We start from the raw sequence: 58,098 nt of genomic DNA, 5'->3' as shown, positions 1-58,098 counted from the left end.
TACACACTTACTGCCGGCGAACTGGGGCCCTCTTTTGAAATAAAATTGGGTACTTAGAACCCTTGTCTGAAATAAGATTCGCTTAGAACCCTTTTTACAAAAGATAAATGCACTTCGAACTTTGTTTTGAAACTTTGCCGCAACGAATTGTGGTGCCGTCCTAAAATGATTAGGTTCCTTAGGTACCACTAAATTTTGCCGGGCTACTTTTGTACGGAAAAAGGTCCCCCCATAAATGAAACTGAGCAAAAGCAACGAAGCCAGAATTATTGCGCCGAGGTACGGACACCCACCAACTTCTCCTCCCCTCCCTAGTCCCTCCTCGTTCTGACAATCTCAGTTTCAAAGGGCTCCCCAAAATCCTCCCAGAAAGCAAACACCCGTCACTTTCGCTGCAGCAAATGGAAGGAACCCACTTGGTTCGACCGGCGGTTGCGGCTCTCGTCGCTTCTTTGGTTGCGGTCAGAGCTTACGGGCGGAAATCGCTCGACTTTTCGGGGGCACTCGCCGGGTTCCTCGTCATGGCCGTTCACATCGCGGCTGGGTACAGGTGAGTCCGGCCGCTTTCTTTGCTTTCACGAACGAAATCCCTTGATTTTATTCTGCGAAATTTCGATTGGATTGTCTTCGTGGGTATCGAATTTGAGTAGGTATGGGGCTATGTTGCTCGTTTTCTTCTTCACTTCGTCGAAGTTGACCAAAGTTGGGGAGGAGAAGAAGCGCAAGGTTGACCCTGATTTCAAGGAGGGTGGACAGAGAAATTGGTAAATCTTTGCTCTCTCTCTCTGTGTCTCGAGCTCGATCGAAAAGTTCAATTTTTGTGCCAGCGTTGCTCGCAAATTGTAGGTGGGATTATTGGTACAGCTTGGTTTGAGCTGATTGGTGATTCTATTTTAGCGCTTTCCAATGAATGCCATGCCTTCTTGCAATGAAAAGAAAGGGACTAAGTACTTAGCAATTCAATGGGTGTTTCTCATACTTATAGCATAGTTAGGATATTCAGGGATTACTTCTTTGGTTACCTCTGAAGTGTGAAGCTATCGAGAGAATGTTGAACAAACAAACTTGAGTGTCTTTTACACACTTCTTTCGAACCTTGCAACCGTCGACCAGTCTGTCCAAAATGAAACCTTGCTTAACATGTGGCTGAGTTGCGCTCGGCATATCTTCCCCATCTTTCATGCGCTCACAGGCATAACTGATGATCTTATTTGGGCACTGGTTATGTGTCCGATGCCTAATTGACCTGTGAAGAGAATGCAGCTTCTGCGGATCAAGTTCTTATATTTATCAACGCTGATGTCCATGATGTTTGCTTGACTTTTCTTAACAGGGTACAGGTCCTATCAAATAGCGCCATTGCTACGGTTCTTGTCGTGGTTATCTGGACATTAACTGGATGGAAGGATGAGTGCTTGGACTCCGGAAAATCAGCTCTGATTACATCTCTTATTGGTGGTGTAATTGGTCACTATTCTTGCTGTAATGGAGACACATGGTCTTCAGAGCTCGGAATTCTTAGTGACGAGCAGCCACGACTAATCACGACCTTCAAGGTGTGTATGTTCTGTTCTTTTTCTTTGTGCCCATTGCACTGTTAGGAGTTTTCCCTTGCGAGTTGGAGTATATTGTCATTAGTCCCTTCAGTTTTAGGCGTCTGTTTTATCAACTACCTGCAATTTCAGCATTAGGATAATGCGGCATTTGATTATGGCTTTTGGTGGAAAAGGACTCCTGAACTTTTAGCCATTGGCATGTTCATGGCTGATGGATTTGCTCCTGAGCATTGACTTCAGTGGTTTTACTTTTCCCATCCACTGAGGCATCCTAAGGCCTTTACAATTCAAGCTGAATTGCTAGCTGAAAATTCTTGCAAATAATTTCAGTTTCTATGAATGGAGTGATTGAGGCGGCTCCAAAGATTCATGAATTTTCCTCCTCTGAATTCTTTTGTACTCATGAACGTTCTGCTGATCATATTCATATATACATTACGTCATTAAGCAGGTTCAATCCTACCCTGCAAGTAAGCAAGGAAAAGGGTAAACAGGAAGCTGCCTTACCTCGTACTCTAGTTATTCATGCAAGAGAATGATATAGTTTACTTCTGTGAGAATTTTAGTGTCGTCTCTAATTGGTTTCTGTATCGCCAACAGCCTGTGCGGAAGGGCACAAATGGTGGCGTGACTGTTCAGGGACTAATGGCTGCTGCAGCGGCGGGCGCTGTAATAGGGATATCATTCGTGCTTGTTGGATTTCTCACAACAAAATGCACGTTGGATGTGGCTTTGAAGCAATTATTAGTGATACCCCTGTCCACCTTGGCGGGACTTTGTGGGAGTGTCATAGATTCTCTGCTTGGAGCCACGTTACAGTTCAGTGGATTCTGCACAGTTCGGAATAAGGTCCGTATACTATAGCACTCGCGTCATCATCGACATGTTAAACCAATACATGCACTACAATGTTCAAAATCACAAGACATTTCACGTGGTGTAATCGAAATTTTTCGTGATTTTCTGCAGATTGTTGGTAAACCAGGGCCAACAGTCAAGAAGATTTCAGGACTCGGTATTTTGGACAACAATGCTGTGAACCTCGTTTCGATATTGATGACCACTATGCTGACCTCCATCGCCTGCGTGTACATCTTCTGAAGTCATCTTTTCTAGCTGAATAGTTATTGATAGATCGCGAAGGTAGTTCTCACGGGGCCCTAACTGAATAACTCCCGTGAGATTGCAAGTTCTTACAGGGCCCTATGCGATCAGGTAATTATTCCTTTTGTAAGCAGTGAACCGGGCAAACCTCATAATCCTTGTGATGGTTCTTGAGTTGGCTACGAACTGAGGAAGTATTGAAGACGACTGTTTCATTATCTCAACAAAACGTCAGCTAAACGTACTCTTTGCTCTTGGTTAATGTTGGTTGCTACTTTCGACCGTGAAAAAGATCTAATTTTCCGGTAGAAATAAGAAAGGGGGTACACGTAGCATGGAGTTATATTTTCGTTGCTTCAAATATTTTCTACTCATTTAGTTTCTTGACATAACTTGAGTTGCAAAGTACAAGCATTTCGCAGTCGGAAGCGCCCTCGTGGCCACGAATCCGTGTTATGCCTGAAATGGCATTCGCTTGGATCAGATAAAGGAAATGTGTTAACCCAGAATTGCCATGGAACTTCTTCAGGTATATTAGAAGATACACAAGAAGTGAGGCTTCATATTATTTCATAGTAAGATACACAGAAGAAGCCACAATCTTAGAGAACATCATGGGCACCGAGGGAGTGATACGCACACATGATGATGTTCATGTGGTGTTGTTTGTTTTAGGAGCAGCAGCAACAGATCATCTCCAAGCAATACTCGCAAGTCTCGAAGCAGCAGAAGCAGCAACACAGCGCGAACAGGCTGCACTTTCCAAAAGACCATTGCAACAAAAAGGAAAGAAAAAACCCATCAATACAAATGACGCGACGACAAAGGATACGACGACGACGACGACGGAGAAGATGATAATACATACGTTTTCGTGAAAACGCGTCAAACATATGTGGTCTAAGATCGTATGTGGGCGATCACTGCGAGTCATAATTAGCAAAACGCCAAAATTTTGACCACCATTAGAGGAGAAAACGACGAAAGAGAGAGCCACTGATGACCACAAGAAGAAGAACACGAGAAGGAGGAGGAGGAGGAGGAGGTTATGAGGGCTATGAACAGAGACCAACCAGGCGTAGAGGCAGCCCTTTTCTTCATGGCGTCGACGGACGTGATCGACGTGCGACACTTGCTGATAGCCTGGCGGAGCAAACATGGTCTCTGTCTGTCTGTCTGTCTGTCTGTCTCTCTCTTCTGTGATCAGAGCTGGGAGTAGAGTAAGAGAGAGCAGAAGATGATGAAGGTGAGCTGAAGAAGGGAATAAAAAAGGCTCAAGGATGCCATTAAGGAAGGAAGGCAAGAAAGAAAAGGATGGATATTGTTTCTTTTTCGTTTAAAATTATCCAGAAAGAAAAATGGAAAATATATACGCCATGAGAGGACACAGAAGGAAACTTGGTGGCAGCTTCCAACTATGCTCCTTTCTCTTATCCTCCTCCTTCATATTTTGGAGGCTCCTGACTCAACTATTCAACCATTTATATTAACCGTTTCGTTAGATATAATTACGATAATTCTCTACAATAGTTTTCTACATTAGAGACAACGATAATATTTATGTTAGTTTTTTTTAGTATCTCTCATGATTTTTGTACATATCTTGATCGATATATGTTATATTCGATAGCCCCATAAATAGGCGGGTCTAATGTTCATTATGATATATCGAATTATACAGAAAATTCTTCAATTCAATTTTCCACAGAATTCTTATTTGTTTCGATTGATCTATAACATTATAATCGTTCATTTCATCTCTAACGGTGGAAATATCGATTTAATGAACCATTTACGCTGTCTGTGAAATTTCATATGATGAACGGCTCTAGATTATGATTGATACTTTTTTGGAAAGAGGGTAAAGGTCGTATGTCCTTGGGTTTTTTTTTTTTTTTGGTTATGTTTTTTCCACTCTAGATTTCTAGGACATTCATTAAATTAGATCTTATTCTTGTGGATGTGATGATGCAGAAGAACCAAAATCAAATGCTGCAAATCAGTGTCCCTCTCCCTAGGAAGATCATTAAGTGGGATGAAGTGGAATATTCATTAACACCCCAATAATAGGACATCGGTAATACCAACCGTTTCATCATTCCACTATATCAATGATGAAAAATCAAGAATTCACTTTGGCTAGAGGCAAAGGACCTATTGCTAAATAAACTTAAGAAATGTCCATCTTTGACATTTTCATAGGTCCTCCCAACAATGTCAAATGTATCGATCAACCTTTACAATTGAAATTAAATTGAAGTTACATTCGAAGTTTCACCAAAATCTCGTCTATCCGAGAGAATTTAGGCTCGGTTTCGCACTTTCGGCTTATGATCGTTTGACCCATTTTATTACACGGTTATGGTCTCTCATCAAAAGTCGAACTCGTCAAAAGTAGGGTGCACCGAGACACGAAATAACTACACAACACAACATTACTATTTCACAAATATTTACTTTTTCTCAAAAAGCTGAGCTAAAATCGATGTTTTCAATTTAAATAGAGGTATTTCTGCGTCGATATTACGAAATAGTTATCTATCTAACTATTTAACAACAACATTCTAAGAAAAGATATTAATAGATATCGGTAGTTGCCCGGTCGTACCCAAACAATAATATGCCGGAGGGAAATGCACCTAAGATCAAATATTTGCTTTCCGTGGAAAATTCTGAACTTTCTTTTTGAGTCCGCGACACATAAAAACATAAACTTGAGGCTCAATACTAAATACATGGCAATTGAATCATGAGCCGAGATCATAAAAATATCTTGTAGGAAGTGGAATTAATACAATGAATTCAAAAGCATCAAACCTCTCTTGTTCGGAAGAATCGAAACACATCGAAATGGTACCAATCAATAATAGAAGGATTTGGCAGAAATATGTAAAATTGTCCCTCCTAAAAAGATTTTTCCAGAATAAATGGGTTACCTTTAATGTTGGGCACATGTTATGTTAATTAATTAAGCAAGTGATGCAAATGTTCAAGGTAGGGACAAGGCCATGCATCCTTGTCACTGCAAGACGTGTGACTTAAGCCATGGCGTCAGCTACACTTGACTCTGACTAAGTCTTTCCACGTGGCAACGTTTGTGTCCCTCAAATTTTCCTTTGCCGACCTTAATATTTTCGCAGTGAAAAAGAAGAAATAAACCATAAATTTCAGTATCAATCATTACTTTCAATTACCCAATTAGAAGGTAACACAACTCATGTGGAGAACAAGATTGATGTGATATCATAGTTGTCCGAATTAGGAGAAGGAAAGTCCCATAAATTTTATGGAATTTGTAACATTCAAGCCGTTAATGCAACCCGAAAACCGAGCCGATCACCTTAGTCTCACCAGCATGTCTATTAGTCTTGACTCTCTTCCAATGGTTATGCAATGCCGCCCGAGACGCATGCCCAGGAACATAAAATCAAATTACGACGTATGTCGAACTAGTGACCAATTGAGCTACCGCGCAGAGCGGTAAATAATACAGTAGATGTAAATGGGGGCATGACCCATCTTCATTCCGTTCCTTTTTGGCAACATCATGCATGAAGATTGCTTGTGCTCAACTGCCTGAGAAGGGAAGTTTGACAGCCGCTGGCCTGATGATGGGTTCTGTCAGCAGGAATCACAAGAATTTCTTGATGCACCTGCAAATGTACAAAAGCACTAGTTGCCAGTCATCAAAGGTCATGTATTACTTAGGTAGAAGAATCTCATTCCCCAGTTTTAGGCCAGGCCAGGCCAGACCAGACCAGACCAAGAATTTTAGCATCACAACCACCCCAGAATGGACAGGGCAACTGAAGAAAGGAAACCATTGAAGCATAAGGTCACAGACTGAAGTTGACAAAGTTTCAAAACTTGAGAAGCCTTGTATATTATCTAACAGAACCCACAAAAGTAAAACAGTGGTTCCTGAGCCTGAAGAGAGGCAAAGTTACCTCTTTTGCCCAGCATCTGTTAAACCAAAGCATTTTGATGAGATGGGCACCACGCCTCTTCTGAAATGTGCAATTCATGGAATGACTACAGGTTTGCTAACTGGTGCTTAAGTCCGAAAGGCTAAGAGGCGATGGCATGCTTTTGCAAGAGCGAAAGGTATAGCTTACAAAGAACATAACTATAGCAAATGTAGCCAGACAAGACAAGCTCTACTATACATTGTCGAATTCCCATGTCAAACAGCGAACACGTCAAACGGCGAAAATGTGCCTACCAAATGGCCGTAAAAGAACATGACGCGATGCGAATGTTCTCAGCAGGCACATCGGATACAACTTCCAAAGAATAAAAGCAAACATACTGAGCCTAAGATACTGGAACGAGAGGAACCATGGCTATGGACGATTTCAAGGGAAACTGCTTCCCATTCCCACCACACAAAAACCCCCATGCGGAAGTAAAAAACTGCTCGCATTTTTAAGTCTACATTCATCTCAGAGATCAAGCTCCACTAACAATATTAAACTTGGCCTAACAAATGTACAGACATGACTCGATCGGGTCAGATTGCCGTTATTAGTTTCCCTTACTGAGACTACTCTCAGCAGGTGATGGAGCATGTGGCGGGTTCAACCGAAAGGAAGATATTATTGCACACAGGTTGGACAGCAGTGGCATTTTCCAAGCGTTCCCATGTTGCTCTTCGCTTCTCGGCAGCCACATTTGACAAAAAGTTGTCTTCTTCCAGCTTGCGCTGGCATGCGGACATGAGTTCTTCATCCATTTCTGTTAAAATCTTTTTAAGATTTCTCGTGAGGTTGAGCACAGCTTGGTTCCAATGGTTTTGTATGTTCTGCTCAAGAGATGAGAAGACGAGGGGCAGAACCACCTGCCTGTTTTGAGTGACCAGATGAAGGACGTGCTCATTGTTCCATAGCAAATGAGCACGTTCTGCTACCTGCAGTAATTGAGAAAAAAATGAGGTTCTTCTGTCAGGTCCAAATTTCAACAACTTTAAACAGAAGTCAGAATGCTCTTCTTTCTAACTTTCAGTAAATAAGTAAGATTAATTAAGCATAGTGCACAGCAATACATCAATCTCTGTTTATAAGAAAAATTCACCTGGTAATGTGAGCTAGTGAGACAGCATCCAATGCGCCGAAAGAGTGGGACCATGATCTTCTGGAATTCAACCAAACTAGTCATCTCTAAAACCTCTTCCAGCTCACTCAAGAACATCAACTCCTTCTGGCTGTTCGTCAGGGGCCAACACTTCAATAGGCCCTTGATCACGTCACTGGCCAATTTCGGATCTTTTTCTACAAACTGGATAACACAGTATGTTAGCTGTTGATGATACACGCCCACTGACTTTGGTTTATGCAGAGGGATTAGAGCCCTCAATAAGAACATCCTATGTTCCTCCTTCAACGGCAATGCAAACCCAGTAATTACACTTCCAAAGATCTCTAACAACTCAGCAATTCCATTGTGCCGTTCTGTTTCAAAAACAAAACGGTATATGATATTACTGACGGCCTTCCTGATAAAGGGTCTGTGCACCATGAACTTCCCGTAAATTCGGTGCAGAATCGTTTTCAAGCAGTCTCTTTCTCTCGGATCCTCAGAATCGAAGAGGTCAAGCATCCTCGACATAAAAGAATCATCTACATATTTCTTTGCAACCTTTGCATCAAGAGAATTGTAACTGATAAAACGGAGTAGCAAGTCATACACGATTTGTAGATGTGACCATGCAGGGTCAAATATTGGTTCCTCATCCTCAGCTTCACCTCCAGAGCTATTTGACCGGTACTTCGGAGGGAAGACCCTAAACAAGTTGATCGCGCACATCTTACACATGGCAGCTATTGCTGATTCATTGAACTTAGCTGATCCACTAGAAACAAATTCGACAAGCTCGATCAAAGTTTCATGCTTAGAATTTATTTCTGTGTAGTTCTTATCGGAATCGCTGAAATCATAAACCTTGCAGCAGAAGTTCAACTTACTGATGAACAGGTTCTGCTTCTGGGAATTCGATACATCTTTGAATGACATAAATGGCTCGACAGCCTCCAGTCCTGTCATCATGCTAGCAGGGAAAACTGCAGACGACACCCTCTTGACAACATTAAATCGGCTTGAGAAAGTACCCCCTCCAATCGTACACTGAAAACCATTGGAATTGTCACCAGGGTCATTCCCAGCAGTATCCTGGGAATCACCTTTTGGTGACTTACGTGGTATTTTGTTCAGAATTTGCTTCAGCATTGTGACAACTGAATATGCTTTTGACGCCTGGAATAGGGTTATAAGTTGATTAGCCAATTCAGAGCAAGAAATGCAATGGAAAAAAGACAAACAGCAGGACCTAATAGACAAAGCATTTCTCACCAAGAGGATTGGACATATAGATCCGCTAAATCTATTGCACAACATCAAATACTATCAGAGCTTTATATCTGAGATCCTTCTCACAGTTGCAAGGAGAGAGAGAGAGAGAGAGAGAGAGAGAGAAGAGAGAGTCTGTTCTGTCATGATATGCATCTCTTGAATGGATCTTTTAAGGTTCAATGTTTAAGTTCATCAAGATGGCAATTATGGTACGAAAAACAGAAGCCAAACTCGTGCAGGTGATTATGTCGAGAAGGGGCTCAATCACTTTTATTCTGTAACATAGTTGAACAAAATTAGAATCACATTGATGAAAACTTTCCCCAAATTCCCGTCAGTTTCCAAATTTTTACTCCAACAATTTGCAGATCAAGACTTCAGTGAAGGTCAGTAAGCTCAAGAGATCGAAATGACATCCCCAAAAGGCGAATTTCACTCTAAAAATCCCTCATTTCAGCGAAGTTTTCCTGGATAGAACCTCAGATCTGAGATGACATGATATTCAGACAGAAAACCACAACTAGATCTACCCAAAATGTTGCCCAAGACTCTAAATTGACCAAAACCCACATCAAGAATCAGCTGAAGCGACAGTGGCAAAGAAAAAACATCGAAATTTTAGCAAGATGCAGAGAAACAGAGGCGCAAGGAGAAAATACCTGCTTACACCATGAAGCTACATGGAAATGAAGGAGACCACCCGGATCACTGGGACAAGAGAGAAATACAAACGGGATTCAACTTTTCTTGAGATTTTCTTTCTTTGTAAATCGGAATACAGAGAGAGAGAGAGAGAGAGAGGAGGAAGGGATGGACAAAGCATTTCTGCTTTATATCATCACGGGGGTGGTGGGTGTCTGTCCCCACATGGAGTGGGAGGGCGATTCTTGAGGTTTGAGAAGGACTGTGGGTTGTTGTTTTCCATGTGATCTTGATTTCTTTTGGGGTGCTTCCAAATTTTCGTTTTTTTTTTTTTTTCAAGGTTTGATCTTTGTGTCTTGGATCTCCATGAACTGTAATGATGAAACATCAATTACGGTTCCTCGATTCAGTCGAAACAAATGAAGAGGTTGTCTTTTATATATTTCTTGAGATGGGGTTGCAGGTACTCTGTCGACACTCACCAGTCTCACCACACCACCAAACGAGTAGAAGCAAAAGAAGAAACAAATAGAAGTAAGGAGAGGAGAGAGAGAGAGAGAGAGGGGTAGTTTTGGAATTAAAAGACTGCATAATGATGATAAGACTGGGGTCCGGTACTACCGTTGCAGATTAATGTAAGCATTTTTCTGTACAATTAATCTGTGACGGAGTATATTGTCACTTACTATATTATCTCTTGAAGAATCCAAAGCCAGCTAGTCATGAGTGTAAAGGGTAATCTTGACATTTTGTGGCCGGGGTTACAGTTGCAATCTAGGGCCTGGTTCCACAGCAGTTAAGCGGTTAAATGGATCTATAAGTTCATGAACATCGTCGATTTTCGAGCTAGTAAACTTGTAAATTTATCATCCATTTAGACACTAGAAGAATCAATGGATTTTCACCATAGTTTTTCTAATCAATCAAATTCCGGATTGAGTCATGAGATCGGCCCAAGATACTTTGATCTCTTACATTTTTCTCAAACCTACGTATTATACATGCTAATTTGAATTGATAAATGAGCGGCGCTATTTTCACTCCCGTCTTAGATAAGGCACTCTTCTTTTCAATCAATAGACCAAAATATCCTTCTCTCTTCAAGTTATTATATTTTTTTTATCAACTTAACCAACATAACTGCCTTTATTTCTTTTTTCCCTTTTAAATATCAAATTCACAATATAAATGTCAAATTACACCCAATAAAAATCATTCTATAATGCATCATGTTATCACCTTTCCTAGAGAAGTTGGTTATTCTTAATTTATGATCTCATGCTTTTAAGTAGAAAAGTTATATAAAATGTTAGAAATTTCTAGTTATAACGGCTTATGAACATACAACTAACTATCTATTTTTTATGAAATAGTTTGAAGAAAAATTTATTACAAAGTTGAAATTTAAAATCTAGTATAATTATTGCTTATTTGTACTTTGTTTCACATTTTAATATGAATTGCAAGATAGTGTTGAAAATTTATTTACACATTTTGCATTTTCAAACTCCTATAAGTTGATCCACTTGCTATGAGATTGAATTTACAATCAATATTAATTCTTTTCTTTATACCAAGAGTCGATCAACACGAAATTTCATGTTTTTTTTCCTTTGTGTTTATCCTTTGTTAATACATATCTAAATACAAATATGTTCGACATTTTATTACGCTTTTAACAAATTAATCTTTTCCATTTTGTGATCAATTTTACTCTTCCGTTTTTATCAAGATCGACTAAAAATAAAGGTAGATTTGTGGATTAGCCTGATACAAAAAAAAAATATTTAATTGAAGAAAGAGAAGGGTATTTTAGTAAGTTAATTAGCAAAAACGAGTGCCTTAGCCAAAATGAGAGTAGAAATAGCACCTCCCTTGATGAATATTCTGATTTTTACAATTGGTAAGCAGTTTCCAGTCGAAAGAGAGAATCTATTCTTGTTAGCAGTTGAACAAGACCACTAGAGCTAGTCACCAATACAATCTCTCACTATTGTCCTTTATTTTATTTTTTATTTTTTTTGTCTTTGAAAGGTGTTCGCATCACAAGATGTCTCCATGGAAAAGAGTCCACTCAAGGTCATATTTTGGTATCCGATGTGTGATAGGAGACGTCGGCCATGGTGGCGACGGGGCGGCTGGTGGTGTGATGTCGAATGAAGGACGGCAAGTATTTGATGGTAGCGATGCCAACGACCGGCGGCGATGGTGGTAGGGGTGGGGTTGCTAGTGACAGTGGTGCCGACGACATCGAGGACAGTGATGACTCTGGTAATAAAAGGTGGTCGGGCGAGGCGATAACATGGGGGCTATTGTCGTTGATTAAGGCTCTAAATAAGCCAACATTTTAGCTAGCTGTTCTGGGTTGAAACCCCATTTCTCAAAAGTCAAAAAATTCAGCTCAATTCTTTTTTATTCCAAGTTAAACTCGTGTAACTAAAAAATGAATTAATTCTTCATAACCATCTCGAAATAATTTATTCTAATAGGTTGCAGATAGAATTAAACAGATGGTGCTTTTATTTTTGTTGCGATTTTTAAATACATTTTATAAAACATACATGAACAACAATCTTCCAAATTTACTTTGCCATCAATAAATAGGTCCTAGCCTTACCCGATTTAGACTATATTTTTATTTGTATTTTTTGCAATGGAATATCATTATGAATCTTACTAAAATTAGAATGGAAACGTCTTTTTGTCATAACCAAGTCATCGGGCACATTGGATTCAACTCGAATAAGCACACTCAGCTGAAGCTTAAAAACTCGAGCTCAAGTCAACTTTTGAGCCTTATGTAAGCGAGTCAAATCGAGTTGGGCTCGAGTAATAATCTGACTAGATTACACCCTAGCAGTGGCGGAAGTGGTGATTGGACAATGAAGATGTGATTCACAAGTCATAAGTTTCAAGCGCTGTCCACAAAATGACTTGAACTTTTGGAAAATATGTTTTTCATTGGCCAGGAAAAATCTCTATCTTCACCATGTTTTCCAAATCATGCCAAGCACCAGAAGATAAGGTACATTCTTGAGAATACTTCGTTTTACCACCACATGGAAGCCTTAAACTTTACTATTTGTTAACTAGATATAGTATAGAAACTACATTATTTATGTGGAAGGGAGAGAGGGATGGTAAAGAAGAAACTGGTTGAAGTAAAATTACTCAAATATAAGAAATGTTAGGGTAAAAGACCATAACTATTGGGGTGTGGTTTATACTCCCCATCGACAGGAAAGCATGGGGGTCCGAAGAAGCTGTCTCGGCGGGGGTTTCAAGGGGCAGCTCCCTTGGACACGAGAGGGTTTTTATAGTTTGAGACAATAATTTTTCATTAGTAGTTTGGGCTTGGACCTATAAATAGCTATTGTTATATATATATATATTCTTTTTCGCTTGTAATTGAGTGATGTAACGAGAGGTGCGAGGTGCAAATTTTAAAGGAATCTTCCGCTAGACGTAACCCTAATTTAAGAGGGAATCGGTATAAAATCTTGTATCTGGATTTCTTTTTCTAGATTTTTTACTCTTTACTTCATTGTGATTTGTACATCGAATCCTAACAATAATGACCCTTTAAATTATCAAGTCGACATTGCGAAAATTAATTTTCAGAGAAAGGAATATGGTGCAATATAATGCGCAAATTTGGTAATTAAGCGCAAAACTAATATAATCTTGTATCGACAAAAGAATTTTAGATAGGCCTGTGGACAAATTCCGTATAACTCAAGAGTGACTAGCAAAATGCGTTACGTTATTTTGATTTGGTCATCAAAGGTTCCATTAAGGAAAGTTTATTATTTCCATTGCACTGTTTTTTATCGTGTTACATGTAATCAATGCGTTGGAGATCACGAAATATTTCCATGTCAATATGCTTAACAGAACACTCTTTAACAAGACCCAGTTGTCTAATAAACTATAAAACGATGAAGCGTCTAATATGAGTAGCTAGTGAAATGCTCAGCTTCTATGTAGCTCTTTAAACTTTGTGATGTGAATCGTCGAACCTCAATAGTACTTCTACACCCTTTCAAAAAGAAGACAAGAAGCATTATTGCTGTGGGTTTTCCCTTTTGCTTTTGGAAATGTGGCCAAGTAAAAGGCGGGAAATAAATAGGGGTTTGCAAATGGGGAGGCAAGAAAGTGGTGGCACAAGAGTCCAGGACAGACAAGATGATTATGAAACCTTTGAAAGATGTCTGCCTAAGGCTTGGATGTTGTAGAGCTGGAGATGTGTCTCATGTCACATGCAGCAGTTGGGTTGGAGTCATTTCTTGCTGGTAAGTAGTCGTCTGAAATTTGAGGTTTAGCTGCTGTTGTGGGACTCAGAAGTACCTCTTTCTATATTGGGATGGGACCTTTCAATTTGAGAGAAATAATGTAGTTAATTTATGGAGTTGGGAAGACTATCAATCAACAGCAAGTATTTTCCTAAACAACTTTTCTGCAAAAATCATTAAGTTGATGAGACACACAATAAGATTTTTTGGAAGATTAATGAGCCTGGGTTGATGCGATCGAGAGATGTATTTCGAATGACCAATTTGGGTTTTGCCAAAAGAGAGATTTGATGGAAATTTATAAAAATGAACATAAAGATTTATAGAACTTTTAGGCCGTCTATGGTTCATGGCCATGGAATCATGAATGGATATTTACACGTGATTCATGAACTTTGGCTCAATGTGTAATATCATCTTTAAACTTTTAATTTATTCAATATAGCCTCTAAAATTTATCCCAATGTGCAATGTTATTCATGAACTTTTAATTTATTTAATATGATCTCTAAATTTTTAGTACATATACAATATAATCATTGGACTATTTTAAAATGTTTAATGTTATCTCTAAACTTGAATTAATGGAGGACAATATTGAACATGGACTAAATTGATCGTGCACCGTAAATTCAGGGACCACATTGAATAAATTTAAAGTTGCACAATAGGCATAAGTTCAAGGACCACATTGAATAAATTAAAAGTTCAAAAATGACATTATATATTAAGCCAAAGTTCAAGAACCATTTTTGTCATTTTTGATGAAATGAAATCTCATTTTAGGCTGTCCAATTCATTGGAGTGGGATTCCTTTTCTACTGTGCGGTTACAATTTTGCAAATGAAGACACATGTCCAATGTGAGTTGCAAATGAAGTTAATAATACATGACAGAAATGGAACGTGTAGATAGTTTCTCAAATCGACACATACAAAGTGGTTAACGAGAAAATATGGATAGATACAGAATGAAGAAACAACCGAGAAGATCCCACAAATGGACACAAGGTTCCATTTGCGATGAAGATGAAGTCATTTCCATGAACTCAAACCTCAAGCCTTTGTTAATGTTCCTGTCCTCCTCACTGTGTTTTGAGTCATAGATCGAATCTTGAGAACAAATGGAATGACAGCAACCCATTTGAGTTCCCAAATGGAACTCTGTGTCCCTAGCCAAGCCGATGCGATGGTCGGCCGACATCTCCATTAAGAGTCCTCACAAGTTTCGCAATGGAGAGAGAGAGAGATCTGGTTTTGTAGAACTTGAAGCTGATGAAGCTCACAGTCATTAGAATACCAAGTATAACAAAACAAATAGGAATAGATACATATCATGTTCCCAAACATCGATACTCTTAAGACTTATATAGCTAAAGCTCAAAACGGAGAGTAGAACATACAATTTACAGTGGACTTGGATTTCAGGCATCAAATTAGATGTATAGAGAGTGATAAGAAACCAGAAACATCTGAGAAAGTAGCACATAACTTTACACAAGCAATGAACAAATACTGCTAATTCCATCCCTCTACGAATAACTCAGAATATTAAGCACTTTCCGCCGGCACCTCACCAGCAACTCCACAGTTGCTCGAGTATTTGGGCCGCCACTCGGTCCTTCCCCTCACGATTTCAGCCCCATTTTCAAGTCGAAGCAGATGCTGGCACTCAACTTCACCGCAACTTTTAAGGTCACCGTCCCGATTGCCAGAGATTGCAGTCAGCGACTGGAGCACGCTGTCCCTACCACATTCCCTCCTGTACTCCAATGTCAGGGCTGAGATCTCATGGCTCTCCAGGATTTCTGGTGGAGCACTCTGCAGAAACCACCACATCATTTAAAACCAACGAAACCGCCACATCATTTAAAACCAACGAACTTCATAGCATGAACCAAAGGACAAAGATGTAACTCATAGCAATTCCCATAACAGATTGACTGACTGAAGGCGAAACTAACAAAACAAGTTGCTAAGTCGAGGCATATGTTGTAATCTCGATATATAATTTAAAAAGTGGCCTTAAATGATGGATGATATTGCATTTTTTTTCCTCTATGATCAATCAACACTTTCCCGGTAGTACAACACCTCAAGACAAAAGCAAAGCACCAATTAAGCATTGCAAAGAAAAAATTAAGATTGATGAAAGACAAAAAAGCAAAAAATATGGGAAAACAGCAATGCCGTGCTGTGGTGACTCAGATCATGGGTGTGGTCATAATCCCAAAGGATATTTCAATCTGATCCAAAACAATGTTCAATTCAAAAATAAAATTAGACCTGGGTTTCTCCTGATGAAATATAATCATCTAAAATACTAAGGTAACCCAGCAAACCTCACAGGGTATATGCACAATCACCTGTCCAATAAAATCACCACCCGACTTAAATAAAGTTTTGGTAACTATAGTCAATATAGAGTTAACTTATAGCGTATCAGCATGAAACAGCCAGTCCAACAAATGCTACCATAATTGGACAATGCAACCAAGAAAAGCTACAAAAGCAAGCGGATGAAGAACCAAAAGGAGATGAATAACAAAAGGTCGGTAGTCAAAGCAATTAATTAGCCAAGTCATTTTACCTCGAGTATCCAGCCGATGTACTTCACATTGTTAACATGCTGGTTGACATCTAAATCATTCCATCGAGGCTGAAGAAAGAGCAGATAAAATTGTTTATAGGGAGTCAGAAGTTCATCAATGCATTAACTTCATAGCCAGTTAACATACTGTTAAACCAGTGCGTATAAAGTCTGCTGTGTTGTCATCTAATTTTGGTAGTCTCCGGTCATCCTCCTCCACGACTGGGGCAGAATTCAGAAAATAAGGTTCTATTTCTTCTCGAACTTCTTCCGGAATTTTGGACAATTTTCTGGTTTTCTTATTCATCATCACCCACAAACTGCGAGTCATAAAAGGCAGAACATAAGGTTACATAAACTGAAATCAAATGCAAAGCACAATAGAACTAAACTTAAAACAAAACTCCCACCTGGAGGCTCTTGTTAAAGTTTCTCCAGTTTTGCAGTCACGTACACGCCAATCTCGCCGCATACCATTCTTCCCCGACCCAGAGACCCAGGTATCTACTTGAACCACATCCCCCCTGCAATAGAGATGCACATAGCCCTATCAGTTGCTCATATAAAATCGTAAACTCCTAAAATTGTATAAAGCTACCACTAGTTTCCATACTAATATATAATCTCGTCACACTTTTAAAGGTCAACAAGTAAATCTTGAGAATTAGCCAGCATATTCATAACTTCCTCAAGCAAGCATCATCGTGAAATGACAAAAAAACAACATCAACAAGCTAATTTAATAGCATACTTCACTGCAGAATCAATGCTGCTTTATCTAAAATATAGTTGTAACAAGAGGTTGAATGCCCATTTCCTCCATTTTTCTTTCCGTGGGAATTAAAATGTGAAAACCACAGGAATAGTCAAGATACTGGTTGCATAATTTTCGAAATTTAAGTCCACATTTCAAATACATTTCAACTCTCTCGGGACACTGCCACCTATGAGTGCTAAAAATGTCAATGTTAACCTTTCAACATGTATCGACCAAAAAACTTTCAACATGTGCATTACAACACCACTTTGTTCTGAAGTATTAACTCAGTGCTTACACTATTGCCCGCCACAATACGGACATAGTGCACTCCACAACAAGCAAATACAAACTAGAAACAACCAACCAGAACCTCAAATATCAAAGCCAGATTGACAGAGAAGGTTCTTTAGAGAAATCAAAAGCCACACATGCAATGAGAATCCAACAGCACAATTAATCAAATACAGTGGCTACTCACCAGGCAGGGTAGCGATTTACCAAAACCTGCATTTTGGCAACAACCCATATTAGATTCCTCTTGTACATCTCAGGGGTTGAACCAAAGCCATCATCAAGAAGCCCAGCAGACTTGACATGATTGAGAGCCGTTTCCTGAAATTCCATAAAACAAAGCTTATTATAACATGAAAAGGCAACAAAGTTGACACAAGTGTAAAACGATACATGCTAGTGAAAAAAATGCACAAACAACTAAAAGTGCAATGTGCAGAGCTGCTTCTTTTATTAGCAAGATTGATAACTAAAACAGTCAACAAATACGTTCTACGGGAGAAAGAAGTTGTTGAACCATATTACTAAGCTGGGAAAGTCTACCTGCAAGTGATTCATTAACGTGTCTATGGATGCTGTACGATCAGCCCCTATTTCATACGACCTAATAGAAAAATTCTGTGTGTAAACAAGGCCATCCTGGACAATTCTCCCTAAACCAAATGGGTCAACAAGCACATCTGGCCTCTTTGGTTTCCAGTCAAGCATCATCCATTGCTTTTCCGCTGCCAAGAATACCGTAGTAATAGCAGCAAGTAGCATACTCCAATCAGGCAATTGGTTGATAAAAGTCCTAGGTGCGGTGGATGGCCTATTACCCTCATCCTTGACAATCCCAGGAAGTGTTGCCAAACCAACAGAAGTACCATTTATTTTCTGAGGGGCCTGCGCATTTGCCTTCACCTGCAAGGCCCCAGAACCAGAATCTGACTTCGACATTCCCAATTTGGCAGGTCCATTTCCAGATTTGGTTGATTTCGCGACCGGTTCAGGTGAAGGAACTGGAAAAAAAGCAGAAGCAGCAGTGGTGGCAACCATGACCTTTAACTTTTAAACAAGCAGGTTCACAGATCAGAGCCCTACTGCAGCTAAGTAATCGAATAAATGTCACACAACCGGCACAATCCGTGCAGGCCTCAGCAGAATAAGTAAATACTGGCACGGACCCTCTGCAAGAAAGCCAACATTTGGAATAAGAATACTTTAGATATCATATCCGAATTTTTTTTCAAAAGAATCAGTGGGAAAAAAATCAAGTATCAAGATGCCAACTTCTTCTGGAACAAGATGCCACTAAATATGCTGATAATCCAATCAAAGTGTCTCGTGAATAAATATAATTCAAAAAAAAAAAAAAGGAAAAACTCTCAAACTAGTAAAACCAAGTTTCAAAATTTCATAAACACCATCACCAAAAAGATTTAAGCACCCACCAAACAAGGAGCTTCTGAGATCCACGCGATTTCCGGCTTTGGCTCCCTCTCAGTTTTTCTCTTATGGGTCCTTAGTTTTGCTTTCAATTTTAAATTCGATCACACGGAGCATATGGCGTCTGTTTCCCACTTTTCTCCCAATATACGAACTCACAGAAATCAGCATCCACAAAACGCGCTAATCTGCCGTCGACACAGTATATAGAAAATGATAATAAATGGGACGCCAAAACTTGTGTAAATTATTCACAATACGAACGCAGGATGAAACGAAAAACCCAGCAGATCTAACCTCCAAACAAAGAAGGACAAAAAAAGAAGAAAAAAAGAGAATAGATCCACGTAAAAATCATCTCGATCCATTAAAATGCCACATTCGAATCGATACCCAACAATCGAGAAAGCTAAAGAGGATTTCACAAATCCCCACAGACCCAGAACAGATGATAACACCAAATCATCCTCCCACCTTCCAACTATAATGGGTTTTCTCCGTCCCGCAGAGAAACAAACAAAGCCGAGATCAACAGACAGGACAAGGGGAAAAAAAGGGAAAATTCGAGCGAGAAAATGCAGGCATTACCCGTACCTTCGAGAAACGCACGGCTGGGCTAATGCGAGGAGGAAAAAAAAAAAGACTTTTTTCACCAAACAAAGTGGACTTTCGAGCAGGTGAAACCAGGGCTAGAGAGAGAGAGGGAGAGGCGTGATAGCAAATCAGCGAGAGAGAGAGAGAGAGAGAGAGGACGCTTTGGGAAGCTTGCGAAATGCGAGTTTTCCTTCGTTATCTTTCCTTCTGTCACAGCGGTTTCGAACTTTTTCTGGGAAAATTTAAGAGAGAGAGAGAGAGAGAGAGAGAGAGTCTTAGGGCCAGCGGAAAGGTGGGTGGCAGGTATTTGGCGTCCAGCGACATTTTTTATAAATGCAGAGGGGACACGTGGCGGCCACTGGCCACCCCATCTCCAAATTTCCCAAAAAAACCCTTTTTCTTCTCTCTTTATTGGTTTTTTCTTAAACCGTTTTCCCTCTGTTATGATTAATTCTTAGTGACCGTTTTGGTTACGTTTGTTTTCTTTGTTCTCCATGTGTAAATCATGATATTATCGCGTATTTAGTTTATTTAAAGAAATAAATTGATGAATATTTTCTTAACATCGTTTTTATTGAATTCGAAATGTTTTTTTTTAGCTATTCTTATCCTGTTGTTTTTTATGATACTTTTCACTTATAAACTATAACATTTATGGTCAATACCTTCACTTACTCGAATTTGATTTATGAATGACTTTTTCCTCTCTCACGTTCCTCATAACATTTACTCAATGAGGCTCATCTCACATTGCAACGTTACATGTTGTGATCTTTGATACCAACACAAGAACACAACTCGAAAGCTGCACGAATCGTGAAGTAGAAATCCAAACTCGACACGGCATGTCCCGCCCCTAGAACGGGTACCGATCCACCCACATCCTCATCGTCCTCATTTTTCTACAAAGAATACTTTATGATCATGTTGATTCGGCATAGAGAATACTTTATGATCACATTGAACTATTTCCGTACCTACCCACTATTAGTAATTGCGGCTCCTAATTAGCTCGGCACAAGGTTGATCGATGCAGCAATTTCGTCGCCAATAATTATTAACTAGTTCTATTTAAATATATGCATGAATTGGAGGAGGAAGAGGAGTTTGAGTGAGATTGGAACTTCGACCAATGAGGGGAAAAGTATGGTCAACTAATTTTGTCTATATGGTCAATGTCGTTCAAAAGAAGGCGCGAGTCAAAATCTGATCACAGAAAGAAAATTCAAAAGAAAAGGAAAGTCTGGAGGCTTCTCTCGGCAAATGGCGAGGTGGTGGGACCACCGAATGGCAGTCTCGTAATTTTTGGCCTTTGACGAGGATGCGCGGGTAATATAATATTGTCCGCATCTACAAGAAGGGCACCAGCCTTCTTGGGTCCCAGCGGAACAAAGAGCGAAAGAAGTAGTTATATTTAATTGAGTTTGCGTGTGATTAAAGGCAAAATTAGGAGTGAGAGGAAGGAGGAAGACGCAAAAACCGAGCCCGAAAGCTCGGGCCTGATTTCTTTGGGCCCAAATGGGCCCGGGCATGGATTCCGGGCCTTCTTTATATTTTCAATTTGAGTTTGGATCAGCCGGAAAAAATTAAAAATTTAACATACGAAAGAAAATGAGAAATGAATTGTTTGTTCCAGAGACACTGTGGTAGAATCATTAACAAGTTGAATAACTAACTAAAAATCAAACAAACGTGAAGGGATGGGATAAGGGCCGAATCATGAAAAGTGACCGAAAACATGCCCAAAAAAAGGTTCTTTTTTTACGCCGAAAATGGCCTTAACGTCTCTAGCAACTCGCCCCCGACATATCAGGCTCTGATTGAGCTTTCCGAGTTGTACTTACGAGCTTCGTCACTCTATCTAAATCAAAAGTTATTTTCCTCCTTTGAATCAATTTTAAACCCGTGACGGGATAGATTCTAGATTCTAAGGCATGTGGGGAAGGTTCTAGATTTTAGAAATTGAGAAACTGAATTTCGACGAATGAGTTCTAAATGGAAATTGAACCTAACTCTAGAACCGTTCACTCCTATTCTAAGCTCATTCCAACTTGAGTTTCGAAAGATCGGTAAAAGTTCACCCCCTTCGGGACTCTTTTTTTTTTTGTTTGGGGGGGGGGGAGGTACGACCCGGTCATATGAGCAATTGGAGTGAGGAAGATTCGAGTTGGGGCCCAATCCGACTTAGATTGCTGTCAGCTATCATCAGATAGTTTTCAAATACAATTGTCCTCTTGAGCATATGTATAGTGCCTAGATACCCCATCACCGAAGAGACGTGCATCTACCGCTAATCAATTATTTCTGTTTTGTTCATCAACTCCCTACCACCTCTATCCTTGAATGAATGAGCACCACGTGTTGAACGTGGCGACTTCGTTTTCTGCCCTAGTCGCTTTACTACGACCAACCTGTTCATCACGAGCTCATCTCCAATCTTACGTCAAAGAATTTGGAGCACACTAAATGTAAGGTCAGGCAAAAAGATTGAAATAATGTATGATCACATGCAGATGTGTCGACCCAATTTGCTGCCTTTGTGTGAGATGGAAGACCTAGTTCGTCTGGCCTAAAGGGCGTCATTGAACTAGTAGAGACGAAGCATTCTAGAGGCGCTTGAGAGCAAGGGGAAAGGGTGCCTTCACGACCTTGATCTGGGGAATAACCTGCTAGGCATGCCTAAGGGGACAACAGACTTCGGCCAGGACAACGTTGTTTGAACAGTTATCATAGCTAGACTATGTGTAAGACGGTCCAAAGTTCGCTGAGCATATCAGCGAACTGATTTTAGCATTTGGGGCCTCACGTAAGACCCGACATACTAAATGTTGCGTGGTATTGAGCTCACATGCACTGTAATCATGCAAAATTGGCTCCCATAACATTGCAATGAAGGGATCATGACTTCCCTAGGCCACCATGACCAGACATTAGCCCATTCTTCATGGGAAATCCAGAATCTTCATTTCTGAAGAGGGAGCACGCATCCGATTAGCTAGTTGGTGAGGCAATAGCTTACCAACAATAAAATATGGTCGGTTGTAAAGCACCAGGTGAAAGCTGGCTACTGAACTAACCTTAATATTCAAGGACAGCTACGTGACATTCTACACCAGAAGTGTGCAAGCAAACGACGCACCAATGCCTAAAGAACTCAAATCTTGTCAACTACGACACTTTATGAGCCACATAGCACAAAGACTTCTGCTGCTTCGCAGGGTGGTCATCCCTCCTGAGAAAGATTTATCGAGTCAAAGTCCAAGATTTCTGGAAATTGACCATGCAATAAGATGAGGTGGCTTCTTGTTTGGTAAACGACTCCTAGCGCATTAATTGGCACCCCACAATCATTTCGTATCTGCCTCCAAATCTCACTCTAACAATACAAAGCAACCCAATCCCATGTTTTCTTATTGCTAAAGAAAACGCTCAATCACATGTTTATAGACAGAATCAAAGGTGTAGCTGCAGCAAGCAAAGCATCATATGAGCCATCCAACAGTTAGATTATAACCAAAATGTACTAAGTCGCCGATGAAGGCAATCCTCCATTTCCACTTTCAGACAGAGATTTGTTTGCCTGAACTTCTGACAAGTCGAAAGTAACTTTTTTCTATCTCCCGCCCAGAAAACAATGAATAAGTTGTATGCTAAATATCAATATAAGACCATTTCAAGAGCATCAGGCATTTCAAAGTTCGTGCACTGTGGGATACTAAAAAAGTCGCAAGCAAAATGTAAAAATTACTCCAAACGGACTCCTAACCTATCTAAAATCACTCTAAAGCTTCAATAATTGCATGAGGAATGCCTTAATTTAAAAGACCACGCACCATGCAGGTGTGCATGGGCTATTTACAGAGTTGCGATAAAGATGAACACATTGCAAAATAGAGCTAAAATATAGAATCAACTAAATACTTTAATCAAGAAATATTTTTACAGCATATATACACATGATCAACTCAGCTATTTAAGAAAATAAGCAAAAAGGAGAAAAAGGAAAACTCAATGTACAGAAAGATTCAAGCACCTTTTTACACTAAAAAAATGAAAAGCTTTCCTCATTTAAAATATTAAAAAAAAATCCGCAAACGGCATGCCGTCTACCCCGAGATGGAGAGAAGAAAAAGGGGGAAAAAAAGAAAAAATAGGAAAAAGAACGATCAAACTGTACACTGTGCTAAAGTACCGTATAGTGTGGCTAGGAAACCTCTTGCTTCCCTTTAACTCTGAAAAAAGTGTTGTTCTCCATTTGAACCAGCTGCTGCTGCACTTGGGGGTTTAGAAGCTTGTGGTGGGGGAGCAGTTAGTGCATAAGTAAGCCGGGATGAAGAATGCTCAATTAGACCAGCAACTCCGGCAGCGGCAGATTGAGCATTTGAAGGGAGGAAAAGGTCATGTTTCTGATCTTTGTACGCGCTCCAAACCTGAGCAGGAACATTTAAATAAAGACAATCAAGACCAACAGTACCGCTGACCGAAATGAGTTAGAACCAAAACAGCCTGAGGAATGTCTTGGAATTCCACGTAATTTTTCTGACAAATAAGGGATATTGTGAAGCAGTGCAGCTATTAACAGATCATTAAAACAAAACCAGAATATATGAGCATGTCCATTCCACTTACATCAGAGGAATCTAGTATTTCACGGACCCTATTACAGTGGGCACCTTCCGTTGCGAATGCATGCAGTACCTGGTTGAACAAATCAGAATATCATACTAAAGAAATTGTAAGTACTTGATAGGATACATGTATTGAGCAAAAATTAACACCGTCCCTCTACCCACAAAGGGGGAATCAAAATGAACTAATTTTTGTGACATTAAAGTCCCCAAAAAACAATGATGTCAGAGCTTTGAAGGAAAAAAATATCTTAGGTGGTGGAAAGACTTATAATCATACAGGTTGTTAAGGCAATAATGAGATCATGGAAATTAAATGAGCAGCAGCATAAATTCATATGAGCAAATATCTAGTCAGTCTATGCTGCAGATTCAGTCAAGAAAGTACTTATAGACAATAAATAATTACTCACCTCGATTGCCAGCACTCTACCAATAGATGCCTCAGACTCATTCCACTTCATTTGCGAGCAAAGCCCATTTCTGCCTCCAGCTCTCCAATCAAGAAGCCCGAGAAGTACCTCAACAAGGCCAACCCTGCAGATCGACAATTAATCTTTTCCTTCATAAGAAATGCAGAAAGTGAAGCACTAATTGAATAAGCATGTTTTGAATAGCTAGATTCTCAGAGAACAAATACATTGAAGTTTCCGCATAATCTATCTTAGAAGACATTAACAACTTTTGAATGAAAAATACTGTGAGCAAATAGAAACCTGACGAATCCATTTATCAAAACAGTTCTGCAAATAGTCTCCTTTGACCAAAAAAAAAAAAAAAAGAATCAAACTCTTCGTTTGAAGACCAAATCATTGCATCTGAGATCCGACCGTAGACATGAAGCACTTTCATTGTATAGAACAGAGCAAAGTACTACACTCACTTGAGTCCTTGCGCAACAAGTGCATCCCTGGCCCTATTTCCAGCACCAACAACACGCTTTAAGGTCTCAAGTGCTAATATGCTTCCCCCTTGCCATCCTATGGCTTTCATTAGAAGAGGAACAACCTAGGAAACAAACATTGCAGAATGTTAATAAAAAATTCGGGAAACCTAATCAACCACAAAATCTAACCTGAGGATTTCAAACACAACAAAAGACTGATCGATATTTCCTCCTTGATTACACAAACATGATATGTATGCTAGATACCATAAAGGCCTCACAGGAATACAGACTGCTGCTTCATTTTAAAAATGAAAAATAGAATTCCTTGAAAAAGCTACAACAGGATAGAAAAAATACCTGAGGTGTTCCAACACTAGTCGCTGCCATTGCTTCTGCACAAGTAGTACTGGATGCAAGTTGATGTAGAACGCGTAAGCAACTAAGACGTACACGTTCTTGAGGAGTTTGGGTAGGTTGGGCTCCATCCTCCGATTCATCTGTTCTATCTGCGGAGCTTCCAGCATTCAACCCTGCTGATGACATTGTTTCTCGTCTCCCCTCATAGGCAACTGCAGCAACAAGCTTTGGCACATATCCAAGATAACCAACATGATCAGCTAGTGCAGGGTGAACTCGCAGTAAGGAAACCAAAGCAGCTGATAACAGCATCGGAAGCTCAGGGTCCACAGCTTGTGCATCGTAATGTGTAGCTGCAATTGATGACAAATACTGATCGAGCAGTCCTTCCAAAAATCTCTTTGGGTTCCTAAGGGGAAACTTGGGATCTTTCAGGAAAAGCCTAACATATATTCCACCCACCTGCACAACCCCAGGTTAGTCCAAAGACTAATGTGAGATGTAACGACAGAAGATGAGAGAAAACAGCGAAGCATACCTGTGGTTCATCTCTCATTTCCTGCTGGGCAGGTGTCTGTTCAGGCACATCCCAATCAACCACACGTCCTTTCATCTGTTCACGATAAAGGTCCGATGCCATGGTTGCTATTTGAGCTGATAAAGAAGTGGCCATTGCGGGTGTCCATACAAGTTCTGGAGTCTCCGTAGTTTGTTCAAGGGCAGACACCACAGCCTCACCCGGTCCATCCCTAACAACTGATACAAGGCCATCTGGGAGAAATCTCCCTAGGGTAATAGCAACTCGAGGACCATGCATTGGCTGCCCAAGGAGCTTTCCCAACAGAGAGGCTGCCGAGGCTCTTTGCTGCAATGGGATTTCTTCTGCAATACCCCTAAATTATCATTAAATGGTTTAAACAAAGAAATCCAAAGAAATGACCTGAGGAGGACATTAACCTTGTCTTGGCAAAAGAAGCTCAAGAATGTAGACCACTCCACCATGCTTGGCAGCTGCCCATGCAAGCTCTGGTGTGCTTGCCAATGCATAAAGAACATGGAGAGCCCCCTCACGGCATTTGGGGGAAGCATGAAGCATCTGAAATAATAGGAGGATGCCAGAGACATCTGCCACCATGGCCTCCAAGCAGGGGGCATAAGTAGTCAATAGTGACAATACACTCAAGCAAAGCTGAGGGATGTTGCTTTCAGATACTTCAGGCACAGAAAAGCACTCGAAGATCGGCACGAGCTTTTCTTTTGAAGAGAGTATTGATGCTAGATTAGGATTGCTTGTGAGCAGGTTCTGAAGGGGGAAAAAACCTTAGATCAGTCAAAGGTACAGTATTTGCCACCTGTTTAGGTTTATCACTAAGGTGAGGGAAAAAGAAACTACCTGAAGTGAGATTAATCCAAACCGAAGATTCTTGATTAGGGGAAATTCTTCCTTCTCTGCTACATGCCCCTCAGATGCTACTGCAGATTCAAGAGGCACATGTTGCCCATCACCTAATCCATCAGTTTTGTCACCTTGAAACTCAAATGTTTCGGGCACCAGTTCACTCTGGTTACCATTACTCGGAAGATATGTATCTATAGGATATTCATTGTGCACAAGAGACGATATAAACTCAACTAAAGCAACACAGAAAGCTTCTGGCTCACTAATCTCAGAATCCGGTTGGTCATTGTACACTCTCAAATACACTTGGCCAACATAGAGTTCCTTTGATAGTGCTTTATAAGCAAACCCATGTGATTCCTTCAGATCATATGTACCATCTGGTCCTTGGGCTGCACGTTGTTGGTCCACAAACTTCAATAATTCTGCTCGGGTTGATGAATTCCATATGATCTATAACAATAAGCACAGATAAACAGGATCACAGGACTTTACTAACAATGCAACAACCAAAGACTAAACAAGAAACAAACATGTTCAATTGTTTTAATGACTTGTGAAAATTTAACATGTAACTGCTTTAACAATAAACGCTTTTTCATTAGCACATTAACTGCTAAAAAGTGAGTTACATACTTCCGGAGACTCAAGGTTTGAGTTCAAGCGGGATAGTAGATCTTTAGGGACATGATCCTTCAACAAGCTGGCAAGTTTAGGAGTAAACAAAGCTCTGAGAGCATCAGCTGCATCTTGATTATAAGGTGTTGAGCTCCCATCAATACACAAACCACTTAGCTTGGATAAGGCCTGGGCTGCTCGAAGAGCATGTGAATTCTTAGCAATTTGAACACTAGCACCAACCCCAGGTGACTCATTTGCACCAGATTCCTCTGCAGTTGAGTCATACTGAAGCAACAAGGGCACAAGGTACCTAAAAACAGAATGAAGATTAGTACAGGGTATGCCAAATGATGTTGGTAGAGCTATATGTTCTACCCCAACACCATCAACAAGTGGCAGAACTGGAAAAGAACAATAAAACTTATAAGCACTAACATGCTATTAAAGTCAAAGCAAATCTTCTTTAATTTCTTCCGCAAGAAAGAAATCCCTTTTAGTATGAGAAACGTAACTTTTAGGAGGTACATAGATTTACTCTTTGGAATAGTGTATGTTTGTTTGGGACAATGTACATTGGTACATATAACTTGTAATTTTGTTGCTTAAAAAAAAATTAACCATAATTGTGGTTCAGATTACAGAAACAGCATAAACAGTCACACTAGAATTTACTAATGGTGATACAGTAGATCAAGATTGAGAATCCTCCTCTGTTTTTGTGTTGTTAGTTCCTCGTCTTGTCATCTCTATATCTTTTGACTAACACCATCTTTCATATACCTAAAACTCCATGATTCATTTCCTTTATTATTTCACAAATTCAACAAAAGCAAAGAATTATATAGGAAACAGTATACCATATATTTCATTAAAGAAGTTGTGACCTGAGATTTCAACGAGACTTATTATGTGTTCTATAAATAAAAGAGTCCAAGCTCCTTCGGTGTGCGCACAAGAATCCCAAACAATGTAGAGCTCATCTCCCTAAAACTTCATCACCAAGGCAACACTGTCAAATCAGAAGCACTGGATACGTTTTACTGTAGGTGCTAATTAGGATTTACTGACAGATTGTTCTCTTCTCTCACTAGGTTTGACAGGTTCTTCTTTTATAGTATTTTGATTTGAAGACCACTCCCCATTCATTGCTCCTGCCATGGCACAGCAGGACCTTCAATTCTAATTACCCTTCTGAGGCTCTTTCTCAGATTCAAACTAGGATTGTTAAATCATCTTTTCATGCCATAGGATGTGGCGTCGCAATGACTTGTTGTCATAGCCTATGAAGCACCGACATTTTTCGGGAGCCTCCATGTCATTTCGCGTCATGTCCGAGACTCTCTAACACTCCGACATTCTTTGACATGTAATCGACGTGGTCGGTGCTCCCGACACGCCAGCGACATGAAAGTCCAGCATCCCAACACATTATTTCGATACATACAGGGTCAAATTTAAACATTTTCAATAAATTAAAGGTCAAAATGTAAATTTATAAAAATTTATATGCCTAAGTCATATATCCAGCCACCCCAAAATCAATATACTCAGCCAGCCAAAAAAGAAAACCTAATAGTGACTGATATTTTTATACATACTTGATAATTTATCATGTATATATAAAAACATATATTTAATACACGTGTCCCAATGTCGGAATTATCTATTTTTGGAGAAATGATGTGTCGGCGTGGCGTATCGTGTTGTGTCGCGTGTCCCATGTCTGTGTCGGTGCTACTTAGGTCATAGGTCCAAAAGACATAAATGTGTCACAACTTTGAAACCCAAATACAACAAATTCATGAAAGGGACTATATGACATGACATATTTAAGATACACAATCTTAATTAACATACTTATTAAAAAAAATATGAAGTTGTATACATAATGGGTAAAAATGGGTTTAAACACATATAATCATGTTAAACGTGTCAAAACGAATCTTGTTGACACAAATGATATGTAAAACTGTTTAACTAAACGTGTTTATGCATGACATAAACTGATTAAAAAGGTCAACCTGCACCCTACACACCTATTATTCGTTCATAAATGGATTGACCTGTTTATGATTCAAAAACATAAATATTAACCCAAACATGCTTAACTACAAATTGTGAATGTGCCTTGTAATCAACTCGTGTCAAAACTACCCCAAATCGACATCGACAACACATGCAAAGACTGCATAAAATTTGTTCTCGGATCACTTCAAGGGATTGCAATAATCACAAGATTATGTATAGGCCACAATATGAAGCTCAGAGACCCCCCAAACTCTAATCTATCAAGAGGAAAATGTCAAAAGAAAAGCTAGCAGATATCTCACTTCAATGTAAACTAACCAAGTTCATGTCAAGGCACAATGAAGCAATATTACAAGCAACAGCCTAGAAGCAACTAGTGGTGTTCCAGGATCGGCGAATACACACAGGTCTGTATAGGGTACCAACAGCATCCTGAAAGAAACTATTGAGATTGTAAACTGACAGTCCACAAAGAACTCCTTTAAATTGAAAAGAGGCTCCTAGTCCTTTGTTTTTATAAGTTTGGTAGACAATGCAAACAAAAAAATTCTCCATTCAGCAATAGTATCTTCCAATGACAAATCAAGCAGAATCTTCATACAGCAAAGGTGATTAGAAGAAAACAAGAACTCCTGAAGGAAGTAGTCTATATTACCAGTCAGAAATCACCAATATGATTTCATTTTTGTCTGTACTGTCAGTATATTCTTTGATTATCAAATCACACTCCATTTGTGCTTCAACTTTGGGCAAGTTGAAAGGTACATGGGAAAGTAATGGAGGGAGATGCAACTTCATATGCAGTCTATTATAATAGAAATGATCCAACATATTTGAAAATCAATCTATGCGGAAGATGTCTCCTCTAAAGTCGTTTTCGGACCTCATGAATTATTCCAAACCGAGGGCCTTAATCTTTATCATCCTAAGATATTCCAGTAAAGTAACAAAACCAAGCTGCTTATGAAAAAATAACTGATGCAAACATACTAGCAAACAGTGGGATTAACCATTGACTGAATGACATCAAAGACAAGAAAAAAATTGGATGACATGAAAATTCTAACTTACCACAACACACCAGCCTTCAACAACGCATCCTGCAATTCAGAGGATACACAAACATGGGCAATAGTCTGCAGGGAAGCATCCACAGCACCAGGTACAAGCTCAAGTTCAGTGCAGTGCACAATGTCGTCGACTAAACCAGAAAACTCAAGCATCTCTACCCTGGCACTTTCAAACTTGCTTAAGACAGCAAATGTCCGCATCACATTAGTCACAATGACTGCAGATGGTTCACTTGCTGGAGTAGTTGGCTGAACGACGCACATGCATCGAGATAGAAGATTTGCAAGTAGCTGTATACCATCATCCCTTACGAGCTCTTCACCATTCAGAGAAGATGATGCACACCTAGAACGGCGACAAAGATAAGGTTAGACATGCATAAGATACATTCGAATGGCAAAAGAAAAATTGTTAAAACACCAAAGAAGCTCACGTCAGCCACAGAAGCTCTGATGCAGCAACAAGAAGAGGTGCTCTTTCTGAAGATAGGAAATTGTTGTCATCTTTGTCCACAGTCACAGCATTTAGCAGCATTGGATAGCCAGCATATTTAAAAGGTTCAAGCACATCACCATATCGTCGGTACAAAATGCACTGTCCTTTCAGTAGAAGCAGCAACCTCCAAGTCTGGGGACCTTGCAACCCTTGAATTGTGGCCTAAAATTAACAGTCATCTAGTGTTCAGAAGATGTTTGACATGTGAAAATACATTTAACTAATATCAAGTATACGTGTCCCCCATCCAACGCTGACCATATAAAGTATTTTTTACACCATGACTGGACCTCTTGAAATACACTTTTATGACGATGATGCTAAATTTTGCTTGTCAACTTGTTATTGTCTTTGTATTGTGTTAAGTCGCTATCTCATAATGGGTAAATATACAATATGGCATGTAAAATTCTTGCCAATTCTCATCACCTACTGCAAAACTCTAAAGCTTTGAATCACTATAATTCTAGGAGATAAGATTTGAAGAAGTTTTGCAATCCAAGAGAGTAGGTCGGATGGGCAAAGTAATTAATTTTACAAAACTGAAATGATGAAAAACTCGGATTCATGGGCCATTTAGACCACCATCAATTCTCAGTCAATATTGAGTAATTAACGCACCTGGAGACGTTCGTAAGCTTTTTGCACAGCAAGAAACTTCTCTCTTCCTTCAGGATTTTTATCAGGGTGATATTTCATTGCAAGCTTCCTATATTGTCTCTTCAGCTTTTCTTCATCGATTTTCTCAATTTGCTTGGAAATACTTGCTATCTCCTCAAATGTATCTATAGAAACATCCTTGTCAGCTTCATCACTTGATATATCTTCTGGGGAAATCTCCAGAATTTTGCAAGCTTCTTCTTCAGAAAGATCCATAGGTCTTCTTGTGAGCTCTTCACGCCACATTACAAGTAAGGACTGCAGAAATTCGACATGTTCAACTATTGGCCAATTGGGGAATCTGATCTCATCACACAAGTTACGAAGGTAATATCGGTGACACCACATCTCATCTCTTAGCTCTGGATATGTCACAGGTGGCATAGGAGCATATTCATACAAACAATGACAGTGCTGAGACAATTTCTGGGGAAAATCACCAAGATGTTGCAAAACCTGGTAAAAAGAAAGGAAACATGAATGCAAGTTAGCTCCTTCCAGCAAAATCCTTTTCTTTCTGGTAATTATGATGATTTATTGCCAATCCACTGCAGAAGATTATATATTGCTATTAATGTTGTCAGAAAGTCCAATCCAAAAGCTTAAGCTGATAGGTGGAGGGAGACCACATGAATATAAAGAGCATACATGACTCTTTCACAACCGATGTGGGACAATAACAATAACAACAACTTCAACAAATGTGATAATAGGGAAAGATGATGTTGGATTAGTTCCTATAAGGAATGTAGGCAGATGTGCCCCCTGTGGCAGAGGACTCTAAGGAACAATGTGTCCTCCCTACCTGGCGAATGAGATTTTCTGCTCGCATCTTGTGGGTCCATACGATCTCTGGAGTATCAGAATCAGAAACCATTGCAGCTGCAAATGCAGCAGGACCACTCCGCTCCAACACATATAGCAATGATTCTGGAAGGAGCCCACCAAGGACACTCCGTTTTGCCAGTGGCAAAGACGAAGAAACTGCAGCTTCTTCACCTCCATGAAATGCTTGATGGACATGAGTTACTGAGAAGAGGTGTGCAATTGAAAGAAGGTTAGATCCAGGGTATGCAAGGGCAAAATAAAAGGTGCCTGTGCTATATAGCCGTATCATAGCTTTGGGATTTCTTGTAACAATAGCCTTCAGCAATGCCGCAGCACTCTCCACAATACTTGGTTCACCGGAAAGCATTGCCTAATAGCAAAAGATAGGCAAATTTAGTATTTAAATGCAACAGTCATTGTATCAAGATATAAGTATTCATTTTGCATGACAGCGTCCCCAACCCCCCAGGTTTTCTTTTTCTTTCCCAATGAAAGAAAAAAGAGCCCCCCCCCAAAAAAAAAAAAAAAAAGAACCCAAACAGAATATAAACAATCATGATTCAACACATATTTCCCAGTTGGATTGATATTGCTTAGAAGTAAAATTGGATTTATAATTCATCGATGGGATGCGATGGGATGAGTGCTTTTTGTTTCTCTTTGAATCAGAGAGGATTGTATCTGTGGATGGTATTTCAAAATGAAAGCCAGATAGAATTGCTTTTAAGTTGACTGAATCTTTATAAAGAGCTACCCACCACCCAAACAAACCTAGGTAAACACTTGCGTACTCATCAGGTTTATCTCTATAAAAAAACCACAATGTAACCATTAGGCAATCTTTAATATCTTATTGCACCTGCGCAATGTGCGGGAGGCAGCGCGGACTTGACAGGATCCGTTTCACTCTGGGGGTTGGCGTGACTAATTCTCCAGCATCATCTATATCAGAATGAGCGGACACCATGCTGTGCAATATGGACAATGCTGCATCTCCTATCTGTACAAATAACCAATCCATCAGAACACTATGTAATTAGCATGAAGGAGCAAAAGAAGCCATCTACAAATAACTAAAATCATATCAAATTTCTCCATGTCCATTCTCATTCATTTCCAAAATAACATAGAGACTAAAAATACTGGCAATATGCAACTCCATAAGGACGATAATTGAGAAGCAAAAAGGACATCTACCTCAAAATTTTGCAGATAAAGGGTAACATCTGGTGCACTGCTTATTTTGAGACGATACAAAAAACAAAAATGAGAAACCTTTCCAAACATTCATAAATAACCTATACCTTAGTAGCAATTAAACTCCAAGTTTAGATGTATTCATCAAAACCTACTTGGAAGATTGCCAAAGAAACTTCCTTTGTTATAAAGGAATTTGTTTTATAGGATAACCAAAGAAACTGACAAGGAAATCGTCTCGTATTATTAACTTAGAGAAGTTGGAACACTGTTTTACGGAAAATTTAATAACAAGTACAAGGATAGATGACTAAGGTCTCCTCTAAACTTGTAGAGTGAACTGAATTTGATGAAAAGGGAAAGCTGTTGGCATCTGTTTTTTATTTGCTGTCATATATTCGATTTTCCCAAGAGGTTAACAACTATCTTAGTCTCTACTTCAATACTCATTGAGACACTTTCAAGTCATATCTGACAATAAAGTAAAATTCAAGACAATACAAAAAGCAAATAGGTAATAGCATAACCATTATCATAGTCAGTCAATGTCCATTCCCAGATTGATTTCACAGGCTTTCACGTTTTACTCACATATCAATGAAAGTGCCACCCATGTAAAAGAAATTTAGTAGCTAAAGTATGAACTCCGATCGAACTCGATAGCATTGCAGCTACCAAAATTAAGGTCACTATTCATTAGATCTATTGCATTTGTGACAGCAACCCTCAGCCATAAGAGGAGGAAAGAAATCCATGCCACTGAAATCAGAGATTCTAGCTAAATGGTATACTACCTGAGCTGGGGTGAGAACTGGAACCCGAATAGCTAACGCCCATCGCAGTTCACGAATATCACGCAATCTTTTCCAGTCAAGCATACCAGAAGCCCAACACCTAGTCGTCCAATCAATTGTTTTCTTTGACCAAAACCTTCTAATAGCATCCTTCTCCAGAGGTCCAACTTGTACACCATCTTTGTCCATAAACATCCATTCCTTCAGTGGTTCCATAAATGCAGTAGCAGCTATCAGGTTTGACTGCAGAGGGATCGCAGTCCTTTCTGATGCTTCATGAACGGCTGTCAACAGATCAACAGCCAACACGCACCCACCAACCAAGACAGAAGCCTCAACATTTGATAAAACCTTCATTAGAACCTGCATGTGATCTATCTTCAATTAAAAATGTGAAGCAAATGAAAAACTCGCAATGAATTAAGCAACTACTCTGATTATCTATCCTTATGGCAGGAAAAGTTTTCTTCAGGCACAAAAACCATGCAGATGTGGAGATCTATCAATTTCCACACTTATAGCTACTCTTCTCTAGTAAAGTCATTTTCAACTAGATTCGAGTTGATCAATCAGTAGTAAACACTGCATATAGAAGAGAAAGGGGGGTAGGAAGAGGTTGATGAACAGGATGGAATAAATTCTAGCAGTTATAAGAGCGAAAAGTGTTCCCCCAAACCAACCGCAAAAAGTAAAAAAGAAATCCCAGACTGATACAGAATATCAAACAAGAAATGATAGCACCAGAAAGGATCAAGACATGATTGGCTCAAAACTGTCGGTATCTGAACATATCCCCATATATCAGACCCCCACACTGAGAGAGAGAGAGAGAGTGCTTGTCCCCATGTACCTTCAGTAGCAGCAGCAGGCGATGCCTCAATGCTCTATCATCAGTCCTGTCTAAGAGTACAGTAACATGGGCTGTGCCCTCAAAAGGGCCTATTGTTTTGTGATGCTGCTCATAAACAATTGCCATCGCCCTAGCACAAAGCTCTCTAACTGAAGAGCCGCCACCTCCTCCGAAGCCATCCAATCTTCCCATGTCACACCAATCATCGGATGAACCCAATTCATCAGGAATAGCACCATCAACAGTAAGTCCTATGTCTGCATCACATAAGAACCTATGATACAGAGCCCTAAAGAAAGCAACAGGGTCACGCAGAGGAAAATCTTGTGCCCTGCCATTGGTGCTGCTGTCAAGCAGCAATCGTAAATAATATTGACCCACGCAAACTTCCTTGGATAAGCTAGGATAACTAACTAAGAACTCGGAATAATTCCATGATATTTGAGGTACACTCTCTTGCCCCGTCAAAAGTTCTATTGTCGCACCTCCTGGGACAATATCTTCTGTGCGTTCTTTCTCAACGTCCAATTTGTGAACTTCAGCCTGCAAAGCCTCCCTTAGCTCCTGCCTAGTTCGCTCATTCCATATTAAATCTGCACGATTGTGATCCAGACTAAAAGCTCGCCAAAACTCAGGCCAATTGCAAAGTAGCCTCCCAGATCCCACAGGAGTGTTCTCCACTACAACCTGAGCAGGAGCTGGAAGGCCATTGTCCTGGTAACCGACTGTGTTAGGATCAGATTCAATCATGCTCGGCACAGTTGGCTCTGATGCATCAGGTGGATTTGGTGATTGTACATTAGCTGAAGTAGCAAAAGATGGAGGATCATGAGGAGAAACCCCATTAGAGGTCACATCACCATTCAAAGTATCAACTGTACGAGAAGAAGAGGGATAAGTGCCAGAAGCCTGTCCAAAAGCAGGATCAAGAGCAGATCGTTGATAGCTATCGGCCCCTCCAAAACCACCAGCGTTAGTCTGCCTCAACCTATCGCCTCCTTCAAAATTATTAGTCGATGGTTGGGGATGTTCTTGCAATCTGTTTCCAACATGACCTTTCCTCTGCTGAAGAAGTCGTCTGCGCCTTCTACTCAAGACAGATACTACTTCCTGGTTTGCATCTTCTGAGAGAGATCCCCCAGTTCTTGTATGCAAATACGCAACCAGTCCTGGAGGCAAAACTCTAGATAACAAATCAAGAGCTGGTTGATATGAATCCGCCCAAAGAGCAACAAGCTGCCGACTAACTTCGCGGCGTTCCCCAGCAGGAAGAAAAAAAGCATGCAACAGATGCCTCAGTAAAGCACCATCACGGAGAGCAGCATCCCGCATGGACTCAGCGGCAATGGCATCTTCTTCTGCAATTGTTCGCATTATTACAGCGACAGTTTCCCTGATGCTTTCAGCAGGGTGCCCAAACAAGGCAAATAACCGCCGACGTAAACCAGCAACCTGACGTAACAACTCAACAAAAACTGTGTATTGAGTAGTTTCACTGTGAGGCTCGCATATCATGGCCTCTAAAATTTCAACAACTGCCATGGACAATAAGGGCGATACTGACATAGGCTTAAGTCTGTTAGCAAGAATAATGACATAATCGTGATTTGCAAACAACACTGACTTAGTGTGCATAATTGTGGCATGCTGCTCTCCCTTAGAATCTGTTATTGTATTTGAATCTCCAGGACCACCACCAATAAGTCCAGCAACAAGCCCTGCAGCTTCAGCAGCAATACCCTCTGACCCATTTCGAAGCAAACCCATTATTCTCCCTACAGCAGCAGGAAAGGACATCACATGTGAAGCTGCATTCCTTGAAGCCAGTATTCGACGCAAACATGCAACAAAGCCAACAACTGTTGCAGCTGCTTTAGGAGAAGGCGATGGAAGAGGAGGGGACTCGGGAGGAAGATTGGGAGTTGCTGGAAGCATAGTTATTAAGGCCATCAAAGTAACTTCAGGTACTTCTATGGTAGAAGGCACACCACCATATGGTATACATGCATTGAACTCTCTAATTCTGCGCCACAGCTTAGCTCTTGAACCAGGAATGGAACCAGCTTCTGCCACAGCATCTTTGGCAGCTGCTGCTAAGTGTTTTAAGTGCATTGACACGCTTTCCATATCAGCAATATAACGCTGCTGTCCAGTTAGAGATTGCCGCAATGACATGTGCACCCTTCCACAAGGCGGATCAAGACGGTGACCAGGCATCGTCAGCCTTGGTAGCACGGGCACGGCACACTGACGCTGCACCAGTACAGTATAACCATCGGATTGTTTACAACTAACAGAATTAACTCATAGTAACTATAATATCGAAGGAACAAAGCATGGCCACAAGTTTTGTTCCATCCATGCCAATCTCCAATTCGGAAAAGGATCCACTTACTTCAGTTTGCAGGACATCACGAACGGCAGCAAGTAAACTATCACGAGATGTGCTGGCATAAACCTAAGAGTGCAACAACACCCTTTAAAAATTTGGCCCAAAGGCAAAAGAAAATTCAAAAGCAATGATTTGCTTACATGTACAGGGCATCCATCATTAAATTCAATTGCAAAGATCTGGGGCTCTTCCGCAAATCGAACAAGAGAGCTTACTGCAGATAATGGCCTAACAATAACAGCCTGCACAAATCTAAGGATGATTCTCAACATTGATAAAATTATTATACTGTGAAAAGCAAATTTCCAAGTGTGCACCTATCTATAAAAGCAAAGCAAATTTGTTTTTTGTTATATGAGGCTGCAATGAAGTTGTATCTACGTGTAGGAAATGGCAGCAGAAAATAAGAATTTCTACTTGCAATTCATCATATTTCACTACAATCAATGTCACCCTAGCTTCTCTTTAAAAAGTAATGTGAAATAAGACACATGGAAAAGTTAATAAGACAATTAGCTTACTTCATAATTATCAGGGCGCCTCTCGACAATAGAAATCTTTGTAAGTATAAGTTGACGAGATACAGAATCACCATGTTCTCCAATACCTCCTTTAGGACCAACACTGAAACCCTGTCCTGGAAAATTTACAGTTCCACGTGCGGCAGTGCGCAACCTCATCACCAACCAACCCCCAAGAGGGGTTTCTTCCGCTCCAACAGACTCTTTTCCTGCCATTTGAATTAGGCGAAATCATCTCAAGAGATGAGGAGACAGTTTAGAGAAAAAAAAGAATAAAATGTTCCAAAGGAGTTACTTCGTTGCTTGATATACTCTGCTACAGTAGGAGATTGAGAACTTTCCACGGACAAAGATAACCCGACCATGGATTTCGCCGTTTTCGTCTGTTAACAGATATACAGTGAAACAACCATGCATGAAATTACACTTCTCAGGAGAAACATGGTAGCAAAGATGTGTAGACAATATACAAACAGGACTTAAAAGCAGGCAAGCAATAAAAAATTACAGCAAGCCATTCTGACTAGAACTGAATGTATAGTAAGAGAGAGAGAATCCCATACCAAACTTGAGATGTGGTAGCAAAGATGTGTAGACAATGTACAAACAGGACTTAAAAGCAGAAAAGCAATCAGAAATTACAGCAAGCCATTCTTACTAGAACTGAATGTATAGCAAGAGAGAGAGAGAGGGATCCCATACCACACTTGAGATGATAGCAGTGTCTGTAGTTCCTGAAGCTGCTTGGAAAGCCTTAGACTTCCTTCCATATAATGGACAAAGAATAAATCCGCCAAGTCCACCATTTTTCTTCCCATAAACATCAGAGAGGAGAATAATTGCAGGAGAACCCATGTCTCTAAAATCCAAGCACCACCGAAGATCTCCGGACTTCAAGTCAATGAGCTCAACCCCAACATATGTTACTTTTAATTTCTGCGAACATGTTAATTTATTTCTTAAGTGAAAAAGGTTGTCATCAATTAACATTGTAAAACTTTGTGTGAACGAGGCGAAGCCTCACAAGTGATTCAGCTTATTAGCATAGATCCTACCAATTTAAGTAAGCTAAATCATACCCACAGGTAAATAACATTTGGCAAGTAGGGAAAGGAAGCAAGATAGGCTGGAGCATAAAACCTCTCGGGCATAGTAATGATGAACAATTCACAAGTTCAGTACCTTGTTCCTATGTCAGAGCTATGTACGTCAATATTTCAGTTTTCCGACTACACATGCCATACATACCATCTTATTCTTATTAGCTGAGAATTAATTATCTCAATTTCATGGCTGATGAACTCTGTGGCATCTTTACAATAGCCATCAATCTATTTCCATAATTGATGTTGTCAAGAAGAGGCCAGGGTTTCTGTCCGCATAAAACTTTAATGACCACCCACCAAGCATTTTAACCAAGAAAGCAAAAAAACCGGCAACAAGTACAAATGAAGCAAGGACCTCCATGCCTAAAGCTACATCTCCCAAACCTATAAGCACCTAGCACTAGTTAAGAAATCATAACTGATACACAGCCAAATGTGCTGCAGCCTTCAAGAGAAGTCCAAATATTTCTCAACAAGCTTGTCAAAGAGTTCTAAAAATATGACACCCATTTCATATTCAAACCCCCTCCATCCAATCAGCGTTCAGCTAATTGTGCACATTCCCACTCATCTCAGTCGCCCTCGTTCCTCTTCCAGTGAGGGCAGTTTCCAATATAAAATTAGAAGGTACTGCGGAAAGAAGGTGCCAATGGAGACAGACATAAGTTAAAAAGAACTAAAGCCCTCTCAAAATCACTTCTTTCGCACTGAAGCTTCACTTTAGCCAATTACCACATTGATCAGCAGGCAACATGAAAAGTTATAAACCCCAATCAGGTCTACAGATTGTTCTACACATGCAAAGCGCACCAAAATAAAAAGGGGAAGACAAACAAGGTTAACTTACGAAGGGAACCCATTCCCCGTTTCTTCGCCGCAAATGCAAAACTGGGAACTCCGCAACCGCTCCAATCCTACTCCACCTGATCCTGTGCAATTCCGTCAGTATACTCGCACGATACCGGGAGGAAAACTTCACCCCCTTGAATTTCCCCTTGCCCTCGGTCCGCACGCTCAAACTGAACTCGTTCGAGTTCTCGTCCCTGCCAAGCACTGGCAACGCGCCCTCGTAATCGCTCCCCACATCATAAAAATTAGTCACCAAGAGAGTGTTGGGATCCAGCGTGACGATCGCGGCGCTGGATATGCAGAGAATCCGCTTGTAGCGGCCGCGCCACGAGTGCTTGACCACCATGTACCTGGCGAGATACTCCGGCTCTTCGACTGGGGTGGCGGAGGCACCGTAATTCGAGGAGTCCATGGGGACTGGGGCGGGGGCGGGGGCGGGGGCGGGGGCACGGCGGTCGGGGGCCAGTCGGCGCGCGGAGTCGAACTGGGGGAGGTATGCTAGAGTTTGGTACTTGGGGGCATCGTTGCGTCGGAGGAAGAACCAGAGACCCGCGCCGGCTTGCGCCGATGCAGCTCGGTGAGGCTGCGACTGATTCGCCCCCAGTTCGGAAGATTAGAATCGCGAGTCCAGCCCGCTGGGAATCGGCGATGGGCGTCGAACTTCTGGCTAAACCCTAACGATCATGGAGATGAGGAAGAGGCAGAGTGAGGAGATAGTAATCGATAGAATTACAACGAATGATTGACGATGACGATTAAGACGCGATCGAATTGGGTATGGATCGAATTTGAGGGAGAGAGAAGGAGGAGGAGGAGGAGAAAAGCTTCGTTGTTGTTGATACCACCTCACTGTCAACACAGAGGGAGGGGAGAGCTGGCGATGGAGGAATGCAAACGTCACCTGTCGGTGACCTATCTTAGCTTCTATGCCAAAATTAGCGGCATGAATTGAGATTGTTTTTTTCTTTCTGATCAAAAAAAAGAGTTGAGATTTTCTAGTTTTTTTTTGGTCCGGAGATTTTCTAGTTCAAAAATATAGAAAGAAATCTTTAGCAAGATTACGACTTTGATTCACGTCGAGTCCTGAACTTTGAACAGCTCGTGACGTGTTGTCTAGCCACTCCATACCTTGATGTGGCAGGTCCGTGAATCTTAATTCGTAAAATCACAAAGTACATAGCATTTATGACATAAAAGAAAATATTTTAAAATCGGTACGAGAATATTATGATAATGTCTAAAGAGAATTGCTAAAAACGACAAAAAAAAAAAAATAAAAAGAATCGCTAATGATTGATTGTCAATTCCCACCATTTTATTAATAAAAATGTTATCAGCTCACCACATTGTTGAATTTGCCGTGTCATCAAGTGTACCACACGACAATATTGTGTTGCAACGAAAATATTGTTTTGAATATATTTGAACGTAGAGAAATTGACACAATTCCCCGAAAAAACTCTAATTTTAGGTCTAGCCTCAACTTAAGGTCCAGTCTCAAATCTGCCTCGATTTTTTATTTTGTCTAAAAAAAAAAATCACCAACTTCCGACCTATTCTCAAATCTGAAGAAAAATCACCAACATTAGGTTGAGAACATTTTATATAATGTGCCCGAAGAAAGGAAAATACTTATGCCGTACATTAGATGCTTGATGTGTGTACGAAAATTTATTGTGTGCTCCAATTGCAGATGGTCCAAGCTTTTTTCTAATGTCAGGAACCTATAGAAATTAAAAATAAAGGTAAATTGCAACTTTTTATATTGTCAGCTATTTAATTTGTAAAATCCTGTGAAACGATGGCTTTTACGAAAAATTTGCTAAAGATTTACATTCTGTTTTTTTCTAATATTTAGTGTATCTATAGGATTTACTTTTTATTTTAGTTAGCATAATTTTTAGTATATCTTTACAATTAGTTAGAGATATTTGGTAGACCTTCTCTTTTCCTTTTCTGTTAAGTAGTATATTGTATAAAGTCCGTGTTTAGTCCGGTCTAATCGTAGGGGGGTGTTATTTTAAAATATCAAACCATCCATTTATCTAAAAAGTTAAATTTTTAAATAGTTGATAGTGACCTCACAAAATCTCCGATAATATAAGTTGCCAGGTTGCGATCGTGGGACTTATGGGTTATAGGCCCACCACACTTCCGAAAAGGAAAGTTGAGTTCGGATATGAATTGCTCAACATATGTATGATATAAATATTTATGTATCATACTGCTCAATAGTCGAAGGATCATACAAGACCTATCCTCGAAAAGATCGATTGGAGCGGGTGATCTTGTTTATTATCTCGGCAGTATGGACACTCATTCGGCTTTTCCATCTGTCAAGGGACAAAATGTTGACATTTGGAATCAAAGATTAAGGCACCCATCACAACAAGCTTTGAATTTGATCACCGGTATTGAAATAAATAAAGAATGGACTAATTCGTGTGATGTATGTTGTTGTGTAAAACAAACTCGTTCCTTATTTCCTTTAAGTAATAATAGAGTGATGGATTTTTTATTTAATTAAGTCTGAAACAATTAGATAACTTTTCTTCTGTCAAGATATCTTTTATTTTTTTCATAAATGCAAACCAACAGTCCCCCTTAACCCAGAGATTATGGAGTTTTCCTTTGTTTCACTTTTGGTTTATCTCCTCCTCACTTCCTCTTCTTTCTTATCCTTCCACTCATGTTGTTATATCTGTCATTAGGTAGGGATCAATCCTATCAAGCAAAACAGAGCATGTCATTACTCAGAATTGTCATTATTAGACAGGCTAATTATGATTCCATCTTTTCAATATCTACTTCCCCTTCAAAATTTGATTAACTATGTTAGAAAGTCCAATCCGAATACACGAACAACACTGGCTTTGACTAATAGATAAAGAGAGATCACGTGAATATAAAGAACACATAAGACATGTGGGACAACAACTTTAACAAACTAATAAAAAGATATTATGCAATGATGAATTCCCATGTAACTTTTTCTTTTAAGTAATGCAAGCAAAAAAACATTGAAAACTATTACTACCAAGAAAATGTTGAAAACAGAGAATGATGGACTTGAAGGATGTTCCTTGGGAAAAAAAATAGCTATGTTTTTGCCTGTACGATTACAAAGAGCTGATGTGATTATTTCTAGCATCTATGGTTTCAAGAAATGGCAACAGTAAAGAAATCACAACCTCCTAGCAAAAGGACTACAGGATAACCGAGAAAACCACAAGCCACAAGTAATGTCTGAACAAAGTATCTAGCAATCCCCGGTCCCGAGATGTCGAGTCGCCGGACACTATCATCACTGGGAATTGGCACGCGTCCGAGGATGGGTCGTTCTCGGTGACCGTGGCAAGACCCATGAAGTCGCAGTTCCAGATATGCTGGTCATTCATCTGGTAGTACATGTTGAATGCATAGGAAGCATTCCCCTGCAGGCTCAGGCCGTTACAGGACGATCCATAACCCAGAGCAGTGCAATCTGATAAGCTACAAGCATAGTCTATGTTGTCTCCTAGGTCTGTCAGATCATGCATTTTGGGGTTCAAAATGCACCACCTCCGCGGCATGTAGGACACGCCCTCGACTGGGACTAGGCCGGTGTCCTTCTCCGATCCCGACAAGTCCAGTTGATACTTTGGCTTCCCATCGTACTCGAACAATCCCCAGTGCCGCTCGAAGTTCCCTGGGTCTATGCTCTTTGCGTTCTCATCAATTAGGCTGAAGAGGTACACGTTGATCAGTCCTTTCCTTGCCGGTGTGCCGTTCCCGCTCAAGGCATGCCTCAGCAGGCCCTGATTGAACCTTTGGGCGTTTTTTATGTTTGCATTCTTGTCGCCGTCGGTCGGCCACCCTACTTCTCCAACTAGGATCTCCATGTCGGAGTACCCTGCTTTGGACAAGGCCGAGACGAGCGTGTCAAAGTTTGCGTCGAACACGTTCGTGTACACCCGGCCCCCATCTCTGAGTGGCGCATTCGTCCCGTCAAAGAAGGCAAAGTCGAATGGGAAATTGGGGTTCTGGTAGAGGCTGAGGAAGGGGTAGATATTGACGGTGAAGGGCGAATCATTTATGTACAGGAAATGAATAATTTCTATCGCTGCGTCACGAACTTCGGGCCTGAAGTCTCCGGAAGAAGGGACAGGGTTTGAGGATGGGGAGTAGTAGATGTCGGCATTGAATGGGACCGTGACTTTGACCTTGGAGCTTAGCTGTGCACGGTGGAGGGCCTCGTGAATGTTCCGGAGGGCCGGCAATACATGTCGGACATAAGTGTGATTGTAAGTTTGCAAGAAGGGCTCATTTCCTACAGCAATGTACCTGCAAGAATCAAAATCTGTCAGGGCCAATTACACTGCAATGTAATGAACAAGATATGTTCCTTTTGACACAACCAAAAACAAAGAAAGTGAGTCTGAAGGATAGAAAGTGCATGACCAGTTGAAAGAGAATGCCAATTCCGTGGGAGTAACTACCGGTAAAATCAATTGGTTGTGACATGATTGATGACTGGGACTGCAACACAACTAGCATAAAGAAAGAGAAGCAATTCATAAATGCGACAGAAATACGACTCCGTAGGTATTCAGCTTCTCTGGGTAGATTTTGGCAAGATGAGAAGTTTTCGCGTAGATAGAACCCGAATCGAAATGAAACAATATTTTGTAGATGAGATAAAGTGACATATGCATAAACCAACGAACACTATCACTCAACTTGACATTGACTCCTCCGGTGTACCGATAACCAGTGACATTCGTGTCCACCCAAGCAGCAGCGAAACTCGGATCCACGCTCATCATCTGCAACATGTAATTAGGAATGGCAAGCATCACTTCGATGTCGCTCCCAATGAGAGCCCCCAGAATCTTCTCGTCGTATTCAAACAGCTTCAGCTTCTTGCAGCCATTTTCTTTCAGCATCTTCACAACTTTCTCAGGAGGGAGCTGGTGGGTTGACATGGTCCCCCAGTTCACTCCAAAGCTTGACCCAGTTGAGAACATGGTCATGAAGCAGAGAAGAACTAGTACATGGATCAGAGAAGGATTATGGGGTCTAGATTTTTCCATTTTGTTAGAAGTTTCTTTGGAGATTCTTCGGACGGGTCCTCTCTGAATTTTCCTGAGACAAAAAAAAGGAAGAACCTTGAAAGAATCAAGAAAATGGGAGAGCCCTCAAACTATGAGGGGAGGAAAAGTGGAAGGAAGTGGTGGGGGAAGTTCTCTTGTTGCTGGAACTCAAGTATTTATAGGCATGAGCTTTTGAGAATCTTAGTGGTGCGGGTAGAAGTTCACTGGTGGTCTCGGCCTTTACGAAAGGCAATGAGAAAAATATTGAGAGACCCTTTGCTTAATACAGTTGTTCAGATTTGTTGCTAACATCGATGCTTAATCCATGAACCTCCTAATATGACAAGCCCTAGAATCAAAGGACTATTGCAATCCACAGGGTGCTTTAATTTGCTTGGAATTCCGCCAGGCTGTCCAAAAGTTCTGATATGTAACTTTGGCAAGTCTCTCGAGATACTAAGATTTCTCTAGATCATTTAGTCTCTAAGATGATTGCCCATTCATCGAACAAATGAATCATTTCTGCCAAACAATTAGTTTCCTCCATATTGTGCAGTTCATGAAAAGTTTAGAGTCTGTAGCTCACAGATGCTCAGTGTTGGGTCATGCAAGTGACATGAGATTACCATAGACATAGACAGCCAACAAGATAAAAGGGACAAACTGAAGGACAGCTCTTGAGCGCTCTAGATCCAACATTTGTGAGAAAAAAGAGTATGATGTGCACGTTTCCTTTTGATGGGAATCTCAGAATCTTGATCACTGAGACTTAAACAAACGAATGTGCTTGAACTAATGGTGTTATTGGGACTTCATGAACATAAGAAATCGATTTCTGTATCGAAAGGGCGACAATCATTTAATACTAAGAATGGCTCCAAAAGGAGATCATCAATGCACCAAATGAAATCTCCTCCTAAAATTTGTGATCACCTTCATACATCCATATTCAATGCGAACGCACACTATTTGTCCTTGGAAATGGAGTTCACGTCGTTGCTTAGCTAGAAGAAAAGAGAAAAGGGATTGAAGAGAATCTCTCAGGAAAAGCCAAACCTTTACAGCTTATGTTTACGTGTTCCATTTCCATTCAATCCCAGTCCTTCATTTTTATCCGCACCCTTTGTTCTACTGTTCTAATTTAATAAGGAGACGATCGACTTTTGTACAGTATAAACCAAAGCGCACTTGCAAATGAAAAGGCAAACAACGGATAGCTCAAGAGCTGTTCTAACTGGCTGTACTGATGTCTTGCTTCTTTAGGGTTTTCTTAGTAAGGCCATAAAGGGTACTCCACAAAGATAACACAGAGCTTTTTTGGCCAAGCTTTTGAGGGCTTCCTTTCCATCTAAGTTGAACTTGACGTACAGACCAAGTGGCTCAAAGAAAGAACAGAAGCTCGATGGAGACCGAAATGCATGATCATCCATTGATATGGACGGGACACGGGTAGTTCCGAGTGTAGTCACTTTATTGGTCAAGACAAGAATGAATTCAAGAGGACCCCTTTTAGTATGCATGATGGAGTCTGATTCGAAGTTTCCTAAATTATGCGTTAGAGGACATAGCTTTCTTGTGGTAATGGCGATGGCTTTTCTTGAACGAAGCATCGCAGAATCTGTTGCGTGCTGACAAGAAGATGATGCTGTACTGGTCCTATCCTTATTTGCTAGATCTGAATCATTCTTTTGTAACTTTGATCACCGTGTGAAAGATGATGCAGAAGCTCGTAGAGCTCCTAACAGTCCATATAAAGGTTGTTGAGCCAATCCATGGATGGATGCTGTTTATATAATTCAACACTCGGGACCATCGCACTGCAATTCGGGTCTAAGACGAAGGTGTCGGGATTGATCTAAAGTAGAGAGGCGAATCTGATGAACAGATTCGCCTCTACTTCGATGTAACATATGAAGATCTTGAAACCGCTATCCATAGATTCATGCGTGAAATTCATATGTAGAAGCTCTAGCAAAACAGGAGTGCGCAAAGCTGCTGCCCAATCCAGAAAAAAAAAATTGCATCATAATATTCTAAGTTACACAGCCAAAAAGTGAGGAAAAGTATACTTTTTTTGGTAATATAAAGTATCCACTCTCTTATTTTCCAAAGCGATAAGTTGAAGGCACATTGACCAATATCTACACTTGCCTTTACAATGGAATTCCTCCTCATGTATGGGCCAATTCCCCCGCCCCCCCCCCCCCCAAAAAAAAAAAAAAAACTTTAGATCTAACACTATTCTGGCCCGAACTTTTTTTGTTTCGTAAAAAATCACGAACTTTATCTCGAGTTTCAAATATGGCCCCCTTAATTTGGAACTATTAGTTGTCCAACATGCTAATTCCACGTCGTCAATAAATCCATGTAGCTTGCTGATATGGATTCAAGTTACTATTCTTGTCTTATTAGCACGGAATTTCAAGTTGCTCATCCACTTCACCTCAGTGACTTGAAGGATTGCGGTTAAGGATGGGTGATAACATACAGCTTCGGATTCCAGTGAGACAGCAGATCTGCCAACTCACAACTTGAGCCTTTATTTTTAACAAGTCGTCGGCCCCCTTCCCTCCCTGAATCTTTGAAACAGTAAGCCAAATTTTTTTCAAAGATATTTTTAAGGAAACTGTGGCTAAGCATTGATAATGTTGTAGCCACATCAATGATGAATAATGACGGAAGTGAAAAAAATAAAAGAAAATGTGAAAACTTGGCTTACTATTTCGAAGCTTTCGGGAAGGGCTTGGATTTGTTTAAAAAAACAATTCTCTAGCCGTCAGCTTAGCGGATCTCGCCCATGGTATCTATCCATGGGCAATACACAGCTTCATATTCCAATGAGACAGCAGAGACTTGCAGGTGAAATGAAGGAGACAATGAATAGCTTAATCGTTGTCCATCAAGCTGTGACCGATGTGAAGTGGATGAATAACTTCGGATCCCATGCTAAGAAGACGATGAATAGTGCCTTAAATCCACATCAACAAGCCACGTAGATTTATTGATAACGTGGAATTGCCATGTTGGACAACTAATAGTTCCAAATTAACTAGGACCAGGTTTGGGACTTGAGTTAAAGTTGGTGATTTTTTATAAACAAAAAAGTTCGGGCCAGATTTGAAACTTGAGTTGAAGTGAGTGATCTTTTATGAGACAAAAAAAGTTCGAGCCACATTTGGGACTCGAGTTAAAGTTGGTGTTTTTTTATTAGAAATAAATTTGGACCAGAATCGTCAATGGACCTAAAGTTCGTGCTTTTTTAGGGAATTAGCCCCCTCATGTATATATGGCCCTCCACTTTAGATGCTTTTACAAGGCCATAACTTAAAAATTGAGGGGGAAATTACCAAAAATGTATGAACATATTACAATTGTACCAATCAATTCAGTACTAAACATCTTTTGCAATTGTGCTAACATGGAAAATTTTAATATTTTTTTAAAATTTTAATTATTTATATGTCTTTTTCTTTTTCTTTTTCTTTTTCTTTTCTTTTGGTTGGGTCGGTAGCCTCGCAGGCCCTCGGCCGATGGTCGGTAGGAGGCTAACGACCCAAACCCAAAAAAATGAAAAGATAAAGAAAGACATAAAAATAAAAATTAATAAATTAAAAAAATTAGAAAATTATTTTAATATTATTAAAAAAATTGCCATGTCGGCGCCGGCCGGCCAAATGCACTGAATTGGTACAATTACAAAAGGTTTATGACTAAATTTACACAAAAAATTAGGATTGAATCGGTATAATTGCAATAAGTTTAGGATTTTTTGAGTAATTTTCCCGACAATTAAGCCTAGGACAGCATTTTACATAAACCACTTGTGACTACAAAAGATGTTATGCTTTGTTCAATTTGTCCTTTCTTTTTGCACTACATAGTTCAAAGTATTGAACTGATTTTCTCGTGTAACCATTGCAAAGGAAAGGCTAAAGAAGGCTCAGGATATCTATAACAATCATTACTATAACCAAACGCGTTTTTCAAAAGCATTAGCATTAATTTCTTCCTTACAATTAAGGCTTTTTCTCTTTCCTTTTTCACTAGGGCCATAAAGACTCCATAATGAGAACACAAACTTTTTCCTTGGCCAGCTTTTTGAGTGCGCTTCTCATCTTGTCGAACTTGATGAAGACCAGGTTGCCTTGTTATTTACTTACAATTATAGGCGTGGTCCTGAGTGAAGTCACTTTCTTGGTCAAGACAAGAATGATCATTTTGCTAGCTAGGTCACGTAGCTCGAGCTTAATCTATTCAAGACTTCGGAGACTAACTTTTTTATGGAAATGACAAGAACAATTTTATACAAAGTACAAACAAATTGTTGTAGGGCCGGACAAAATACATAAATGGAAAAATTACCAAAAAAGTCATAAAGCTATTGCAACTATGCCAATTGAGTCTTAAACCTTTTTTTACTAATTGAGTCATAAATCTTTTGAACTATACTAATTTTAGCCCACTTTACTAGACATCGCTAAATTGGACAATTTTATTGATAGTTTAATATTTTTTTCATTTTTTCTTTCTTTCGTTTTTCTTCCTAATCCTATTGTGGCTAGTGAAGGTCGCCGGAGCTTGCCTAGGGCAGCCTTGCCATGACCTTGCCGGCCGCCCCTCGTAAACCCTCACGAGACTAGCCAGCCTCACTAGTCGTAGGCGAAGGCAAACATGGCCTCGCTAGCCACGAGGTGAGGCGGTCTTCGCCGGTGGATAGGGAGCTCCGGCGACCCTCACAAGCCATAGTAGAATTAGGAAGAAAAAAATAAAATTAAAAAAAGGAAAATAAAAAAAATATTACTAAACGTTGTCCACGTAAGTACTGGTGATGTCATGTCGGCTCGGTCGGCAAAGTAGATTGAATTGGTACAATTGCAAAAGGTTTAGGACTCAATTGGCAAAAAAAAAAAAAAAAAAGTTTGGACCTGAATTGGCATAATTGCAATAAGTTTATAACTTTTTTGTAACTACCTATACATAAATAGTACCCATTGTATGCTCATCCACAAATTAGGAATTTTTAGTTTGATTGCCTTGTAAAAGGCCGAGCGGAAATCTTCGTAAACTTGATAATCCATATGTAAATTAATCTATGAATGGTTGGGAGAACTCATTATTACGGGAAAATTACCAAAAAAAAAATTAAATCTATTGCAGTTTTGCCAATTAATCTTAAACTTTTTTTTGCCAATGTAGTCTTAAGTCTTTTTGCATTTGTGTCTATTAAGTCAATCTCGTCGATATTTGCTGGAAATTGCTAACGTAGACACCGAATGGCCTACGTGGCATCGTCGAGACTGACATGGATAATTTTTTTATTTTTATTTTTTAGTCCTTTTTCCTACCTAGTCATCAATCTCGCCCGAGGCTGGCAAGGCCGGTGAGGTTGACTCTCGCTAGCCTTGAGTGAGCCTCGCTCAATAGGCAAGGTCGGCCCTTGCCCGATCCCTACAAGGTTGACTCTTGCCGGCCCTTGCCCGTTGCCGATCATCAGCCTTCAAGCAGGCCGGCGGCCTAAAAATTGGCATAATTATAATAGATGTAGGATTTTTTAGGTAATTATCCCCATTATTCCAATCCTCCATCTGTTCACCTATGGATTGCATCTAATCAGGCCTTGAGATCAATGTATGGAACGCTGTATCAAATAAGACTAGTGCAAAGGAAAGGCTAAAGAAGGCTAACAAGAAACTCCAGGAAGTTGGAAACCTCGAAACCAAATCCGTTCTCATGGTTAGAAAGTTCAATCCAAAAACTTAAGCTAATAGGTGGAGAGAGATCACATGAATATAAAGAGCATATATGATCCATTCACAATTGATGCAGGACAACAACAATAATTTCAGCACCCACATCCGTCAAAATCGTGGAGGAGATTCTGCAGTCCTAAACGCATGTTTTGTCCTAGATCTGGTGATTACAGCTTTCGGATTCGAAAATTTCCCGACATCACTTTTACAGAATTCAATTCGATCTCTAATTATGTCCCTTTCCAGCTAACCAATTTTCCTCACCTGGAGTTTGCTTTGGGTGGAGGTGCTCCTGAGCTGGTTCAGCTTCGCTTCCCCAAGGATTCTTAACCACAAGTTTCGGGAAAACGAGTGTTCGGATTAGGCCCTTGCGTTTCAATCCAACTTGGCCTGGGTTGGCCCAACCTTGGCCCTCTCCGGAAAATATCTCTCTCTCTCTCTCTCTCTCTGAGCTCTGAAAAAAGGAATTACCACCCCGAGGTTGACCTTCGAGCCTCAGGCTCAAGCGACCGGGGGCCGCAGCGGAGTGGTCACGATCGTCTCGTGAACTTTGGATTTACTCGTTACACCTTGATATTTCGATTTTCAAATCTAGGTAGCGAGGACCATTGTTCGAACAATCGCAGCGACATGGTTGCATGCTTCGAGGGACGACGAGCCCCCAAGGAGAACACCAACCTCGGTGCTAATTGCCAAGGTTCTCTCTCGTCTTTTTTAACTTTTTATGTCGCTAACATGGGGCTAGCTTCATGAGATATTTAAGTGAATTATTATTAAAGACATGTTTTCTAGTGTCCAAATTAGCAGTTTGGCCGATCAGATTGGCAGAGTTACCGATGATGAACCATTTAAAAAAGGACGTGGACATTCTTGAACCAAAGAAAAGTACAAACACCATTTTGAATTATGCACAAAAAACAAAGGATCTACTCATGACACTGTTCATTTCTAATAAGTTCGCATCTAATAGTGTTAAAAAATACTTGCTAAGCATACTTAATTTGAAATAATACAATTTCCAAAGTTGTGATTATACATGACAATCACATGTGCATATCTAACTTCACAGTCGGTTGGTTATGAAAGAAAGAACAAAACATAAGAAGAAGATGATAATTTTAATTGAAATCCAATCTTATTCTATACTATCTGACTTTACACGATCAGACCATCACATGCAACCTGATAATACAACTTCGACACATCCACATAATCCACAACATGACCTAACAAGAGCAAAGGAAATTGAAATAGTTCCCATAGGCAAAGTAAGCTGACTTTTGCACAGTAAGATCAGTTAACAAATGTCTTTATGGCACTCACTAACCATGTTTAAAAAAATAGTAAAAAATGTTTTGATTTCTAATTATACACGGCACGAGAGAAATAATGCATTGAAAACCATAAATTTTCTTTATATGGACACTTAACAAGTACACTTCCAGGTACTCATCAATAAAATCCTCCGGTGATCCTTGAATAGTTATGTCGATTGGCTCGGTCCTTGAATTAAGTGAAGTCTTGAACAAATTTGTTTAGTTATTTGTCAGTACCATGACCTCCCATGGTTAATTAACACTTAAATCTTGCAATGCCACTTGAAAGCAAAAACATTAACGAGTACAATACTCGTTAAGCATGCTCTATCACGAATTCCTTTTTTAATATTATCGTTATTTGATTGCTTGACAAGGATCTCTTTCTTTCTCGGAGTTTGGGCTAGGCTCCATGTTGGCTCAACTCGGCTTGATTACACCTGTTCGAGATTTGATTCGTTCAAATTTCTCGAAGCTAAACCAAGTGATTTATCCTCCAATCATCAACAAGTCCCGTCTGGGCAAAAGACAAAAACCATCAATTGACGCAGAGAAACGCGATCGATATTCATATAATTTCACGTATTTACATCAAGAACTCTGCTTTTCCGGCGGCAAGGAGTAGTGTGACTGTTGCGGATCTTGGGGTGCTCTGTTTCTCGTCATACGATAACCTCCAAGACGCCATTTTTCTTGGGGCCTGTAACTCAACCTAGACGAGCTCGTGGTCCTGTCTTCCCGGTAAAACGAAGACGAACCCGAGTCTAAGAATCGGACGATCGTCTGTTCCGCGACAAGTTCCTCGTCGACTTGGCGCCAATTCGACCAGACAAGAGCCTCTGTCTCTCTCTGTTCAAGACATGGAGGCGGGGTCTTGGGAAAAACAACTGTCTTCCGTGATGGGCGAGGGTAAATCTACAATCGGAGCCCTGAATTGGACGCCCTTTTTCTTCCCTCCCCATATCGTTCTCGGAAACATATCCCGACGTGACTCGTGCGGGTCGAATCGGGTCAATCGGAGACGGAGTGGTCGCGCCAACAGAGGAGCATGTGAGTGCAGCGGTAGAAGATGTAGACGCGCGTCTTCTGCTGCTTCGCCATCTGGAGGCACCGCTTCCTGAATCCCGTCTTCCGGGGCTTCCTCGGCTGCTGTTTGGCCACCGAGAAGATGTATTGATCGATCATTCTTTCTCCTCTTCCCCTCTCTCGCCGGCGCGCTTTGAAGACCACGACGAGATTGAGAGAAGCGAGGCTTGCGGAGTTTTATAGGGTGTCGATGGGGCCAAGGAGACACGGCTTGTCCCCTGTTTTTTGGAGTTTTTGCAGGTAATTTCGTGGAAAAACCCGTCCGGTGTTTTTCATATTGACCGAATTGTCCCTACCCAATTTTGGCATCCCTAATCATACTTTCCTTTTTTTTTTCGGGGTGCTGGGTCATTTGGCTTCACGCCCTAGGGCAATTTTATAAATATTAGGGAAAATTTTGATTAAGGGCTTAAAATGCCTTTATTTTCTTAAATAAGGATTTAAAGTGGATTTTATTTCAAATAAAAACTTGAAGTGCTTAAATTATTTAAAAAAAAGGCTCAATCGAAAGACATTTTCATCATTTACTTTTTCCTTATTTTCTTAAATAAAGATTTAAAATATTTTGTTTAGAAGTATTTTACATTATTTCACAAAAGCTTAAAGGTATTTCTATCATTTACTTTTATTTTTTTTTCTCTTTTTATGTTTTTCTTTTTGCTATTTCTTTCCATTTTTTCTTTTCCTTTTTCTCGCCCTCCTCTCCTCCCCTCCCCTTCCCTTCCCAGGCCATTGCCGGCGGCTGCCTTCCTTGGGCTAGCATCGGGCTATAGTAGCCCTCGCCCGCCCAGGTCAGGGTAGCCTGTCGTTGGCCCAGGCAGAGGGCAACCCTCGCCTAAGGCCGGTGATGGCCTGAAGAGGCGACGAGTTCACAAGCCAAACTGCCCCTTCTGGATTCGAAAGCCAAAATGAAAGGAAGAGAGATTCATTTAAGGGATTCACCAATACAAACTTCTCTGTCTTTTCTTCTTCTTCTGCTCTTTAATTACTTGCAGAGTTTTCGGGGCCGAGAATTACGGCTTTCGTTCTGTTCATTTCACTCCCCATTATTAGCCGAACTGGCCGGGAGTCTTTGATCACGGCTTTGGTCATGGAGTCTCTCTCCCCGGTGTCGCCTTCCATCGTCCTCCCTCAAAGTAATTCGCTCCAGCTCCAATGGTCGCTGCGGCTGGCTGTCTCTTGGCACAGTCCACTGCGGTTTTCATTTGCGTCGTGCTTCGCGCTTTGTCGTCCCCGCACTCTCCGAAGCGCCATTGGTGGAGATTGGAGTTCCGTCGTGGATTGCGCGGGAACATTGGAGGCGAGGAGAATGACGGGAGCGACGAGGTGGAGAGGCGATGTGGCTGGCCTGGAGCATTCCAAGGACTTTCGATGAGTTCATGAAGAGTGTCTACCGCGATGGCCTGGGGAGGGGAGGGGAGAAAAATGAAAAGGGAAAAAAAAAAGGATAAAGAAAAATGAAAAGAAATGGCAAAAGGCAAAAAAAAGAGAAAAACTTTTAAAAAGTAAAAAACGAAAAAACACTTCATTTAGGCCATTTTTTGAAATAATTTAAGCACTTCAGGTCTTTATTTGAAGTAAGGTTCACTTCATGCCCTTATTTGAGAAAACGAGAACACTTCCGGCCCTTAATCGAAAATTTTCCTAAATATCACCACTTAAGAGAATGAAGAATTACTAAAGATTTTCGTGGCCGAACAAAGGATATGCGCGAGATACACACGATTTAACCTGAACAAAGATTGTGCCAAAGATGCATTTCATGGCGAACGGCTCAATCCCCTTTGTGAAAGATACCGAGAAGATCGGAGCGGTTCGAGGAGTTCGTCGAAATGTGATGAGACAATACCGTGAAAGCAGATCGTCCCTTAATTAAATAAGCCGAGCATATCTTCAACGTTCCATAATGATTTAAAAAATGGGGGGAGGATCGCTCGACTTTTGCCTATTATCGATCAAAAAGGCGAAATGAATCGTCGAGCCGAAATTGCACGCACAAATCCCGCGGCGCACAACTGGCTAGTGTGCTTGGGAAAATCTCCATCGAGGCACGTGAGTTGGGTAGCTCTCATCTTTGACTAGAGCCTTGGATAATCAAATCAAAATTCAAATTTTGTATCACAAAGGTAATTTAGGGGAGGACCAATGGAGGGGGCAAATCCGTCAAAGAGCATTCGAGTCAAAGAACGAGCGGGGGGCCCCACCGTTGGAACGGCGAAAGGGACTCTTGGTGTCAGAACGTGGAGAAGCCGTGTGGGGAGGAGATGATTGGGATGAGGATGAGTATGAACTCCCGAATGCCGGGGGCCCACCACTCGATGTCGCCACGTGGAATTCTTTGTCCTCATTATATTTACGCACGTTTTTTTTTGTTTATTTATTTATGGAGGTATTTTAATTTAATTCGCGCTCTTCCCTTCTAGATGTTGAATTTGGCGGCCCACAAAAATTATAAAGTCAGTTTCGGATCGCGTGCAATCGATCGTGAGAATTCTCAAGAAAACAATTCTTTTTATATATTTTTTAGGGGCCGCAATTCGTAATAAATAGTTTTTTTTTTGGACGGTACGATAAAAGAAAGGTTGACTCCACACACCACACATGAAAATCACCAGAATAAATAAACGAATATATTATCTTTTTCTTTTCTTTTGGGGGTTAATCCGATCCCACTGAAATACGGCTTCCACTAATTCTTGTCAGGGCAATTTCTAGAAGCGCTTTACAAAAATAAGGCAATCTTGTTGACCGCGCAGGTCAATGCTTCTGACGTAAAATTTTTATTTCATAAGTGGTTCTCGAATATAAATTCATTAGATAACGTAATTTTTAAAGAAAAATTCGTTTGATTGAGCGATTTTATTTTTTATTTTGTTATTTTTAGAGTTTTTTTTTTAGTCTAGGAATAATTTTGGAGCCATTTGAAAAAGTAAAAAATATTAAGTAAAGAAATTAACTTCTAACCGGAGCATAAGCATTGCCATGCATACTCTTAATTTCTCAAAAAGTCAAAATAAGTGGGAACATCGGGTCATCAAAGAGCAACTAAATTGAAAGCAATCTTAGAATGTAAAAGGAAAGTGCATGCACATGCTCATGCGCGCGACGTAACAATCAAATTTTGGCCCGAAGTAACAAATGAACCCGCATATCGTAAGCAAATATTGAACCGAGTTCGACTGTCAGGATATACCAATTTCAAAATAGATAAAGCAAAACTATTAGCAGTTTCCAAAAAAAAAAAAAAGCACTAGTGCCACAAAAGTTAGCTCCTTTGAGTCACTCTTGGACGTAGGCGACGAACGTCAAACAAGCAGCCTTAGAGCAAACGGACGGATTTGAGCAGTTTCCTTTTGTAACTTTCGTGTCGTGGATGGGTTCGGGCGATACATTAGGCTCGGGCTCAAGCTCGAGCTCGGAGATGTCCGGCGATCACCTCCGAGGGTAATGACTCTCAGGTCACAGCGAGAGGAGGAGAAATTCGTTCTCAGATGAGGATTTTTTTTCCTTCTCCGTTCGCAATTTTCTCAAGAGGGCTAAAATGAAATCCAAGGGAGCCCGTTCAAAGGCGGTTGGAACGAACAAAAACAAAAAAAAAAAAAGGACAAAGAACACGTGAGGCTGAAGCGCCGCCCCTACCCACCATGCAAAAGGGAGCGCTTCCATGGGCGGTTGGAACGAACTCCCGCTGTGGGGTCCACTTGTGCCGCGTTGCTATTGAAACGAAACCTACGTCCCCGAGAGTCGGCTGGAGGAGTGAGAGAAGTGATGACGTAAGCCTAGCTGCATAGTTATTAGTTACTGTTAGGGGCGATCGATTTTCGATTTTGGTCAAATCCCACCCTAGTATCGGGAACCGGATCGGTTGCATTCTTTCTTTTTTGTGATTTGCCATTAAATTTTTCTCTTTAACGATACATTTATCGGACTCCTTCTCGTTAATTGCATCGCATTGTCGCTAAACAATATCCTAAACATCTTAGCTTTAGGTTTATTTTTAAGATTTTTTTTGTTAAAATATTAGTTGGTTCGGTCCGAACAATCCGGTTTCCCGTAGAACCGGGAACCAAACCGACCATAATTGGTTCCATAAAAATCAAACCGGGAATCGGAGCAAGCGGTTCCCAATTTGAACCGTAAAATATCGTGAGGTACCAAACAATAAAGTAAAGTGCCGTCTACACTTAATAAATCATTCATAAAAATAAATCAATCGTTTTGCTTGAAATAATTAATTAATAAAAAAATCATATAAAATAATTTATATCTAATAATGAAAATATTTTTTAATTTATTATTTTTATAAATAATATTAATATTTATAAAAATCTCACCTGAGATTTTTATTTTTAATTTTATTTTTACTCTGCCGTGCCAGTTTGGTTCGAACGGAGCCGATGCAGAAGACAAAAAGAGCATCGAGAAGCGGGGGACCCACCTTATCCATGCCGCGCTGCCCTGATGTAACTTGTAAGTGCAACTACCATGTCGGCCTTGCTTTTTCTCGAGTCAAACTGCACATACATTAGCCAAACCGTATTTGGCTTCTGCTCTGTCTCTCTCACTGGGAAAGTTGCGTCCGGAATAA

The 58,098-nt window shown here is 40.3% G+C and overlaps 5 protein-coding genes and 1 long non-coding RNA gene across 9 annotated transcripts; 1 reads left to right on the top strand and 5 right to left on the bottom strand.

The window, feature by feature from the left end:
* The first annotated feature begins 328 nt into the window (after positions 1-328).
* On the top strand, positions 329-2,876 carry LOC115757002 (protein PGR). Of its 2 annotated transcripts, XR_007198234.1 has the most exons (6): positions 329-550; positions 651-764; positions 1,334-1,556; positions 2,157-2,405; positions 2,526-2,754; positions 2,838-2,876. XR_007198234.1 is itself a non-coding variant. In XM_030697054.2 (5 exons), exons 1-5 carry the CDS (start codon positions 402-404, stop codon positions 2,655-2,657), a joined length of 867 nt encoding a protein of 288 aa, XP_030552914.1. In that variant the 5' UTR covers positions 329-401; the 3' UTR covers positions 2,658-2,876. The 2 variants fall into 2 exon arrangements, 1 of the variants encoding a protein (XP_030552914.1); XM_030697054.2 differs by having other exon boundaries at positions 2,526-2,876.
* A 271-nt stretch (positions 2,877-3,147) lies between these two features.
* On the bottom strand, positions 3,148-3,974 carry LOC115757003. Its single transcript, XR_004017275.2, has 2 exons — positions 3,734-3,974; positions 3,148-3,413 (listed from the first exon to the last, which is right to left on the bottom strand). It is a non-coding gene; the product is annotated as an uncharacterized LOC115757003 (long non-coding RNA).
* Positions 3,975-6,742: 2,768 nt separating this feature from the next.
* LOC115756974 (serine/threonine protein phosphatase 2A 57 kDa regulatory subunit B' kappa isoform-like) lies at positions 6,743-9,839 on the bottom strand. The gene is made up of 3 exons (XM_030696992.2): positions 9,665-9,839; positions 7,731-8,909; positions 6,743-7,566 (listed from the first exon to the last, which is right to left on the bottom strand). Exons 2-3 carry the CDS (start codon positions 8,880-8,882, stop codon positions 7,210-7,212), a joined length of 1,509 nt encoding a protein of 502 aa, XP_030552852.2. The 5' UTR covers positions 8,883-8,909; positions 9,665-9,839; the 3' UTR covers positions 6,743-7,209.
* Positions 9,840-15,211: 5,372 nt separating this feature from the next.
* On the bottom strand, positions 15,212-19,703 carry LOC115756983 (palmitoyl-acyl carrier protein thioesterase, chloroplastic-like). Its single transcript, XM_030697015.2, has 7 exons — positions 19,602-19,703; positions 18,123-18,748; positions 17,767-17,900; positions 16,939-17,052; positions 16,677-16,848; positions 16,529-16,597; positions 15,212-15,759 (listed from the first exon to the last, which is right to left on the bottom strand). Exons 2-7 carry the CDS (start codon positions 18,615-18,617, stop codon positions 15,490-15,492), a joined length of 1,254 nt encoding a protein of 417 aa, XP_030552875.1. The 5' UTR covers positions 18,618-18,748; positions 19,602-19,703; the 3' UTR covers positions 15,212-15,489.
* A 3,289-nt stretch (positions 19,704-22,992) lies between these two features.
* Positions 22,993-41,151, bottom strand: LOC115756967 (dnaJ homolog subfamily C GRV2). Of its 3 annotated transcripts, XM_048278311.1 has the most exons (24): positions 40,285-41,151; positions 39,034-39,267; positions 38,627-38,714; positions 38,332-38,540; positions 37,951-38,052; positions 37,814-37,876; positions 35,419-37,671; positions 34,569-34,931; positions 33,437-33,577; positions 32,555-32,947; positions 31,711-32,205; positions 31,028-31,251; positions 30,595-30,939; positions 27,511-27,805; positions 26,869-27,327; positions 26,433-26,778; positions 26,014-26,357; positions 25,476-25,937; positions 25,113-25,237; positions 24,643-24,766; positions 24,231-24,299; positions 23,794-24,031; positions 23,218-23,225; positions 22,993-23,186 (listed from the first exon to the last, which is right to left on the bottom strand). In XM_048278311.1, the coding sequence occupies exons 1-22, from the start codon at positions 40,696-40,698 to the stop codon at positions 23,828-23,830; spliced, it is 7,752 nt and encodes a 2,583-aa protein (XP_048134268.1). In that variant the 5' UTR covers positions 40,699-41,151; the 3' UTR covers positions 22,993-23,186; positions 23,218-23,225; positions 23,794-23,827. The 3 variants fall into 3 exon arrangements, with proteins under 3 accessions (XP_048134268.1, XP_030552834.2, XP_030552835.2); XM_030696974.2 differs by lacking the exons at positions 22,993-23,186; positions 23,218-23,225 and having other exon boundaries at positions 23,499-24,031; positions 40,285-41,150; XM_030696975.2 differs by lacking the exons at positions 22,993-23,186; positions 23,218-23,225; positions 38,627-38,714; positions 39,034-39,267; positions 40,285-41,151 and having other exon boundaries at positions 23,499-24,031; positions 37,951-38,062; positions 38,332-38,534.
* A 2,234-nt stretch (positions 41,152-43,385) lies between these two features.
* LOC115756984 (glucan endo-1,3-beta-glucosidase 8) lies at positions 43,386-45,706 on the bottom strand. Its single transcript, XM_030697016.2, has 2 exons — positions 45,006-45,706; positions 43,386-44,609 (listed from the first exon to the last, which is right to left on the bottom strand). The coding sequence occupies exons 1-2, from the start codon at positions 45,356-45,358 to the stop codon at positions 43,493-43,495; spliced, it is 1,470 nt and encodes a 489-aa protein (XP_030552876.1). The 5' UTR covers positions 45,359-45,706; the 3' UTR covers positions 43,386-43,492.
* Positions 45,707-58,098: the final 12,392 nt, after the last annotated feature.

The sequence above is a fragment of the Rhodamnia argentea genome, chromosome 4 (assembly GCF_020921035.1).
Source record: "Rhodamnia argentea isolate NSW1041297 chromosome 4, ASM2092103v1, whole genome shotgun sequence".
Classification (NCBI taxonomy): domain Eukaryota; kingdom Viridiplantae; phylum Streptophyta; class Magnoliopsida; order Myrtales; family Myrtaceae; genus Rhodamnia; species Rhodamnia argentea.
This window is presented reverse-complemented; position numbering and strand designations above follow the sequence as displayed.

Excerpts from the sequence above, each read along its gene's own strand:
- LOC115757002 (XM_030697054.2), top strand. The coding sequence starts at position 402 with ATGGAAGGAACCCACTTGGTTCGACCGGCGGTTGCGGCTCTCGTCGCT. Across the intron at positions 551-650 it reads CACATCGCGGCTGGGTACAG|GTATGGGGCTATGTTGCTCG; the intron begins GTGAGTCCGGCC and ends GAATTTGAGTAG. Across the intron at positions 765-1,333 it reads GAGGGTGGACAGAGAAATTG|GGTACAGGTCCTATCAAATA; the intron begins GTAAATCTTTGC and ends TTTTCTTAACAG.
- LOC115756967 (XM_048278311.1), bottom strand. The coding sequence starts at position 40,698 with ATGGACTCCTCGAATTACGGTGCCTCCGCCACCCCAGTCGAAGAGCCG. Across the intron at positions 27,328-27,510 it reads CAAACCTTGAGTCTCCGGAA|ATCATATGGAATTCATCAAC; the intron begins GTATGTAACTCA and ends TTATTGTTATAG. Across the intron at positions 24,300-24,642 it reads GTAGAGTGCTGGCAATCGAG|GTACTGCATGCATTCGCAAC; the intron begins GTGAGTAATTAT and ends TTGTTCAACCAG.
- LOC115756974 (XM_030696992.2), bottom strand. The coding sequence starts at position 8,882 with ATGCTGAAGCAAATTCTGAACAAAATACCACGTAAGTCACCAAAAGGT. Across the intron at positions 7,567-7,730 it reads TCACTAGCTCACATTACCAG|GTAGCAGAACGTGCTCATTT; the intron begins GTGAATTTTTCT and ends CAATTACTGCAG.
- LOC115756983 (XM_030697015.2), bottom strand. The coding sequence starts at position 18,617 with ATGGTTGCCACCACTGCTGCTTCTGCTTTTTTTCCAGTTCCTTCACCT. Across the intron at positions 17,053-17,766 it reads GTAAATCGCTACCCTGCCTG|GGGGGATGTGGTTCAAGTAG; the intron begins GTGAGTAGCCAC and ends TCTCTATTGCAG. Across the intron at positions 15,760-16,528 it reads ACATCGGCTGGATACTCGAG|AGTGCTCCACCAGAAATCCT; the intron begins GTAAAATGACTT and ends TGGTTTCTGCAG.
- LOC115756984 (XM_030697016.2), bottom strand. The coding sequence starts at position 45,358 with ATGGAAAAATCTAGACCCCATAATCCTTCTCTGATCCATGTACTAGTT. Across the intron at positions 44,610-45,005 it reads ACCGGAGGAGTCAATGTCAA|GTACATTGCTGTAGGAAATG; the intron begins GTTGAGTGATAG and ends TGATTCTTGCAG.